General features: G+C 37.7%; 1 protein-coding gene and 2 long non-coding RNA genes across 3 annotated transcripts in view; 2 read left to right on the top strand and 1 right to left on the bottom strand.

The window, feature by feature from the left end:
- The first annotated feature begins 29,738 nt into the window (after positions 1-29,738).
- Positions 29,739-37,345, top strand: LOC127145945 (uncharacterized). Its single transcript, XR_007817639.1, has 3 exons — positions 29,739-29,858; positions 29,957-30,033; positions 37,245-37,345. It is a non-coding gene; the product is annotated as an uncharacterized LOC127145945 (long non-coding RNA).
- Positions 37,346-44,277: 6,932 nt separating this feature from the next.
- LOC127145953 (uncharacterized) lies at positions 44,278-45,178 on the top strand. The gene is made up of 3 exons (XR_007817641.1): positions 44,278-44,353; positions 44,427-44,490; positions 45,096-45,178. It is a non-coding gene; the product is annotated as an uncharacterized LOC127145953 (long non-coding RNA).
- Positions 45,179-71,103: 25,925 nt separating this feature from the next.
- Positions 71,104-72,089, bottom strand: part of LOC103492061 (E3 ubiquitin-protein ligase PUB24-like) — a 1,227-nt gene continuing 241 nt past the window's right edge. Inside the window, exon 1 of the mRNA XM_008452246.3 lies at positions 71,104-72,089. This exon is cut by the window's right edge and continues 241 nt beyond it. Coding sequence (XP_008450468.2) covers positions 71,104-72,089 — 986 coding nt within the window.

Here is a 72,089-nt window from a genome sequence, read left to right as displayed (position 1 = left end):
CCACATTCATAATAATCAAACTTGTATTCTCCCCATCATTTTTATCTTTAATAGGTGACATTAGGGTGAGTTTTTCATCCTCCCAATCATCTTCAATAGGTTTTTTGGCCACTGTTGTTCATTTGCTTCTTTTTTATCTCATTACTACTGAAGTTCATGTTCTTTTTTATCTTTATGCTTTGGCTTTTTGGCTTTCTTTTAACTCGAGGTTTTTATATTTGATTAATCTGTAACACTTTCTTTTAACAGTGCCTCAAGTATTTCTATTTGGGTTTCTTTAAAACTTGTCAGCATGAGACACTGTGTCGGATACTGCGGAATCATAATTGTCATTTAATTTTATGGTAAGTTAAATATTTTGATGGTTAACATTTTTTGTGTCTAATAATTTGATGCATTGTTTGAAATCTAAATTTTAATTGGGGTTGAAGTTAAATATGTATATGTTTTAATTGGAACGTTAGTTGGAATTAGATATTTTTGTTGGTGTTGAAATCTGAATTTTATGATGGTGTAAGTAAGTTTAATGGCTGTATGTTTTGTTAGTATTGGATGTTTAACTAGTGTATTGTATGTTTGTGTTGGAATTACATATGTATATGTTTAATTGGTGCATGTTGGTTCTTGAAGTTTAGATATATATATGTTTAATTGGTGTATATTGGTATTGGAAGTTAATGTGTATGTTGGTGTTATCAGTTTAAGTAGATGTTGATTTGATGTTGATTTCATTTATTTTATAGATGGATAGCAGTAGTGAGAATATGAGTGCTACCGATATTAACGAAATGCCTCCTCCGCCTCCTAATACAAGCCAAACTACAAAACATGTACTACCTCTACCTCCCAAGTTCAAAAGAAAGAGACCTAATAAACAAACTTCTTTCGTGTGGGATCATTTCACAAAAATGGAAGCAAGAGCTGACGACGGAGCTAGGTGTAAGTTTAACTATTGTAGCAAGAATTATGCATGTGATAGTAATAGTTGTGGAACTAGCATTTTGTGGAAGCATTTAAGAAATCAATGTAAAATGTACCCGTACAAAGAAGAAAATAAAGGACAAACCAACTTAACTCTTGTACCAACAAATGATGGGAAGGGAGCCAATGCTAGTAATTTTGTGACTACATATTTAGACAATCAACATGTAGATTAGCATGTGCTAAGATGATAATTATGAATGAGTTGTCATTCAGATTTGTTGAGACTGAGGGTTTTAGACACTTTTGTAGTATTGCGTGTCCTAGGTTTGATGTTTCATCGAGAGTAACAATAGCTAAAGATATATATCAACTATATGACCTTGAAGAGAAGAAAAAATTGAAATTATTTTTACTTAAAGCTCTCAAAAAAATTGTCTTACTACGGATATTTGGACTTCACTACAAAATGTGAACTACATGGTCATCACGGCACATTTCATTGATTATGAATGAGTTTTACATAAGAAAATTTTGAGTTTTAGTCAAGTCGCTAATCATAAAGGGGAGACTATTGGGAGGGCAATTGAAAGTTGTTTGTTGGAGTGGGGGATCGACAAAATTTTTACGATCACTGTTGATAATGCAAGTTCCAACGATGTGGCTATTTCATATGTTAAGAGAAGACTTAAAAGTTTGAAATCCATTGTTTTAGATGGAGATCAGTTATTGCATATGAGGTGTTGTGCTCATATAATTAATCTTATTATAAATGATGGGTTGAAAGATATGCATGATTCTTTTGCTAGTGTTCATAATGTTGTGAGATAGATATGTACGATCATTACCTAGGATATTGGCAAAATTTAAAGCACGTGTGAAACAAGAAAAAATTCAGTGTAAGGCTCTTGTTTGTTTAGATGTAGCCACTAGGTGGAATTCTACATATTTAATGCTTCAACATGCAATTAAGTTTGAAAAGCTTTCAAAATTTTAGACGAAGAGAGAGGGCTCAGATTTTGTTGAGTATTTTGAGGAAGATGATCATGAAAATAAGAGATTGAGGTCCCCAATTGTGTTTGATTGGTTGACGGTGAGTGTGTTTATAAAGTTTTTGAAAGAGTTTTATGAAACCACTACAAAAATAAGTGGATCTTCATATGTGATTTCTAATGTTGGCTATAAGAAGATTAACAAAATTCAATTTGTTCTGAACAAATGGAGCAGCAACAACAACTCTGTTCTTAGTTTGATGGTTATGAATATGAAAACAAAGTTTGATAGATATTGAGGTTCACTTGAGAAGATGAATAAGTTGATGTTTGTGGCTATGGTGATTGATCCTCTGTACAAGTTAAAATATTTGAACTATTGTCTTCCCAATGTTTGTGAGAGTGATGTTGTTAAAGATGTAGCTGAGAGCGTGAATATATATTTTTATCGTCTATATGACTTTTACAAACTACAACATAACCTTTCTACTCAAATTGGTCATAGCACCAATGATCTTAAGCAATCAAACAATGTTACTATGGAAGTTCATAATGATGAAGAAGTTGATCCATCGATAACATTTTGTTCTTTGAGAGAAGAAGAAAGCTCAATGGAAGTGGAGAATGACTTGACTTCTTATTTATCTGACAAGGATGTAGTAGATAAAGATGAATTTGATATTATGCATTGGTGGAAAATGAATGGGTACAAATATCTCATTCTAACAAAAATTGTTCGTGATGTTTTGGCGGTTCCAATATCTATAGTGGCTTCTGAATCTGCATTTAGTACAGGTGGGAGGATTCTTGATTCATTTCGTAGTTCTTTGTGTAACGCCCAGCTTTTCTTTTCGTTTTTCTTTTATTTTATTTATTTTTTTATTTCTTTTGTCTTGCTGGAATTAATAGGGGGAAACCCTTATTAAACTAAGGTTGGAATTTATTCTATTTTTTTTTTATTTATTAAAGGAGGATTTAATCAATTAATTAGTAGCAACTAATTTATAAGCTTGGAAAGGGTCAAGGGTGTTTCATTGAAGAGAGAGAGAAGAGAGATACTTTTGGAAATAAATAATAAAATAATAGAAAGGAAATTAGTTTCTCTCTTATTTAAAGAGCCTTGGAACCCGTGCTAATTTAATTCAAAAAAAAAAGAGAGAAGAAAAGAGAAGGAGAGGAAACCCTAACTCCCAACCACGCCGCCGCCGCCGCCTGTCGTCCGCCTCAGGCCGCCGCGCCAGTCTCCCAGCCGTCGAGGGTCGGTTCACGCCAAGCCGCCGCACGCCGAGCAAACCGAAGCCACGCAGCCGTAAGCCGACGCCCTCGCCGAATCGAAGCCCCGAGCCGCGACGTCTCAGTCGGGAGTCGAAGCCGCAGCCGTGCCGCTCGTCTGCCGGGAAGCGGAAAAGCCGAAGCCGTCTCCCTCAGCCAGCCGTAGTACCGCGCCGCTTCTGAAAGCCGAAGCCGGAACTCGCCGCGCCGCTTCGATCGGAGGAGGATAGCTCAGCCACGCCGCACCGCTGAGATCCGACGCAGCGCAGCCGGATCGTTCGTCAGCCAGCCGCCGCGCCGACGGGAATCCAGCAGCTAAGCCTCGCGCGCCGCCAGCCGTCGAACCCGAACCCGGAGCCGCTCCGCATCCGCGCGCCCTAACCCGAAGCCGATTCCGCGTGCGAGCCGCGTCCGCGTGCGAGCCGCGTTCGCGTGTGAAGCCGCGCCGCGCGCTTCTGCGTAGCCGAGCCGCGTCTCCCCCTGTTGCAAGCCGAGCCGCACGCGTGAACCCCTGTGTCAAAGCCGAGCCGCGCCTGCGCCAAGCCGAGCCGGTCCCTGTCCTCTTCCAGCCGAGCCGCCAAGACCAATTTGGCTCCATCCACCTACATTTTGGTAACTTAATTAATTATTGTGGCATTTTCCCAGTAAAACTCCCTGGTCCGGACGTAAATTAAATTATTTTAGGACTAAGTTAAGTTATTTTTCCTAAGGGCGTCTTGGACCGAGTGACCGGTGCGGCGAGAGACTCTCTTCAGTAGGGACTCATCCACTGCAACCTTCTCTGGGGTAAGTTATTTCAACGTAGCCTTAACCGTTAATCGTTGGTGACCTAATTACGGACTTTGGCGTTATTAAATATTTAGGATCCCGTTGCTTGGAAAGCACACGTGTCTTGCGGTTAGGACTCGTCGGGTGAATCTCCAGGTAAGAGATTCTACTACTAGTTTCATGTTTGAAGTATGAGACTGTGTATGCCCTATGTTGCATATTGAGAATTTGACAGTATGATGCCTGAAATAAATGTTAGTATGATGCAAATGACGATATAATTGAGCTATAGCCTGTTATGCGTGGCAAGATCTATTATGGTTACGACGAATGTCGGGACGGAGAGTGTAGAAATGATTTATGTGACATGTTATATGCTGATGCCATGTGTATGTTTACTGCAATTAGGGTACCTGTTAGCTTGATTTTGTTAGAGTCGTACCTGCATGGGTGTCCTTCGGGATCACCACCTATTGAGGACTGTGTGGTCCGACGGGACGCCAGTCTAGCATGATATAGACATGACTCGAGTGACTCGACGGGGTCCTCGCATCCCGACTGTCCTAGGTGTCCCCGGGCACCGAAGACCAGAGTTACGTTCCTACGGGAGCGCATGATTGCACGTGTTCGGGAACGTGCCAGAGATTGGGTACCAGTTATCAGGACTCTAACAGGAAGTTAACAGGCACCTAGTGGGACTAGTAGTGGGTCCCTTACTGAGTATTTTTATACTCATTCTCTCCATTTCATGTTTTCAGGTAGAGGACGGGGCAAGGGCAAGGGCAAGCTGGCGAGCGACCCGAAGTGAGACCGAGGAGGGCCATAGGGACTACCGCTTCCGCTTATTTCTTATTTCAGATTTTAGCATTTGAGTTTGAGTACTTTTTATTTTTCACTATCTTTTATGTAGATAGGGCCCGAGTAGGATTTCAGAACGTTTACACATTTTTGCATGACTACCTTGTTTATGTTTTTATAAATGAATTTCTTGAACCGTATGCTTTTAATAAAATTTTTAGACTTAAACCACTTGTTCTATATTTAGTAATGACTTCGATTCAGCATAAGGAGTTGGGTCGTTACAGTTGGTATCAGAGCACAGTGTTTTAGGTTCTGTAGACTGACCTACGATGTAAGTCATTTTTGTTTGGTTTTACTTCACCCTATGGCTATACGGTCCTTCGGCACTCGCCAGGTATGTCTAAAGCCTTGCTAATGTTAAGATTACAATTTTGCCTGAATAGTCTAAGACCTAGATATAGGGTGTTAAGTTCTTGTGGTGAGAAGTTTGTTGGTGAATTTTAGGGAGAATGCCGCCACGTAGAGGTACACGCCGAGGAGGTGGTAGGGGAGGCAGAGGAGCCGGTCGTGGCCAGCCGGAGGCGCCACCTGTTGCACCGGCAGTCGACCCAAACGCACCGGTCACCCAGGCGGATCTCGCCGCAATGGAGCAGCGTTATCAGGACATGCTGCAAGCTGCTTTGGCGCCTTTCCTTGCCGCCCAGCAGAACCAGGCCGCCCCTGTTCAGGCTCAGGCCGTCGCTCCTCCAGCCCCTGAGGAAGCTCAACCAGTACCAGTTCCACTGTCGGCCGAGGCGAAACACTTACGGGATTTCAGGAAGTATAATCCCAAGACCTTTGACGGATCCATGGACAACCCCACAAAGGCCCAAATGTGGTTGACGTCCATAGAGACTATTTTCCGGTACATGAAGTGCCCAGAAGACCAGAAGGTGCAGTGTGCAGTCTTCTTCTTGGAGGACAGGGGCACCGCCTGGTGGGAGACCGCGGAGAGAATGCTAGGGGGCGATGTAAGCAAAATAACATGGGAGCAGTTCAAGGAGAACTTCTATGCTAAGTTTTTCTCCGCCAATGTGAAGCACGCCAAGCTGCAAGAGTTCCTAAACTTGGAGCAAGGCGACATGACGGTGGAGCAGTACGACGCCGAGTTCGATATGCTGTCCCGCTTTGCTCCCGATATGGTAAGAGATGAGGCTGCCAGGACGGAGAAATTTGTTAGAGGACTCAGGCTAGACCTTCAGGGCATTGTCAGAGCCCTCCGCCCAGCCACGCATGCTGATGCACTACGTATAGCACTGGATTTGAGCCTGCCTGAGAGAGCCGATGCGTCTAAGGCTGCCGGCAGAGGGTCAGCCTTGGGACAGAAGAGAAAGGTTGAGACGCAGCCTGACGTAGCACCGCAGCGAACACTGAGGTCAGGAGGTGTCTTCCAGAGACACCGACGGGAGCTTGCAGCAGCCGGGAGGACTCTGAGAGAGCTACCCGCTTGTACTACCTGCGGGAGAGTCCACGGAGGTCGTTGCTTGGCTGGGAGTGGAGTCTGCTTTAGGTGCAGACAGCCGGGGCACACTGCTGATATGTGTCCTCGGAAACCCTTTGAGACGACACCGCCCCAGCCTTCTGCGGCCCAGCAGGGGAGAGTTTTCGCCACTACCCGGCAGGAGGCCGAGCGAGCTGGCACTGTGGTGACAGGTACGCTCCCAATTTTGGGGCACTATGCTTTTGTGCTATTTGACTCTGGGTCATCCCACTCGTTTATATCCTCCGTTTTCGTTCAGCATGTGGGTTTAGAGGTAGAGCCTTTGGGTAGTGTTTTGTCGGTTTCTACTCCATCTGGGGAGGTCCTGTTATCCAAAGAACAAATAAAGGCATGTCGGGTAGAGATAGCGAATCGTATGTTAGACGTGACCTTGCTAGTGTTAGACATGCAGGATTTTGATGTGATACTAGGCATGGATTGGCTATCAGCCAACCATGCAAATATAGACTGTTATGGCAAGGAAGTTGTCTTCAACCCTCCCTCCGAGGCTAGTTTCAAATTCAGGGGGGCAGGCATGGTATGTATACCCAAGGTCATCTCAGCCATGAAGGCTAGTAAACTACTCAGCCAGGGTACTTGGGGTATTTTGGCAAGCGTAGTGGATGTGAGAGAGCCGGAAGTTTCCCTATCTTCCGAACCAGTGGTAAGAGAGTACCCCGACGTTTTTCCAGACGAACTTCCAGGACTTCCGCCTCCCAGAGAAGTAGACTTCGCTATCGAGTTAGAGCCGGGCACTGCCCCAATCTCGAGGGCCCCTTACAGAATGGCTCCAGCCGAACTAAAGGAGTTGAAGGTCCAGTTACAGGAGTTGCTGGACAAAGGCTTCATCCGGCCCAGTGTGTCGCCTTGGGGAGCCCCAGTATTGTTCGTGAAGAAGAAGGATGGGTCAATGCGCCTTTGTATTGACTACCGAGAGCTGAACAAGGTGACAGTCAAAAACCGCTACCCCTTGCCCAGGATTGATGACCTGTTCGATCAGTTGCAGGGAGCCACCGTCTTCTCCAAGATCGACCTGCGATCAGGCTATCACCAGTTGAGGATTAGGGACGGTGACATCCCCAAGACGGCCTTTCGATCGAGGTACGGACATTACGAATTCGTTGTGATGTCTTTCGGCTTGACTAACGCTCCTGCAGTATTCATGGATCTGATGAACAGGGTGTTTAAGGAGTTTCTAGACTCGTTCGTCATAGTCTTCATTGACGACATCCTCATTTACTCAAAAACTGAGGCTGAGCACGAGGAGCACTTACACCAAGTTTTGGAGACCCTTCGAGCCAACAAGTTGTATGCCAAGTTCTCCAAGTGTGAATTCTGGTTAAGGAAGGTGACGTTTCTTGGCCACGTGGTTTCCAGTGAGGGAGTTTCAGTAGATCCCGCAAAGATTGAAGCGGTGACCAACTGGACCCGACCGTCCACGGTTAGTGAAATTCGAAGTTTTCTGGGCTTGGCAGGTTACTACAGGAGGTTCGTGGAAGACTTCTCACGTATAGCCAGCCCGTTGACCCAGTTGACCAAGAAGGGAACCCCTTTTGTCTGGAGCCCAGCTTGCGAGAGGAGCTTTCAGGAGCTCAAACAGAAGCTAGTGACTGCACCGGTCCTGACAGTGCCCGATGGTTCGGGAAACTTTGTAATCTATAGTGACGCCTCCAAGAAGGGACTAGGTTGTGTCCTGATGCAGCAGGGTAAGGTAGTTGCTTATGCCTCCCGCCAGTTGAAGATCCATGAGCAGAACTACCCTACCCATGACTTGGAGTTGGCAGCTGTAGTCTTTGCACTGAAGATATGGAGGCACTATCTGTACGGTGAGAAGATTCAGATTTACACCGATCATAAGAGCCTGAAGTACTTCTTCACCCAGAAGGAGTTGAACATGAGGCAGAGGAGGTGGCTTGAGTTGGTGAAAGACTACGACTGCGAGATCCTATACCACCCAGGTAAAGCGAATGTAGTGGCTGATGCGCTAAGTAGGAAAGTTGCACATTCAGCAGCGCTAATCACCAAGCAGACCCCCTTACTCAGGGACTTTGAGAGGGCAGAGATTGCAGTCTCAGTAGGTGAGGTTACCGCACAGTTGGCTCAGTTGACAGTCCAGCCAACCTTGAGGCAAAAGATCATTGCTGCTCAGCTGAATGATCCTTATCTGGCAGAGAAGCGTCGCGTGGTAGAGACAGAGCAAGGTGAAGGCTTCTCCATATCCTCTGACGATGGCCTTATGTTTGAAGGACGCCTCTGTGTGCCGGAAGACAGCGCAGTTAAGACGGAGCTTTTGACTGAGGCTCACAGTTCCCCGTTTACCATGCACCCTGGGAGTACGAAGATGTACCAGGACTTAAGGAGTGTCTATTGGTGGAGGGGCATGAAGAGGGATGTGGCAGACCTTGTCAGTAGATGCTTGGTGTGCCAGCAGGTGAAGGCACCTAGGCAGCATCCAGCAGGGTTGTTGCAACCCTTGAGTGTGCCAGGGTGGAAGTGGGAGAGTGTGTCGATGGATTTTATTACGGGACTGCCCAAGACCCTAAGGGGCTACACGGTGATCTGGGTCGTGGTCGACAGACTCACGAAGTCGGCCCATTTCGTGCCAGGGAAATCCACTTACACTGCCAGTAAGTGGGGGCAGCTATATATGACAGAGATTGTGAGACTACATGGAGTACCCGTATCCATCATTTCAGACAGAGACGCCCGTTTCACATCGAAGTTCTGGAAAGGACTTCAAATTGCATTAGGTACAAGGTTGGACTTCAGCACGGCATTCCACCCTCAGACTGATGGTCAGACAGAGAGATTGAACCAGATTTTAGAAGACATGCTGCGAGCCTGCGTACTAGAGTTTTCAGGAAGTTGGGACTCCCATCTGCATCTGATGGAGTTTGCCTATAACAACAGCTACCAGGCTACTATCGGTATGGCACCGTTCGAGGCTCTGTATGGCAAGTGCTGTAGATCCCCTGTCTGCTGGAGCGAGGTTGGAGAGCAGAGGATGCTAGGCCCCGAATTAGTGCAGACGACCAACGCAGCCATACGGAAGATCCGAGCTCGTATGCGGACAGCCCAGAGCAGACAGAAGAGTTACGCTGATGTACGACGTAAGGACCTCGAGTTTGAAGTGGGAGATATGGTCTTTCTGAAGGTTGCACCCATGAAGGGTGTTCTGAGGTTCGCGAAGAAGGGGAAGCTGAGTCCACGCTTCGTAGGGCCGTTCGAGATACTGGAGCGGATTGGCCCCGTGGCTTATCGCTTGGCGCTACCCCCATCCCTTGCTGCAGTGCACGACGTATTTCATATCTCCATGCTGAGGAAATATGTCGCAGACCCAACACACGTGGTGGACTTCGAGCCACTACAGTTTAGCGAGAACTTGAGCTACGAGGAGCAGCCTGTCGAGGTCTTGGCAAGGGAGGTTAAGAAGCTTCGCAGTCGAGAAATTCCACTGGTCAAGATCCTTTGGCAGAACCATGGAGTGGAAGAGGCCACATGGGAGAAAGAAGAGGACATGAGGGCCCAGTACCCCGAGCTGTTCGAGGATTAGAACTTTCGAGGACGAAAGTTTTTTAGGAGGGAAGATTGTAACGCCCAGCTTTTCTTTTCGTTTTTCTTTTATTTTATTTATTTTTTTATTTCTTTTGTCTTGCTGGAATTAATAGGGGGAAACCCTTATTAAACTAAGGTTGGAATTTATTCTATTTTTTTTTTATTTATTAAAGGAGGATTTAATCAATTAATTAGTAGCAACTAATTTATAAGCTTGGAAAGGGTCAAGGGTGTTTCATTGAAGAGAGAGAGAAGAGAGATACTTTTGGAAATAAATAATAAAATAATAGAAAGGAAATTAGTTTCTCTCTTATTTAAAGAGCCTTGGAACCCGTGCTAATTTAATTCAAAAAAAAAAGAGAGAAGAAAAGAGAAGGAGAGGAAACCCTAACTCCCAACCACGCCGCCGCCGCCGCCTGTCGTCCGCCTCAGGCCGCCGCGCCAGTCTCCCAGCCGTCGAGGGTCGGTTCACGCCAAGCCGCCGCACGCCGAGCAAACCGAAGCCACGCAGCCGTAAGCCGACGCCCTCGCCGAATCGAAGCCCCGAGCCGCGACGTCTCAGTCGGGAGTCGAAGCCGCAGCCGTGCCGCTCGTCTGCCGGGAAGCGGAAAAGCCGAAGCCGTCTCCCTCAGCCAGCCGTAGTACCGCGCCGCTTCTGAAAGCCGAAGCCGGAACTCGCCGCGCCGCTTCGATCGGAGGAGGATAGCTCAGCCACGCCGCACCGCTGAGATCCGACGCAGCGCAGCCGGATCGTTCGTCAGCCAGCCGCCGCGCCGACGGGAATCCAGCAGCTAAGCCTCGCGCGCCGCCAGCCGTCGAACCCGAACCCGGAGCCGCTCCGCATCCGCGCGCCCTAACCCGAAGCCGATTCCGCGTGCGAGCCGCGTCCGCGTGCGAGCCGCGTTCGCGTGTGAAGCCGCGCCGCGCGCTTCTGCGTAGCCGAGCCGCGTCTCCCCCTGTTGCAAGCCGAGCCGCACGCGTGAACCCCTGTGTCAAAGCCGAGCCGCGCCTGCGCCAAGCCGAGCCGGTCCCTGTCCTCTTCCAGCCGAGCCGCCAAGACCAATTTGGCTCCATCCACCTACATTTTGGTAACTTAATTAATTATTGTGGCATTTTCCCAGTAAAACTCCCTGGTCCGGACGTAAATTAAATTATTTTAGGACTAAGTTAAGTTATTTTTCCTAAGGGCGTCTTGGACCGAGTGACCGGTGCGGCGAGAGACTCTCTTCAGTAGGGACTCATCCACTGCAACCTTCTCTGGGGTAAGTTATTTCAACGTAGCCTTAACCGTTAATCGTTGGTGACCTAATTACGGACTTTGGCGTTATTAAATATTTAGGATCCCGTTGCTTGGAAAGCACACGTGTCTTGCGGTTAGGACTCGTCGGGTGAATCTCCAGGTAAGAGATTCTACTACTAGTTTCATGTTTGAAGTATGAGACTGTGTATGCCCTATGTTGCATATTGAGAATTTGACAGTATGATGCCTGAAATAAATGTTAGTATGATGCAAATGACGATATAATTGAGCTATAGCCTGTTATGCGTGGCAAGATCTATTATGGTTACGACGAATGTCGGGACGGAGAGTGTAGAAATGATTTATGTGACATGTTATATGCTGATGCCATGTGTATGTTTACTGCAATTAGGGTACCTGTTAGCTTGATTTTGTTAGAGTCGTACCTGCATGGGTGTCCTTCGGGATCACCACCTATTGAGGACTGTGTGGTCCGACGGGACGCCAGTCTAGCATGATATAGACATGACTCGAGTGACTCGACGGGGTCCTCGCATCCCGACTGTCCTAGGTGTCCCCGGGCACCGAAGACCAGAGTTACGTTCCTACGGGAGCGCATGATTGCACGTGTTCGGGAACGTGCCAGAGATTGGGTACCAGTTATCAGGACTCTAACAGGAAGTTAACAGGCACCTAGTGGGACTAGTAGTGGGTCCCTTACTGAGTATTTTTATACTCATTCTCTCCATTTCATGTTTTCAGGTAGAGGACGGGGCAAGGGCAAGGGCAAGCTGGCGAGCGACCCGAAGTGAGACCGAGGAGGGCCATAGGGACTACCGCTTCCGCTTATTTCTTATTTCAGATTTTAGCATTTGAGTTTGAGTACTTTTTATTTTTCACTATCTTTTATGTAGATAGGGCCCGAGTAGGATTTCAGAACGTTTACACATTTTTGCATGACTACCTTGTTTATGTTTTTATAAATGAATTTCTTGAACCGTATGCTTTTAATAAAATTTTTAGACTTAAACCACTTGTTCTATATTTAGTAATGACTTCGATTCAGCATAAGGAGTTGGGTCGTTACACTTTGACTCCTAGAACAGTCAAAACCTTGATATATATGCAAAATTGGATTCGAGACGGTTCAGTGTTATTAGATCTTAATCATCCACAACTTGAAGAGTTAGAGACTTATGAGAATATTGAGACAGGTAATTGATTACTTTCTTTGTTGTTGACTAACATGAATTATGCTATTTTTATTTACTTTTTGTATGATTTGTTTTGTAGGGAACCCGTCATCTTCTATTATTTTGGACTAATGAATTGAATTTGGAAGAGGAACATATTGACAATTAGTGTGAGTTTTTATAGCATTTTATGTTATTACTTACAGTATATTCAATTCTTATGTGTTTGCATTTTTCTTCATGAGAACAATCACCCAAAATCGTCATCGTCGTGGCACACTTTTGGACGCTAAGTTGGAATGTTTTTTTGTTATTGAACTTTGCACATTTTAATGTATTTTTAATGGACAATATTTAATTTTGAATTTTTGAATCTATTTTTCAATTTGAATGGACATTATACGACATTATTGGCATTTCTATTTTGTGTGATTATTAATATTTGTATGAATTTGATTTTTTTTAATGTATTTTTAAATTTTAATGGACATTGCTATTTTGTGGGATTATTATTTTTTTTTTATGATTTTGAACTTTTGAATGAATATTATTGTAGACTTAAAATTTGAAAAGAATATGAAAAATTGGATTGAAAGACTATGAAAATGGTGAAAATAGAATTCTTACCAACATGAAAATTTGAAATACAATATAATTAAAAAGAACAAAGACCTGAATATTGAACCAATAGAGTTCAAATTTTGTCAACCTGGTCACTTTGGTTGGTCCATATTTTTCCTCCAACCCGTCTCAACCCCACTTATGTACACCCCTATATATGTCCACGTAAAAAAGATGGGTGTAATTTTTTTAAAAAAAATTCATACATATTTTAACATATTTACACCCATAAATAATTATTAATAAAACATTTTTATATCAAGAAACATTTATGACCGTACACAGTCGCTAAACACTAATTATAATTATCCTCACGAATTCCTCCACTCTTTCGTTACAGCCGCACTACCCCTCTCCCCTCACCACCACACACTGGATGATTTATGCCCTATATATGTTCTAACCTTCATGATTCCATCTTCAATCTAATCCTATTTTGAATTTATGATTATTTGGTTGTTCTAAGGCAAACTTTTGAATAAATGCATATTATTACAGAGATGAGGCTATTTTCACTCTCAAATTCTAAAAGTGCTTCACTTTCTAACTTAAACATCGAAATATATAGTAGGTATTAATCATAACAATGCAGGTTAGATATTATACTAAATTTATCTTTATATATCATCTTAAACTTTTGAATATCGGTGCTTTAAGATGATATCCGAGTAGGTGGATCCAGAGAGGTTTTGTGTGTGCAAACCCGTGCAATATTATCTCCTCCCCACTTTAATATTGATTTCCACTTGTTTGGGCATTTCTTCACAATTCAAGTCCACAAGTAAAGGAGAGTGTTAAATATTATATCAAATTTATTTTTTATAACGTCCCCAATATTAAGATAATTTTGGAGTTATTATCTTAGTTTGTTTAATTAGATTTAATTTATTGGGCATTATTTTTTGAATTTGTTAATGAGAATTATTTGATTTTATGTGAATAGAAATTAAATAAATAATTGTTGGATGAATATTGAATTAATTTAGAGGTTTTGGCATGTGGTGATGTTGTCATTGTTGAGATTGAATTAAATTAAATAATTATGGATGTTATTTAATTAATTTGTAGAGTGGAAATTTTGTTGGAGATTTGATAATTATATGTATATGTGGAAATATATATATAATTATTATCGGAAATGAAAAGATAATTATATTTGTTGAAATATAATTATTTAAGAAAAAGATAATTTTTTATTTTAGAGAATAGATATTTATTTAGGGAGAAAAGGAAAATAATTATATTTTGGGGCAATATAATTATTTATAAAAGGATAATTATTTTGAAAAAGAATAAAGATTAATTATTGCAGAAAATAAATAATAATTAATTATTGGGAAACTTTCGTAAATGTAACAAAATACCAAAATATTTACGGCCCGTGTAACAAAACCCATAAAATTACTCATTTTTTAAATATTTCAGGTTTTTCCTTCCATCTTTTTTCTCTTCCTCGCAATGAAATCGTCTTCCTCCTACGATTTCTTTCATCTTTCTCTTACGATTTCTTTCACCGTCTGTCTTCTTTCCTCTTCTTTTATTTTTCTGTGATTTCTTTCTATCATCTTTATTATTTTACAATTCTTTATTTACATCATTTAATATGTATTCCTTATTTTCCTCTTCTTTTTTCGATTTCTTTCCATTGTTTTTCTACTTTTCCTTTTCTTTTTTTCGCTGCAATTTCTGTCCATCCTATTTCTTCTTTTCCTTTTTCTTTTACATCATTTACATTTGGTTAATCAAATCTAAATGACTATGACAAAAAAATAGAAAAATCTAAAAGATCGTGTATAAAGAATCTTGAAAAAAAATTATTTAGATTGGAGTAGGCAAATATAAACTATCGTGTAAAAAAGTAAACAATCGTGTAAAAGAAATAAAAGATCGTGTATAAAGAATCTTAAAAAAAAATAATTTAGATGGGAGTAGCCAAATATAAACGATTGTGTAAAAAAAAAATAAAAGATTGTGTACAAAGAATGTTGAAAAAAAGTCATTTAGATTGGAATAGGCAAATGTAAACGACCGTTTAAAAAAAGTAAATTACCGTGTAATAAAAGTAAAAGATCATGTATAAAGAATCTTGAAATAAAATCATTTGGATTGGAGTAGCCAAATGTAAACGATTGTGTAAAAAAAGTAAACGATCGTGTAAAAAACAGAAATCATCGTTTAGAGAAATCTAAACGATCGTGTACCAAAAGAATTAAAAAATCGTGTACCAAATTTTGAAAAAAAAATAATTTAGATTTGGGTCCCAAATCTAAACGATCGTGTAACCAAATTTAAACGTAACCAAATTAAATGATCGTGTAAAAAAAATAAAAGATTGTGTGTAAAGAATCTTGAAAAAAATCATTTGAATTGAAGTAGCTAAATGTAAACGATTGTGTAAAAAGAATAAATAATCATTTAATCGTATACCAAAATAATTAAAAAAATCTTGTACCAAATTTTTTTTTTTAAAATATCATTTAGATTTGGGTCCCCAAATCTAAACGACCAAATCTAAACGATACCAAATAAAATGATCGTGTAACAAAATTAAACGATGGAATTAAAAAGATAAATTGTAGTCATATCTAAACGATCGCGTACCAAATAATAACCAAATCTAAACGATCGTAAATATATTACGCGTGCGTTGTTGGCAGCATGGTTGACGGAATATTTTTTGGTATTTTACACGGTGGGCCTCTAGGCTTTTTCCGTTTTCGAAATTGTTCTATAGATCGTAAATATTTTGCCGTTTTTTTATATTTTTGAAGAGACCCTTTAATTATTGTGGAAGATAATTAATTATTTTGGAGAAAAATAAATATTGATCATGGAGAGAAGTGGTTATGATTGGGTAAATAAGGAAAGAGAAGAAATTGGATTTATTTAAAAGGAAAATTTATAATTATATATTGGAATATAATTATTGGGAAAAGAAAAGGAACTTAATATCCCAAATCTTTAAGGAGTTTTTATTAATTAAGTTAAATTAATTGGGTGTTATATTAAAGATTGAAGCTAAAATTTAATTGTTGGAATTTATGATTGATTTATCGGAGAAGATTTGGTTGATTAAAAGAATTGAGAATTAGATTTGAGATCTTGGAGGGAAAAGTTGGCTTTGGTGAAATTGGATTTAATTGAGTATATATATATATATATATATATATTTAATTAATTATTTGAATATTTTGTAAAATATAATATCAATTATTTGGTTTTGCATAAATAACTAATATGAAAAAGTAGAGTTAATTATACGACGGAACATAATTATAATTGTTTGTAAAAGAAGATAATCCATGAGAAGAGAGATAGTTGATTTGATTTGACTAGAAAAGATGATATATTTATTTACAAGAGAGAATAATGGTTTAAATAAATATATATACTTATTGTAGATTTTGGTGAGAGAATAATAATAATAATAATAATAATAATAATAATAATAATAATAATAATAATAAATAAATAAATAAATAAATAAATAAGAATTAGTATTATTATTAATGGTTGTAAATGCCTAAGATTTTGCATATTTAAAGAATTTATTGAAGAAAGATAATATGAATAAAAATATATGTATATTTTGGTATGATATATATATATCATAAAAGGAAAAAGAAATAATAATAATAAATATTATTGTTATTATTTTGGTTTATAAATATTATTGGAATGTATAAGTTGAAAAGAAAAGAAAAAAGAGAGGTTTTCTTCATCTTTTTCACTAAGATAACCTTTTGTCGTCGCCGCTTCACCAGTTTTAGTTATGATTGGTCCCTTTGGTAAAGCTTGAAGATTTAAGTGATGAATTTTTTCATCAAGGTCGTTTAGATGATTTTTCAACTTCCATTTGGTTAAGTTTGGTAAATTAAGGTAGTTAGATTAGTAATTTGTTGGCAAAATTGTTAATTTAACTTTGGATCTAATTGGTGTTTTTCTAAAGGTTCGATTGACTAATTTATTTTTTTTAGATTTAATCTTAGATTTTTCCTAATTAAGTTTGAAGTGGTTTCAACCTTAAATTTTGGATAGTTAAATTGTAAAATTTTAGATACTAACCATTGGTAAATTTTATTAATTAAGTTATTCATTTTCTCTTACTATTTAGGATCTTCTTTAATTAGGAAATTACTGTCAACAAAGAAATATATTTTTAGTTAATCTCTAGCTAGGTAAGAGATTCTATTACTAAACCTTCAAACTAAATCTAAGAGACTGCATGTATTTACGATTATGCATTGATGGTAGCTAAGATGCATAATGTGATATTATAGATGATGATTAATATTATGTTGATGATGATGAATATGCATCTACATCTGAGGGGCAGTTAGCCCTGGATAAAGGATTGTATTAATAACAAATACAATGAAAATTGAATACATAGTTATGACTGGGGGAACAACACTATGATCTTTTGTTCCTATATTGTTCTAGGAATGTTCAAGACAGAACTTAATTATGAACTGACATAATGATCACAACTATATAGTGAATGACATAGAGCTCCCCCCTCAATGGTGGCACTAGTTGAGGGTGCTTTCAACGTCGACTTGTCAAACTTATCTATCCAGATTTCTTTGTTCTGAGTTTTTCATAAGCCACAGCCAAAAGCTTACCAAACTCCGTTATTTATACTTGATGAAACTTCCTCAGAAAGTAACTAATTAGTAAATAATCTTAACCACTTGGGTCCACTTTATTAGTTCAACTTAATCCTATTTTTAAAGAGAGAATCTTAAGTCGGTTGTTAAAAGAAATAATCATGTTGGACCATTTTGCTTAACAAAAGTTATTTAGAAAATCCATCACTTATTAGGCTCGTTTAGCTCATACTCTCTAAATATTTTTCCACTTTCCAAGTAGAGACCGTGTACTTGAAGTCTAGATCACTGCTATCTGTCTGCTGAAGGATTTTGGTTTAAATATCATGTGTCTTGTTTTATACTTATGTTCGATTGGTCTTTTATGGTATTAGACTTACACTTAGGAAGGTTAGTTTTGGATTATGTATCTATGTAAATAATATTAAGTTACGTCTTGAAAAGCTTATATAAAGTTTATTTTAATGAGAAGGGTTTTACTCAGTTGTGTTTAAAAATTTTATGTTTAGCTTCTACTTGTTTATTGTTTAAAGGTTAAAGTTTAAGGGTCAGCTGGTATCGTTTTTAAGGGAGCCATATCGATTGGCTTCATCTCCTGAGTAAAGAGGTGCTTGGGGTGGGGTGTGAGAATGATAATCTCACGTCTAAGGATCAAAACAATAAACTATTTGAGATTATTTATGACACATGTCCATGTAATAGTCTCAAAAGAGATCAGTCCAATTATTATTCTTTAATAAGAAACTATGATTATAATTTATGTCTCTAAATATATAATCATTCCATGATTTTCAATTATAACTCATACTAATCTTAATTTATTATCGTTCCCACGATAATAATCGATTAGGGACATTTAGAATATCATAACATATTCATGGATATTATTGTATTATAACATGCAATTGAATAATAATGAGAATAATAAATTTTATATTAAATAATTAAACAATAAACAGTTTTATACATAAAATTATTATAGAGCATAATAAAAAAACCAACAATTTTTCCACTTTCTTTATAAATAATCCGCTATGTATCTAATACCCATGCCTCTAATATGATAATCATGTTTTGACTGAGGAAAAGCCTTAGTCAAAGGATCTTCTATATTATCATTCATAGGTACTTTGTATATTTTCACATCTAGCTCATTTTCAAATCCTTCATATGCCAAGAATGCATCATTAGTTCTTCTCAAGTACTTAAGGATATTTTTCACTACTGTCCAGTGTGCTTAACCTGGATCTAACTGGTGTCTTCCTTGTGGATTTTGTTCCGGACTTAGCTGGGGGAAAACTCTATAATGTATCATTGATTCAAGATCCTTATGAATCTCTTCATTACATACTTCTAAGTCTTTGTCGTGTACAAGTTTTTCTATTCTTTGGCCAAGTGTAAGCAAAACAATAGGTTTATCTGGGTGACCTAGAGTCGAACACAATAGATGTGATTACTGATTACATGTCAGTCATCGCAAAATGTATCAATTTAAATCCATAGACATAGAAAGGGAAGTTTTAAGAGAGATAGACGTAATTATCCTTTCAGATCAAAATGTGGTGTTTGTGATCACTTTCATAATGACATATTGTTTAATTTTTGGTAAAGTATTTGAAATGCAGAGTTGTTCTAAATTTTATTTTTAAATCCAACAGCGAAATAAAGCTGCAGCCACCATTGTCTTTCCTTACGCATCGTCTTAATTAGAAACATAAGTATATATTTAATGGTAATTAAATTCTCTTTTATATTCTTTTGTTTGAGATTAAAAAAACGGTGCGAGTATTATAAAGGTTTTGAGATACTACTCTCGCATTTGGAGTTCGGAAAGAAAATAATTTTATATGATTGTAATATTTTTCTACAAGGGAGTTTTTTACGGTTCATGTGGTTTTTCTCTGGTTTGAATTTTTTAATAGATCATTTATTTATTTTTTACCTTTTCTTACCGTAGTAGTGTGAGTTTTTCTTTCCAACAAGTAATATCAAAGCTTTCGGTTATAAGTTATATATATATATATTCTAAGTGTGCTAATGATAGTAACTTGTGTTGGCTTCATAAAATAATTCTAGAAACATGTTGCAATATTACTAATAGTATGATAAGTTGTTCATTATACGTTGGGTTTACTAGGAATGGAACACATGTGTCAAACTTTATGAGTTTAATGAAGTTTGATTTCGGGTTATAGTGTGACATTGATCTCATCTATTTATTCTAAATGACATTATTTTTACACCGGAGGTGATTGAAGTGAAGGTTGATCATGAAGTGATAGGATACTCACACCTATTATCATGTCACACTTCCCCTTCTTCTGAACACATGAAGCTCTTTTTGATATGCGGAGAAGAAACTTTAAATTTTCTTGCAACTAATAGTAGTAAACTTTTGTTAGAGGAAAAAAGTTTAAAGAGTGAATGGTGCACATCACGGAAGGATTTAGTACATGTACCAAACAATTGGAAAAAGAATATAAAGAGTTCACTCATAAAAACTATGGCCAATAATAAGGGGTAGTTGGCCGTATGTAAAGAGCTTGTCATAACGGAGTAGATTCTTCAAAGGGCTCTACTTAAGTAAGATGCTAATGTCATTTCCATCATCACGAAAATGACAATACTTTCATACAGAAGAAGGAAAATATTCTTCTTTATGGGATGCCCACTTTACTGTTATAGAGGATATGATGTTAGTAATTTCACAAGTTTGCACACGGACATTGGCTTGACAATTATGCAAGGTGTGTGGTGGAACTTATGTCGATGGTAGAACAACTTCTAAGGCCGCCAAGTAGGGAGAAGTTGCACAACTTCAATATGATTAATCAAAATATGACATGAAAGGAAAATCAAAGGATATTGGCATGTACTAGAAGTTGTGGGTTCTCCAAATATCTCGCAAGTGTGAAATTTATTGAGTTTTTGTCATTGGGTTTCTAATTTGAGAGAGAGCTCTTGTAATTAGGTAAGGAGATATTTATTTTGTATGATTAAAAAAATCTTTTACATAGTGTGGGTTTTTTTATCCATGGTTTTTCTTTTGCTTGGAGCTTTTCCACGACATTTTTTTTAAGTCCTTTATTATTTTTCCGGTATTTTTTTTTCAAGATTCTTTATACACGGTCATTAAGATTTGGCTGCACGATCAGATTTACACGATTGCTTAGATTTAGCTACCCAAATCTAAACAATTTTTTTCTAGATTCTTTGGTACACGATCGTTTAGATTTGACTACCTTAGATTTGGGTAGTCAAATCTAAACGATCGTGTACTGATATCTAACGATTTGTTTTCAAAATCTTTTATATTTGGTATACGATCTTGAACCAAATAACACCCTAAAAAAATATAATATTTATGATTGATTGAAAACAAATTAAAGATCATGATTTAAAAAAAATATATAAAAAAAATTGTAGAAGAAAAGAAGAAAGATAATAAAAAGGAAGAAGAAAATTGTAGCAGAAGAAAAGAAGAAAGAATATGAAAACGAAGCATAAACCTGAAATATTTTTTTACAAAATAGATTCAACCTAATTTATTTGGTTCTATTAATTGATTTTCTAGTTCATTATATTTTATTAATCTTTTAAAACATCAATTTTAGATCTTAAGATATTACCGATTTTGTTTACAAGTTTTCAAAAAAAAAAAAAAAAAAAAACAAAGAAATTAGAAAATTTATTTTAAATAACAATATATTTTCCATATTTACAAATAACAAAATATCTCAATCTATCATCGATAGACCATAATAAATAAAAATAGATGTTAGTCTACAGTGAACTATCACATTGAGGCTATAATATTTTTTTCTTATATTTGTAAATATCTTTATTGATTTTGCTATATTTATAAATAATGAACCACCCCAATTCCTAAAATAATTATTTTGGAACGAAAAACATAGCAATTCAATAATTTGTCTCAAAATTATAAAATGCCAATTAGAATAAATATATTTATAATATGAAAAGGTAGAAAAAGATATTGTTTTATTGAAAGAGACTTTATGAAAGCTCATGGTGGTAGATGAATAAACTTGAAATTTATCGATTAAAATTGAGTTTTTAAAAGTTGATCTCCTAAAAGTTGAACATTTATTTTGTTTTGTCAACTAAATAATCACATACACCTTTTCCTTTGCCACAAAAATACGGGTAAGAAAAACAAAATTACATATTCAAATTAAATTTTAGATACTTTCAGTTCAATTATGAATGCAAATTGAACCTCCATTGAAGAAAATGTTAATACAACTAAACTAAACTCACTTTGTTTTTTAGTATTCAATGTTTAATATATCTTAAAATATTAGAGGGTTTGGTATTGATATAAAAAATATATAAATATATTTCATTAATTAGTTGTTAATATAAATATAAATAGTAACAATTAGATCTATATAACTTATTTATAGCAAATAAAAAGAACTTAATTATCAATTGAAATAATTTTTTTTCATGAACCAACATTATCTCAATATCAATATTTTTGTTGATAAATTTATTGAAATGATATCTTCATATATATATATATATATATATATATATATATATATATATATATATTGATATATTCTAATGGTTATAGTTGGTGTGATGTTCATTATCCAAAATTTGGTAGAATTGGGAATTGATTAAGGAAAGGTGTGGTCTTTACAAAAATGGAAACTGAACCCAACGTATTGATAGCAGACACGTAATATTTTACAAAATTCCTTTTTTCCTTTCTTTTTCTAAAACAATAATTTTCAAATCAAGTCCTCTACCAATCGTTGCTTTTTTCATAACCCACTAATAAAAAAATGTCATGAAAAGGGAGACCAACGAATTGTAAAAGAGAATCAATTTGGTTCTTTCTTCTTTTGTTCCCACTTCCTCTTCTCATTCTCTCTCTTTCTCTAATCTCAACACTGTTTTTGGACTCTTAACTCGCAAGCAAGCTTGACTTTCATTCACAGAGTTGAACGTTTTCATTTAGATGAACATCTTCCAAAAATAGCCATTCACGAATAGAAACATGATGACTTGTACGTTAATTAATTAGTCTAAAGAAAAATGGTTTTAGAGTTTAGAGTTTTTAAAACAAAACTTACAAAGCAATTACTGAACTTATCAGCCAAACTTGAGAAAACTTGTGTACTGAGAGCAAATTTTGTCGAATCTCTTCCCTATAAGAAAGTGAGAATACTAATATTGTTAGCTCTTGAAAGGAGCTGCCTCTAATCTCACTTGCTTGTTATATATATGTAATGTACTATTAACCTGTGAAAACATGCATCCTAGAGTGTTGTAAGCCAGTTTGAAGTTTACAGCTATTGAGTCATACTGAACATCTAAGGTGACATGATTTCCCTACAAGAAATATTAGTTATGATAGCCTTAGACAAATGCTATCGTTGTTTTTTGATAGCGTTTTCGAAATGTTGTCTTAGCATGTTATTGAAGTCCATAAATTTCCATTGCGTTCTTGCTATGCAAAACTCTATAAAATGTCTCCCGTGAAAGCGCACATATTGATGCTATAAATGATTTTTATAACGTGAAAAAAAAAAAGAAACGCTATTGAAAATTTGATAGCATTTGTTATTGCATTGGAAAAGTGTTATCAAAATGTTTTAATAGTTTGTTTAGTAACATTTGAAAAAAAGATATAAAAGACTTTTTCTAGCGTTTTTTATTGCATTTGGAAAGAGTTAACAAAACGCTTTAATAGCTTTTTTTAATAACATTTAGAAAATGCTATAAAAGATTTTAAATGCTGTCATAGCACAAAGTCCTTGACCTTTTATAGCGGTTTTTGTAGAGCTATTACTAACAATATAAAAAGTTGATATATGATAGCTTTAATTCGATGTTTTATGGAAACGTTTCATGGTATTGAAAAAGTACCATGAAAAAGTTTTTATAACAATAAAAAACGTTATAAAAGACTATATAGTGATTTTAGATATGTAACAACTCAACTCTTTATACTAAGCTGAGGTTATTACCTTAAAGATAAATAACAAAATTTTGACAATTTCTTTAAAAGAGAAATATTAATTTTTTATTAAAAGCACCATGAAAACATGCTGCAGCTACTTTTACAAATATTAAAGGTAATGAAAATAAATAAATAAACATATATATAATACCAATATATACATATATTTATATTCTCATTATTTTTCTTCAATAAATTTCTTAAATGTACAAAATTTTAGACATTCATAACCATTAATAATAATAATAATAATACTTCATTATTATTATTATTTTTTCACCAAAATATAGAATATTATTATTCTATCACCAAAATATATAATAAACATAGGGGTCTTTTAAAAAATATAACAAAATGGCAAAATGTTTACACTATATACAACAATTCCAAAAACGAAAAAAGCTCACAGGCCCACAATGAAAACTACCAAAAATGCATCGTCAACCACACCGTTAGCAATGCACGTAATATATTTGGTACTAAATCGTTTAGATTTGGCTATTGTTTGGTAGACAATCGTTTAGATTTAAGTGTTTAGATTTTGATAGCCAAATCGCAACGATTTATTTATTTTAATTATATCGTTTAATTTGGTTACACAATTATTTAGATTTGACTACACGATCGTTTAGATTTTCCTACCCCAAATCTAAAATAATTTTTTGCAAAATATGGTATACAATCGTTTAAATTTAGTTAAACAAATTTTTTCAAGATTTTTTTGGTACACGATCGTTTAGATTTATTTATATGATTGTTTATTTCTTTAGATTTTTAGTACACAAACGTTTAGACTTGGCTAAACGATTTTTTTAAAATTCTTTTGGTACATGATCGTTTATTTTTTTACACGATCTTTTAGATTTGGCTACTCAAATCTAAACTTTTTTTTTTAGATTTTTTATATATGGTCTTTTAGATTTTGTTACCCTAATCTAAACGACTTAATAAAAGAAGAGAAAAAGAAGAAAGACGATAGAAAGAAATCAGATTTAGTTAACCAGATCTAAACGATGTAAAAAAAAAAGAGAAAAAGAAGAAATATGATGGAAAGAAATCTCAGCGATAAAAGAATAAGAGGAAAGGAAGAAAGAGAATAGAAAGAAATCGTAGCGAATAGGAGAAGAAATATGGAAGAACAAACCTGGAATATTTAAAAAATGACTAACATTATGGGCTTTGTTACACGGACCATAAATATACTTTAGTAGTTTGTTATATTTATGAAAATTTCCCATAAACATATATATTTATTAAACCACCATCATTCATCTCTCTTTCTGGATTATCTTATTTTTCAAACAATTATAATTATATTCCGTTGTATAATTAACTTTACTTTTCCATAATAATTATTGATAAAAAAATCAAATAATTATAACATATTCCACCAAAAATTTAAATTATATATATATATATATATATATATATATATATATATATATATATATAATTCAACTCAATTCCATCAAAACCAACTTCTCCCTTCATAAGATCCCAAATTAACTTAAATCTTCATTTCTTTTAATCAACCAAAATATTTTCTAATAAGTTAGTTATTTTAAAATATTATAAATCCCAACATGAATTATCTTAATCCAACAATTAAATTTTTGCTTCAATCTTTAATATAACACCCAAATAATTTAACATAATTAATAGAAATTCCTTAAAAAGTTGGGATGTTATATTTTTTTTCCCAATAATTATATTCAATGTATAATTATCAATTTTTCTCTTAGCTAAATCTTTTTTTTTCTTTTCTTATTTACCTAATTATATCAACTTGTCTCCACAATCAATATTTATCTTTCTCCAAATAATTAATTATCTTCCAAAATTAATTAATCTTTATCCTTTTTCAAAAATAATTATCCTTTTACAAATAATTATATTTTCCCACAATATAATTATGAGTTTTTTTTCAAAAATCTAACGAAGTGGCAAAATATTTACACTATATAAAACAATTTAGAAAACAAAAAAAGTCCACAAGCCCACAATAAAAAATACCAAAAATACCTCGTCACCCATGTCATCAACAACGCGCATAATATATTTGGTACACGATCGTTTAGATTTAGCTATTGTTTGGTATACGATCATTTAGATTTGGTATCCAAATCTAAACGACTAAATCTAAACGATCGTATAACAAACAATAGCCAAATCTAAATGATTTATTTTTTTAATTCTATCGTTTAATTTGGTTACACGATCGTTTGATTTAGTTACACGACCGTTTATATTTGGTTATACGATCGTTCAGATTTGGTCGTATAGATTTAGATACACGATCGTTTAGATTTGGCTACCCTAAATCTAAACGATTTTTCTTTCAAAATTTGGTACACAATCATTTAAATTTATCTAAATGAATTTTTTTCAAGATTCTCTTGGTACACGATCATTTAGATTTGTTTACACGATCATTTATTTTTTCAAGGTTCTTTGGTGCACGATTGTTTAGATTTGGTTAAACGATTTTTTTAAAATTCTTTTGGTATACGATTATTTTTTTCAAGTGATCGTTTATATTTGGCTCTTTATGCACGATCTTTTAAATTTGGTTACCCTAATCTAAACGACGTAAAAAAAAATTAGAAAAAGAAAAACGATAGAAAGAAATCAGATTTGGTTATCAAAATCTAAACGATGTAACAAAAAAGAAGAAGAAAAGAAGAAAGACAACGGAAAGAAATCGTGGCGAAGAAAAAAGAAGAGGAAAGGAAGAAAGACAGTAGAAAAAAATTGCAGCGAAGAGAAGAAACACAGAAGGTCAAACCTAGAATATTTTAAAAAAATAACTAACTTTATGGGTTTTGTTACACGGGTCGTAAATATTTTAGTAGTTTATTATATTTATAAAATTTCTCATATAATTATTTTCCTTTTTCTCCCTTAATAAATATATTTTCCTTTTCCAAAATAATTATACACACATGTATATATATACACAAATTTATCAAATCTCCAACAAAACCTCATAACATATAATTTAATCAAATTCTCAACAAATACCACAAGTCAAAACCTGAATTCATTTATTATTCATCCAACAAATATTTAGTTAATTTCAATTCTCATAAAATCAAATAATTCTCATTAAATGAATTTAAAATAATGTCGAATAAATTTAATCTAATTAAACAAAACTATTATGATTAACTCTAAAATTATATATCTTAATTTTGGGGGTAATACAAGATATATTATTGAAAGTCTCTTATTTTTATTAGCATTATTCATCGTAATGAAAAAAAGTTGTAACTACTCCATTTTTACGCATGAATTTTAATGTTGATGAACCATCTTATAGCATTTTTTTTTGTAATAATATACAAACATAATCTATATAAATTGATCTAATCGTACCTGTCCAATAACAATTAGTTTTTATTTTACTATTTTTTTGTCAAATATTATTATTGTAAAGTCAAATTATAATCATATAGATATTTATATATCAAGTCGTTTGCCATATTAGAAAGGTGTAATTTACATTCATCCAAATTTACAATCATAATTATAATAAAAATATTCAAATTTATAACATATAAAAAAAAACATTATATTCATTCCAAAGGTTTGAAATAATCACTAACACTATGTTCCAACAAAGTCCTTAACTATTAGAACAAGTTGTAAATTCTTAATTCAAATAAAATGACTGCATACATGTAATCCAAAAATTTTGATAGGATAAAAAAAGATGCTTAAATTGTAGCTCTACCAAAATTTTCCACACATATATGTGTTGCTTCAATGTTTTTTGCACACATCAATCAATTAATAAAAAATAAAAAGAAATATCATTATATAACTCTAACAATAAATTAGTTAATGAGCTTAATAAATACGTAATTCACAAAATAAATAAAGTTTCTTACATAGTTTGACCATTGGCCATGTTATAGTAGTACCCACAACATCGTCAATAACAATAATGTCAGTGCTAGGTCTCCATAAGAAGAAATTTTGTATTTTTATATATTTAATCAGGCCGGAGACTTATGTAAGTTGTATTCTTTTACCTTTATAAATTTAGTCAAGCGTCTTGGTACTTTATCCTGTGTTCTAACTTCATTGTTTTACCTATAAGGCTATAATAACTTGTATTCCTACAAGTTATCTTTCACCTTTTCCTATTTAAGCCAAGCATTTGCTTAACTTTGCCGCTCTTTTCTTTCTTTGGATTTTTTCCCAGCTACCAAGTTTATGTTTGCTTTGTTTTTTTTCGATTGGGCTATTCCATATTCTGAGATTCATTTAGTAGACTCAATGGGAAGATTGACCTTTCGAGGAGACAACAAATGAATTTAAATACTTGTACTATTTCCTAAAGAACCATAGGTTCATCATGATTTAGCAAAAGAATTAAAAAATACATGAGATAAGAAGAGAACAAAAAACGAAAAGAAAAAAGGGCTCAAATCATGATTGTACTTGTTCCTATTTGAAATCAAGCATGATAAGGTAAGATAAGTGTATCATCATCTATCATAGAAAAGCACCAATGTGTTGGAAGACTGGAATTAAGCGTTGGAAATAAGATGCCTAGAAAGAACAGATTAATGTGTTGGAACTGATTAGCAACAACGTGTTGGAACGGAATAGAAACAATGCATTGAAATTAGAGAGTTGGGTGTCTAAATTGGGAACCTAGAACGGCTGAGTTGGAACTTGAATGCTTTGTGATTCGGCCATCTTGTAATATGAATGCCTAGTAAAGTGGTGACCTAGACTTAACGCATAGACTACGTCGTCTTGATTATGTCACCTGGTTCGTCGCCTAAGGTGTGCATCCAAAACCTCAAAAGCAGAAACTAGTAAAAAGAAAGGTTTAATCATGGATCACACTCTCTTTAAGACATTTTACAAATCTGCTCAGAATGCAAACAGTTTGTATGATGGCGGAACGATCCCCAAGATAAAACAATCAAAATACTTAATTGAAGCTCCACTAGAACCAATTGGAATACCACCACTTGTGAATGAGTTTGCTCGAAAATGAAAGTGACAAAATAAGTTTTGAGAGAATTTTTGTTTTAGAAACACTACAAGAAATATCAATTACGATAGCATAAAAAAACGCTATTGTTGATTTTCGATAGCGTTTTCGAGAATGTTGTCGTAGTCGATGTTATTGAAAGTCCATGACTTTTCATAATGTCTTTTCACCACTATGTAAAATGTTATAATATGTCCCCATAATAGCACAAATATGATGGTATAAATGCTTTTTATAACGTGAGTGTAACGCCCCAACAAACTCGTTTTTGTTCATTTTGCTATTGATATTTATGTATGGCCTTCGAAAATTCAAATTATTGGGAGAACCTTATCATTTTGAATTTTCCGGTTTACTAAAGTTTGGGATTTTCCATTTTGTTTAAATATTAAGTATTTTTTTATTTATTTTATCTATTTTAGTATTTCGAAATTATTTGGTGAATTAATGTTAATTGAAAGGAGGGTTGGTTGAATTTGGTGAGATTTGGAGAGAGAGAAGATGGTTGGTTTGGGTTATTTAAGGGAAAAGAAAAGAGATATTGTTTTATAAAAGCCTTGGTTCTCGTGCATAAAGAAGAAGAAAAAAAATCAAAGAAAGAAAGAGGGGAAAAGAAAAGAGAAAAAGAGAGAAAAAAATAAAACCCTAGCCGCCGCACGCCGCAGCCGCCGCCGTCGCCGCCGCTGCGAACCCGAGCCGCCAAGCCTTCCCCTCTCTGTTTAGCAGCTCAGCCGAGTCTGCAGTCCACCCGAGCCGTCGCCGAGCTTCCAGCTCGTCGGAAGATCCGTCCAAGCCGATCCGCGTACGCCGAGCGTCCGCCGGTGCAGCCCGTCTCTCGCAGCCGTCGCCCGAAGCCGAGCACGCGTCACCCTTCGCGATCCGCAGCCGATCCGTCAGCCAGCCGCATCCGCATCACCGACGTTTACACGCCCAGCCGCGTCGCGCGGCTTCGATCCGACGCAGCGCAGCCGAAATGTCCGTCTGCAGCCGTCGCCGAGCGAAGCCGTGGTGTAGCCAGACCACCCGCAGCCGTCGCGCAACCCGAATCTGGAAGCCAGCGCCTCATCGCGCGAGGACCCGACCCGGCCAAAGCCCCCGCTCCGTGACCCGAAGCCTGGCCCGCGCTGCGTGCCTTCGACCCGGAACCCGAGCCGCGTGCACCCGCGAGCCGAGCAGCGCCCGCGTTCGAGCCGCACGTGCGTAGCCTCTGTACCGAGCCGAGCCGTGCCTGTCTGCACCACGAGCCGCGCCTGTCTGCACCGCGAGCCGAGCCGATCTTCAACCTCCAAGCCGAGCCGGTCCCTGTCCTTTTTCCAGCCGAGCCGCCAAGCCTAATTTGGCTCCTTCCATCCAATTTTTGGTAATTAAATTAATTATTTTGGCATTACCCAGTAAGACTCAATGTTTTTGGACACTAAATAATTTAATTTGGAATGAAATTAAATTATTTTCCTTGAGGGACGTCTTGGACCAAGTAACTGCTGCAGCGTGGGATTTCTTCAGTAGGGGCTCAAGCATTGCAACCTCTTTCTAGGGTAAGTCATTTCAACTGAGTTTTGAACCGTTAGTCGTTGGTCACTTAATTACGAATTTTGGCGTATTAAACAGTTAGGACCTCGTTGCTTGGAAAAGACACTTGCCTCGCGGTTAGAACTCGCCAAGTAAATCTCCATGTAAGAGATTTCTACTACTAGCTCCATGTTTAGAATTATGAGGTCACGTATACCTTCAATTGTGCATGTTGAGGACTAGAATGTACGATGCATGAAATTAATGATAGTATGATGCGATTGATGATATGGTTATATTATAGCATGATGTTGTGATGACGAGAACTGTTATGGCTGTACGACGGGTGTTGAGATGGAGAGTGAGATGATGATTAATCTGTTATGATTATATGATGATGCCATGTGTATGTATGTTGTGGTTATGGTACCTGTTAGCTTAGCCTATTAGAGTCGTACCTGCACGGGTGTCCTTCGGGATCACCACCTATTTAGGACTGTGTGGTCTGACGGGACACTAGTCAAGCATGGATATAGATATGACTCGAGTGACTCGACGGGGTCCTCGCATCCCGATTGTCCTAGGAGTCCCCCGGGACACCGAAGACCAGAGTTACGTTCCTACGGGAGTGCATGTTGCACGTGTTCGGGAACGTGCCAGAGATTGGGTACCAGTTACAGGACTCTGATAGGAAGCTAACAGGCACCTAGTGAGACTATTAGTGGGTCCCTTACTGAGTATTTTATACTCACTCTCTTCATGTCATGTTTTTTTCAGGTAGAGGACGAGGTAAGGGCAAGGGCAAGCTGGCGAGCGACCAAAAGCCATAGGGATTTCTGCTTCCGCTTATTCTTGTTTTTGACGTTAGTACCTTAGTTTGAGTATTCTTCACTATTTACCATTTTTTTAAAGTAGATAGGGCCCGAGTAGGACTTTAGAACGAAATTTCATTTTTACATATTACTTTGTTTGGATTTTCATAAATAAATTTCTCAAACCTTATGCGTTTTTACTAAATTGTATGACTTAAACCACTTGTTCTACATTTAGTAATGACTTCGACTCAGTATAAGGAGTTGGGTTGTTACAGTTGGTATCAGAGCACAGTGTTTTAGGTTCTGTAGACTGACCTACGATGTAAGTCATTGTTTTGTTTTGGTTTTACTTCACCCTATGGCTATACGGTCCTTCGTCACTCGCCAGGTATGTCTAAAGCTTTGCTAACGTTAAGATTATAATGTTGCCTGAATAGACTAGATCTAGGATTAGGAGTGTTAAGTTCTTGTTGTGAAAAGTTTTGTTGGTGAATTTTAGGGAGAATGCCGCCACGCAGAGGTGCACGACGAGGAGGTGGTAGGGGAGGTAGAGGATCCGGTCGTGGCCAGCCGGAGGCACAACCTGCTGCGCCGGCGGTCGACCCTAACGCACCGGTCACCCAGGCGGATCTGGCCGCGATGGAGCAACGTTATCAGGACATGCTGCAAGCTGCTTTGGCGCCTTTCCTCGCCGCCCAGCAGAACCAGGCCGCCCCTGTTCAGGCCCAGACCGTCGTTCCTCCAGGCCCAGCGGAAGCTCAACCCGTGCCATTTCAACTGTCGGCCGAGGCTAAACACTTACGGGACTTTAGGAAGTATAATCCTAAGACCTTCGATGGATCCATGGACAACCCCACAAAGGCCCAAATGTGGTTGACGTCAATAAAGACTATCTTCCGGTACATGAAGTGCCCAGAAGACCAGAAGGTGCAGTGTGCAGTCTTCTTCTTGGAGGATAGGGGCATCGCCTGGTGGGAGACTACTGAGAGAATGCTGGGAGGGGACGTTAGCAAGATAACTTGGGAGCAGTTTAAGGAGAACTTCTACGCTAAGTTCTTCTCCGCCAATGTGAAACACGCCAAGCTGCAAGAGTTCCTAAACTTGGAGCAAGGCGACATGACTGTGGAGCAGTACGACACCGAGTTCGACATGCTGTCCCGTTTTGCTCCCGATGTGGTAAGGGATGAGGCCGCCAGGACTGAGAAATTCGTTAGAGGTCTCAGACCAGACCTTTAGGGCATCGTTCGAGCTCTCCGGCCAGCCACTCATGCGGATGCATTACGCATAGCACTGGATTTGAGCCTGCATGAGAGAGTTGATTCGTCTAAGGCTGCCAGCAGAGGGACAGCCTTAGGACAGAAGAGAAAGGTGGAGACGCAGCCTGACGTGATACTGCAGCGGACTCTGAGGTTAGGAGGTGTCTTTCAGAGACACCGACGAGAGCTTGCAGCAGCCGGGAGGACCCTGAGAGAGCTACCCGCCTGTACCACCTGTGGGAGAGTCCATGGAGGTTGTTGCTTGGCTGGAAGTGGAGTCTGCTTCAGGTGCAGACAGCCGGGGCACCCTGCTGATGCGTGTCCTCGGAAACCCTTTGAGACGACACCGCACCAGCCTTCTGCTTCCCAGCAGGGGAGAGTTTCTGCCACTACCCGGCAGGAGGCCGAGCGAGCTGGTACAGTGGTGACAGGTACGCACCCAATTTTGGGGCATTACGCTTTTGTACTATTTGACTCTGGGTCATCCCACTCGTTTATATCCTCTGTTTTCGTTCAGCATGTGGGTTTGGAGGTAGAACCTTTGGGTAGTGTTTTGTCTGTTTCTACTCCATCTGGGGAGGTCCTGTTGTCCAAAGAAAAAATAAAGGCATGTCGGGTAGAGATAGCGAATCATATGTTAGACGTGACCTTACTAGTGTTAGACATGCAGGATTTTGACGTGATTTTAGGCATGGATTGGCTGTCAGCTAACCATGCAAATATAGACTGTTTTGGTAAGGAAGTTGTCTTTAACCCTCCCTCCGGGGCTAGTTTCAAATTTAGGGGGGCAGGCATGGTATGTATACCCAAGGTCATCTCAGCCATGAAGGCTAGTAAACTACTCAGCCAGGGTACTTGGGGCATCTTGGCAAGCGTAGTAGATATTAGAGAGCCAGAAGTTTCCCTATCTTCCAAACCAGTGGTAAGGGAGTACCCTGATGTTTTTCCCGACGAACTCCCAGGACTTCCGCTTCCCAGAGAGGTAGACTTCGCCATCGAGTTAGAGCCGGGCACTGCCCCTATCTCGAGGGCCCCTTACAGAATGGCTCTAGCCGAGCTAAAAGAGTTGAAGGTCCAGTTACAGGAGTTGCTGGACAAGGGTTTCATCCAGCCCAGTGTGTCACCTTGGGGAGCCCCAGTGTTGTTCGTGAAGAAGAAGGATGGGTCGATGCGCCTTTATATTGACTACCGAGAGCTGAACAAGGTGACAGTTAAAAACCGCTACCCCTTGCCCAGGATTGATGACTTGTTCGATCAGTTGCAGGGAGCCACTGTCTTTTCCAAGATCGACTTGCGGTCAGGCTATCACCAGTTGAGGATTAGGGACAGTGACATTCCCAAGACGGCCTTTCGTTCGAGGTACGGACATTACAAGTTCGTTGTGATGTCTTTCGGCTTGACTAACGCTCCTGTAGTGTTCATGGATTTGATGAACAGAGTGTTTAAGGACTTTCTAGACTCGTTCATCATAGTCTTCATTGATGACATCTTGATTTACTCTAAAACTGAGGCTGAGCACGAGGAGCACTTGCACTAGGTTTTGGAGACTCTTCGAGCCAACAAGTTGTATGCCAAGTTCTCCAAGTGTGAATTCTGGTTAAGGAAGGTGACGTTCCTTGGCCACGTGGTTTCCAGTGAGGGAGTTTTTGTGGATCCAGCAAAGATTGAAGCGGTGACCAACTGGCCTCGACCGTCCACAGTTAGTGAAATTCGAAGTTTTCTGGGCTTGGCAGGTTACTACAGGAGGTTCGTGGAAGACTTCTCATGTATAGCCAGCCCGTTGACCCAGTTGACCAGGAAGGGAACCCCTTTTTTCTGAAGCCCAGCATGCGAGAGTAGCTTTCAGAAGATCAAGCAGAAGCTGGTGACTGCACCAGTCCTGACAGTGCCCGATGGGTCGGGAAGCTTTGTGATCTATAGTGATGCCTCCAAGAAGGGATTGGGCTGTGTCCTGATGCAGCAAGGTAAGGTAGTTGCTTATGCCTTCCGCCAGTTGAAGAGTCATGAGCAGAACTACCCTACCCACGACTTGAAGTTGGCAACTGTAGTCTTTGCACTGAAGATATGGAGGCACTACCTGTACGGTGAGAAGATACAAATTTACACTGACCATAAGAGCCTGAAGTACTTCTTCACTCAAAAAGAGTTGAACATGAGGCAGAGGAGGTGGCTCGAGTTGGTGAAAGACTATGACTGCGAGATCCTGTACCACCCAGGTAAAGCAAATGTAGTGGCTGACGCACTGAGTAGGAAGGTTGCACATTCAGCAGCGCTGGTCACCAAGCAAACCCCCTTACTCAGAGATTTTGAGAGAGCCGAGATTGCAGTCTCAGTAGGGGAGGTTACCGCACAGTTGGCTCAGTTGTCAATTCAGCCAACCTTGAGGCAAAAGATCATCGTTGCCCAGTTGGATGATCCTTACTTGGTCGAGAAGCGTCGTATGGTAGAGACAGGGCAAGGTGAGAACTTTTCCATATCCTCTGACGATGGCCTTATGTTTGAGGGACGCTTGTGTGTGCCGGAAGACAGCGTAGTCAAGACAGAGCTTTTGTCTGAGGCTCACAGTTCCCCGTTTACCATGCACCCTGAGAGCACGAAGATGTACCAGGACTTAAGGAGTGTCTATTGGTGGAGAAACATGAAGAGGGAAGTGGCAGACTTTGTCAGTAGGTGTTGGGTGTGCCAGCAGGTGAAGGCACCTAGACAGCGTTCAGTCGGGTTGTTGCAACCCTTGAGTGTGCCAGGGTGGAAGTGGGAGAGTGTGTCGATGGATTTTATTACGGGACTGCCCAAGACCCTAAAGGGCTATACAGTGATCTGGGTTGTTGTCGACAGACTCACGAAGTCGGCCCATTTCGTGCCAGGGAAATCCACTTACACTGCTAGTAAGTGGGGGCAGTTATATATGACAGAGATTGTGAGACTACATGGAGTACCCGTATCCATCATTTCGGACAGAGACACTCGTTTCACATCGAAGTTCTGGAAAGGACTTCAACTTGCATTAGGTACGAGGTTAGACTTTAGCACAGCATTCCACCCTCAGACTGATGGTCAGACAGAGAGATTGAACCAGATTTTGGAAGACATGCTGCGGGCCTGCTTGCTAGAGTTTTCAGGAAGTTGGGACTCTCATCTGCATCTGATGGAGTTTGCCTATAATAACAGCTACCAGGCTACTATCGGTATGGCACCGTTTGAGGCTCTGTATGGCAAGTGTTGTAGATCTCCTGTCTGCTGGGGCGAGGATGGAGAGCAGAGAATGCTAGGCCCCGAGTTAGTGCAGACTACCAATGCAGCCATACAGAAGATCCGAGCTCGTATGCTGACAGCACAGAGCAGACAGAAGAGTTATGCTGATGTACGACGTAAGGATCGCGAGTTTGAGGTGGGAAACATGGTCTTTCTGAAGGTAGCACCAATTAAAGGTGTTCTGAGGTTTGAGAAGAAGGGGAAGTTGAGCCCACATTTTGTAGGACCGTTTGAGATACTGGAGCGGATTGGCCCATGTGGCTTATCGCTTGGTGCTACCCCCATCTTTTTCTAGAGTGCATGACGTATTCCATGTCTCCATGCTGAGGAGGTATGTCGCAGACCCGACGCATGTGGTGGACTTCGAGCCACTGCAGATCAGCGAGAACTTGAGCTATGAGGAGCAGCCTGTCGAGGTCTTGGCAAGGGAGGTCAAGAAGCTTCGTAGTCGAGAAATTTCACTGGTCAAAGTTCTTTGGCGGAAACATGGAGTTGAAGAGGCCACGTGGGAGAGAGAAGAGGACATGCGAGGCCTGTACCCCGAGCTGTTCGAGGATTAGAGCTTTCGAGGACGAAAGCTTTCTAAGGAGAGGAGTATGTAACGCCCCAACAAACTCGTTTTTGTTCATTTTGCTATTAATATTTATGTATGGCCTTCGAAAATTCAAATTATTGGGAGAACCTTATCATTTTGAATTTTCCGGTTTACTAAAGTTTGGGATTTTCCATTTTGTTTAAATATTAAGTATTTTTTTATTTATTTTATCTATTTTAGTATTTAGAAATTATTTGGTGAATTAATGTTAATTGAAAGGAGGGTTGGTTGAATTTGGTGAGACTTGGAGAGAGAGAATATGGTTGGTTTGGGTTATTTAAGGGAAAAGAAAAGAGATATTGTTTTATAAAAGCCTTGGGTCTCGTGCATAAAGAAGAAGAAAAAAAAATCAAAGAAAGAAAGAGGGGAAAAGAAAAGAGAAAAAGGGAGAAAAAAAAATAAAACCCTAGCCGCCGCACGCCGCCGCCGCCGCCGCGAACCCGAGCCACCAAGCCTTCCCCTCTCTGTTCAGCAGCTCAGCCGAGTCTGCAGTCCATCCGAGCCGTCGCCGAGCTTCCAGCCGCGTCGGAAGATCCGTCCAAGCCGATCCGCGCACACCGAGCGTCCGTCGGTGCAGCCCGTCTCTGGCAACCGTCGCCCGAAGCCGAGCCCGCGTCACCCTTCGCGATCTGCAGCCGATCCGTCAGCCAGCCGCATCCGCATCGCCGACGTTCACACGCCCAGCCGCGTCACTCCGCTTCGATCTGACGCAGCGCAGCTGAAACGTCTGTCTGCAGCCATCGCCGAGCGAAGCCGTGGTGTAGCTGAACCACCCGCAGCCGTCGCGCCACCCGAATCCGGAAGCCAGCGCCTCATCGCGCGAGGACCCGACCCGGCCGAAGCCCCCGCTTTGTGACCCGAAGCCCGGCCCGCGTCGTGTGCCTCCGACCCGAAACCCGAGCCGCGTGCACCCGCGAGCCGAGCAGCGCCCGCATGCGAGCCGCACATGCGTAGCCTCTGTACCGAGCCGAGCCGCGCCTGTCTGCACCGCGAGTCGAGCCGATCTTCAACCTCCAAGCCAAGCCGGTCCCTGTCCTTTTTCCAGCCGAGCCGCCGAGCCTAATTTGGCTCCTTCCATCCAATTTTTGGTAATTAAATTAATTATTTTGGCATTACCCAGTAAGACTCAATGTTTTTGGACACTAAATAATTTAATTTGGAATTAAATTAAATTATTTTCCTTGAGGGACGTCTTGGACCAAGTAACTGCTGCAGCGTGGGATTTCTTTAGTAGGGGCTCAAGCATTGCAACCTCTTTCTAAGGTAAGTCATTTCAACTGAGTTTTGAACCGTTAGTCGTTGGTGACTTAATTACACAGTTAGGACCTCGTTGCTTGGAAAGCACACTTGCCTCGCGGTTAGAACTCGCCAAGTAAATCTCCAGGTAAGAGATTTCTACTACTAGCTCCATGTTTAGAATTATGAGGTCACGTATACCTTCAATTGTGCATGTTGAGGACTAGACTGTACGATGCATGAAATTAATGATAGTATGATGCGATTGATGATATGGTTATATTATAGCATGATGTTGTGATGACGAGAACTTTTATGGCTGTACGACGGGTGTTGAGATGGAGAGTGAGATGATGATTAATCTGTTATGATTATATGATGATGCCATGTGTATGTATGTTGTGGTTATGGTACCTGTTAGCTTAGCCTATTAGAGTCGTACCTGCATGGGTGTCCTTCGGGATCACCACCTATTTAGGACTGTGTGGTCCGATGGGACACCAGTTTAGCATGGATATAGATATGACTCGAGTGACTCGACGGGGTCCTCGCATCCCGATTGTCCTAGGAGTCCTCCGGGACACCGAAGACCAGAGTTACGTTCCTATGGGAGCGCATGTTGCACGTGTTCGGGAACGTGCCAGAGATTGGGTACCAGTTACAGGACTATGATAGGAAGCTAACAGGCACCTAGTGGGACTAGTAGTGGGTCCCTTACTGAGTATTTTATACTCACTCTCTTCATGTCATGTTTTTTTCAAGTAGAGGACGAGGTAAGGGCAAGGGCAAGCTTGCGAGCGACCAGAAGTGACCGTGGCGAGCCATAGGGATTTCTGCTTCCGCTTATTCTTGTTTTTGACGTTAGTACCTGAGTTTGAGTATTCTTCACTATTTACCATTTTTTTAAAGTAGATAGGGCCCGAGTAGGACTTTAGAACGAAATTTCATTTTTACATATTACTTTGTTTGGATTTTCATAAATAAATTTCTCAAACCTTATGCGTTTTTACTAAATTGTATGACTTAAACCACTTGTTCTACATTTAGTAATGACTTCGACTCAGTATAAGGAGTTGGGTCGTTACAGTGAGAAACAACGCTATCGAAACATTTTGATAGCGTTTTTTATTACGTTGGAAAATCATTATAAAATATTTCAATAGCATTTGCAATATCGTTGGAAAAACGCTATAAAAGACATTTTATAGCATTTTATTGCTTTCAAAAAGCGTTATCAAAATGTTACAAGTGCTATTTTAATAACATTGAAAAATGTTATAAACAATTTTTTGTGGCGTTTTATAAATGTTGTCGTAACAAAAAGTCATTGACTTTTAATAGCGGTGTTTGTAGAGCTATTAATAAGAATATAAAAAGTTGAATTTGTGATTAGAGCATTTTTGTAGTTATAAAAACATCATGAAACCACAAGTCGTTTGTCCCCATACCAATCGCCTAATAAAAGTTTGAAAATAAACATCATGATCTAGACAAAATTAGAAAAGCAACTTCACATGTAACTAATGACCTAGACAATATAAGCATACCTAAAGAACTAAAAAACAAAGTAGAATTAATGAGCTTACTTAGCAATCCCTATGTATGTTCCAACACATTATCATAAGTGACTGATAGAATAACACCAAAATTTTGTATACCTAACGAAATAAAAAGTGAAAAGAAAATTTCTTTGTGATACTAGTGCATCTTTCTTTGAATTAGTAGTTGTAAATTTCAAAACTTTTGGTACGATTCTTTTCCTTCATCATGATGGATTAAAGTCGAAGCTCCATTCTCTAGCTTTGGATTTTTCTTTGGAGAAATTTCAACTACATCCACGAGTTAAGGATTCCATTAGTGTTCACCATCAAGCCCTTCAATGACAAAGCATATAAATGATAAACAAAAACAAAATCATAACGTTAGATCAGGATTCAGAACAAGCAACAAACAATCTGATCCATGGATAACTTGACTAGCATCCTAAACAACAAGAAACTCTAAGGTTTCAATATTAATTGCCAGTATGTTGATAATCAATTGCACTAAAATAAATTGAATTTGTTGTGTGTTAGTGTTCTATGCAACACGTATAGTGTTTTTGGATTACACACTTTCTATTTGAATTCAACCAATCAATATTGGATCAAAAGTAAACTATCTAAAGAACAAAATAAACTACATCGATCCCGATTCTTTAACTCAATCGAATACCAAACTAGAATCACATAACCAGAGTAAAAACAAAGACAAATTAAAATGCTAAAGATTAAGATAATTATGGAAAAATCTATCATTGATTGCATCAATCTCATTGTCTCTATTAGAAGGCGCACAGCTAAAAGACCATAGAAAATCAGAACTAAAATTAAAAAAAGAATAAAATATGAACCTGAAACATCCTTTATGTCACGGAGTCTCTGGGGAACCTTTTAGGCCTGAAGCCTCTTATTTCTGATGTGGCAGTCTCTGAAATATAAACAGGAACAAGAGTGACAACAAGACCTATCCCAAATCCATCTAACAACCTAGCTATTTAAAGTACCAACACATTAGGCAACCACAACATGATCAAACCACTTAGAATATAAAGTAGTGATACCACTTAGAATATAAAGCAGTGATGACAGTATCAATATAAAGCTCTTAAAACCAACGTAAAAAGTTTCTAAAAAGTTTCAAAGCAACACTTAAACACTTGAAACAACAAAAAAAATGTTTAAATGTCACTTCGAGTCTCGTAACAATCCCAGGAAGATCCTATACTCACTTTGATTCTCAACCAACCAAAAGTTTTCAAAAAGTGTGTGAGTAACACTTCAACTCTTGAAATGAATGAAAAGTGCGTAAGAGAAGTATTGAATCTCAAAACAACTTATATTGCTCCACACACTTTCAATCAAGCCCCTTATGAGGAAACACTTCAAAGGATTAGTATCACATATTGATAACAAGATTGGCTAGCTGCACTAGGAAATAGAAAGAAAAACAAGTGGCATACCTTTCTAATAACATACTAGCGGACGACAACTTTCTATTTGAATTACATGTATAGTGTTCAATGCAACACGTATAGTGTTTTTGAATTACACTTTCTATTTGAATTCAACCAACCAATATTAGATCAAAACTAAACTATCTAAAGAATAAAAATTAACTAGATCAATCACAATTCTTCAACTTAATCGAATACCAAAACAGAATCGCATGACCAGATGCAAAAGAAATGCATAGGTAGTGAATATATTCATGCTTCTTTAGATTTTCATGTAAACATAAAAGAAGCACAAAGAAGTAAAGCATTGTAGCCACTCCCATATTGGACCCTCCTACACCAAGCTTAACTTAGGAAAGAATAAAGATTACCGCAAAATATACTAACGATAAATGGCAGAGGCAAAAGAAATAGAAGTTAAAGTAGTATAATCACTTAAAATGCTATTAGACATATTCATTTAATCTGCATCAGAAACTCCAAATTTATAAAATAACACTAAATAAACAAAGCAACAGTCATTAACAAAACAAAAGATCCAAGAAAATTGGGAATTTGAATTAAAATTACACTTAGCAGAACAGATCGATCACTTAAAAACTAGAAAAAGAAAAAAACCCATCCTCGTAGAAAAACATACTTAGATTTAGTAGACATAGCGACAATGTAAAATGATGTAACGGAAGTGGTGAGTAACAGAGAAGTAGAACAGAAAAACAAAACCCAGTAAGCTCATGTGATATAAAGCTCAAAATACATGAGTATTATACTAAGAGTAAAAGAAAATAAGAGAAAATACAGACTAAAACTAAAACAAAGACCATACTCAAGCAACATAAATATATAAAGACAACCTAAAAATGAACCTAGACAAAAATAACGATTTAAACAAAGCCACTCAAAGACAATACAGCTGGATTTTCATGATATGATTATGTTACCAAAATTCTCCTAAAAAGTGGCCTTAATTCAATTTTAAAAGACTGTACCTAGGTACACAAATGTAGGAGATAATACTGAGAACTTTCAGTAACCTTCTCAATCTTCATCCTAAAATGAAATAAGAGAACATTGTCAGTGACCCTAAGTGGAAGCATGGGTGGATTGTACTTTGTAGCATCACTGTACAATTGGAAAATGGCTCTAACTAGTGGATGTTCTTTACACGTTCTAATGGACTTCAGTGATAAAGCACTCTTATTGGAGTTCTTTGCAAAATTTTGTGCACAAGAAAAAATATTTCACAAGCATGGTTCTAAAATGTAACGCATCAATAATAAGCTATGAAATCAAAGCATCAAGCTTGTTGAACTTCTCACCAAGTTCTGGAGTGATGATATTGATAAAAAATCATCATCCTCGAGTGGGCGAGATGTCCACACAAGTGAAGCATATTGCTTCTACATGATTTAAAGAGTCACGGATGCAGAATTAAATAGAACCTTGTATTTGTAATTGACAAAAAGATTCCTCATAGAGAAAACCTACTTCTCTGCTTCTCCTTCTTGAACCAGGGCCCAACCCTCTCTACTTACAACTTTCAGATTTCTTACGCCAACCTGAAATAATAATGTGATTCATATGAAGTTTGCAGTAATTTTAATCTATGGAAGAAGCAGTACAATATGAACAACTTACCAATTTACTCTCTGAGCTATTTATTTTTGACTGTATTTCATTTATTATCACCTCAGATGGGAGAAGACATGCGTTCTGTATCTCAACCAAGAAAGGTCTACCTGAACCCAACATTCGAACTTAGCAAGAAAATTTAATATTACAAACAGTAGAGAGCTTCCTAATTGTAAATAAGGAAAGAATATTACATCAACATCCTCTCTACGAGCAGCATGGAACTTGTAACTATCACCTCAACAAAAGAGAAGAATATTGTTGCCTAGAATCTCTTGCAGATACCCCATGAAACTGTTAATTTTTCTTGCAAAATGAACAGTTGTATAATAGAACAACCAGTCACCAAAGCAAAAGGCCACTACCTCAACAAATGCTTCTCCCATTCTCTTTTCACTACCTAGAAAACTCTAGGTTTCACAAACATCAAACAATCAAAGACAAAATCAACATCGACCGAAAGGATTTTTACAAACATCAAACAACTAAAGACAAAATAAACTACTAATATGTTCATTATAAACATCAAACAACCACAAACAGAAAAAAATAGACGAGTCAAACTTATACTGAGGTAAGCTTTGTTTGGACCTAACTCCTACACATTAAAATTCACAAACTTAAACAACACTACACGGGAAAAAAGGTCTACGATAGCTCACTAATAAAGATGTCTTACAAGGGATATAGCTAGGTGTTTAAATCCAAAGACAAATAAAGTTTACATATCTAGACATGTTATATTTGATGAAAACTACCTTACTTTTGATAACAAATCCACTAACCATCCCTTGAGTTGTGAATCTCTAGATATAACAAGTTTTTTAAATGCAGCAAATTGATATAATCGTACAAATGGATTAGAGATAAAACCACAAGGAACTGAAAGTGTTGCAACTCACAGGAAAAATAATCATTGCTATGACAAGGAATGTAAAATGTCAATTGTGGCAGAGATAAATGAAGAAATAATTCAAACTAAAGGCATCCAATTTGATCCAACACCCATTAACTAAGAAGATGTATCAACTACTCAAGAAATAAAAAGAAAACAAAGTCCCACACTACAAACAAGGTAATCAAAGCAAAAATCAAGATCTATTAAATACAAATTTACAAGTAAATCCATCTCAAAGACATCATGAAAGAGATCAACCAAAGCTCATCTTGGAGAAACAATCTCAAATACAACCTCCACTAGGAAAGGAACTTCAAAGTAACAAACTCAAAAGTTTAGAACATCTCACCCGACGAGTATCTCTAAAGTTTTACTTGAAAGTTTACTTAATATCAATGAACAATTGTTCATTGATCTTCCTTGCCCTACAACAAATATATAGATGCATAATAATCAATCCCAACAACAAGCAAAGCCAATAGAAAACAATCACTCTATGGTTATGTAACGCCCAACAAATTCGATATTTCTTTTTTGTTTTGGCCATTGTCATCAATATTAAGTGTGGTTATGGGAATTTTTTTAATTTATTACAAGAACCTTATCATTTTGATTTTTGTGATTAATTAAGGCTTGAGATTTTCCATTTTTTAGATATTAAGTATTTTTTTTTATTGGGAAATTATTTGGTGAATTATTGTTAATTGAAAGGTGGGTTGGTTGAAATTTTGGTGAGATTTGGGAGAGAGAGAAGATGGTTGGCTTTGATTTAATTAAAGGAAAAGAAAAGAGATTTTTATTATAAAGGAGCCTTGGGTCCCGTGCATAAGGAAGAAAAATCAAAAAAAAAAGAAAGAGGGGAAAAGAAAAGAAAAAAGGGAGAAAACAAAACCCTAGCCGCCGCTCGCCGCCGCCGCGTACCCGAGCCGCCAAGCCCTCCTCCTTCTGTTCGTCAGCTCAGCCGATCGTTTGCAGCCGCCAGCCGTCGCGTGAAGCCTCGTTCTGCTGCGTCGTCGAGCAGCTCAGCCGAGTCGTTCGCAGCCGCCAGCCGTCGCATGAAGCCGCGTCCTGCCGCGTCGTCGAGCAGCTCAGCCGGATCGTGCGCAGCCGCCAGCCATCGCGTGAAGCCGCGTCCTGCCGAGTCGCCGAGCAGCAGCAGTTGACGATCGTCAGCCGCGCGCCTCCAGCCGTCGAAGCCGAACCCACGTTTCGGCCGACGCCCGAACCCGAAACCGACCCGCGCCCGCTCGCCCGAAACCGACCCGCGCCCGCTCGCCCGAAACCGAACCCGCTCCACGCTCGCGCACGCCCGCTCCGAGTCGTAAGTCGAGCCCGCGCGCGCCCATCCCACGCCACGAGCCGCGCCGGTCTGCACCACGAGCCGCGCCTGTCTGCCCCGCAAGCCGAGCCGATCCCCAACCTTCAAACCGAGCCAGTCCCTGCTCCCCCAGCCGAGCCGCCAAGCCTATTTGGCTCTTTCCATCCAATTTTTGGTAAATTAATTAATTATTTTGGCTTACCCAGCAAGACTCAAATTTTTGGGCACTAAATGATTTAATTTGGAATTAAATTAGATTATTTCTCCTTAAGAGACGTCCTGGACCAAGTAACTGCTGCAGCGGGGGATTTCTTCAGTAGGGGCTTGAGCACTGCAACCTCTCTCTAGGGTAAGTCATTTCAAATGAGTCTTGAACCGTTAGTCGTTGGTGACCTAATTACGAATCTTGGCATATTACACAGTTAGGACCTCGTCGCTTGGAAAGCGTACTGCCTCGCGGTTAGGACTCGTCAAGTAAATCTCCAGGTAAGAGATTCTACTACTAGCTCCATGCTTAGAAATATGAGATGATGTATACTCCAATTTTGCATGTTGAGGATTGGACGAGACGATGCCTGAAATCAATGTTAGTATGATGTAAATGACGGTATGGTTATACTATAGCCTGTTATGTGTGGCGAGAGCTGTTATAGCTATACGACGAATGTCGAGACGGAGAGGGCAAAGATGATTTATATGATATGTTATATGCTGATGCCATGTGTATGTATACTGCAATTAGGGTACCTGTTAGCTTGATCTGTTAGAGTCGTACCTGCATGGGTGTCCTTCGGGATCACCACCTATTGAGGACTGTGTGGTCCGACGGGACGCCAGTCTAGCATGGATATAGATATGACTCGAGTGACTCGACGGGGTCCTCGCATCCCGACTGTCCTAGGTGTCCCCCGGGGCTCCGAAGACCAGAGATACGTTCCTACGGGAGCGCATGTTGCACGTGTTCGGGAACGTGCCAGAGATTGGGTACCAGTTACAGGACTCTGACAGGAAGTTAACAGGCACCTAGTGGGACTAGTAGTGGGTCCCTTACTGAGTATTTTATACTCACTCTCTTCATTTTATGTTTTCAGGTAGAGGACGAGGCAAGGGCAAGGGCAAGCTGGCGAGCGACCCGAAGTGACCGTGGAGGGTCATAGGGACTACTGCTTCCGCTTACCCTTATTTTAGACTTTTGTGTTTGAGTTTGAGTACTTTTCATTACTTAGCATCTTTTTATGTAGACAGGGCCCGAGTAGGACTTTAGAATGCATTACATTTTTTTTGCATAACTACCTTGTTTAAATTTTCATAAATAAAATTTCTTAAACCTTATGCGTCTTTAATAATTTCATGACTTAAACCACTTGTTCTATATTTAGTAATGACTTCGATTCAGTATAAGGAGTTGGGTCGTTACAGTTGGTATCAGAGCACAGTGTTTTAGGTTCTGTAGACTGACCTACGATGTAAGTCATTTTTGTTTTGGTTTTACTTCACCCTATGGCTATACGGTCCTTCGGCACTCGCCAGGTATGTCTAAAGCCTTGCTAATGTTAAGATTACGATTTTGCCTGAATAGTCTAAGACCTAGAGATAGGGTGTTCAGTTCTTGTGGTGAAAAGTTTTGTTGGTGAATTTTAGGGAGAATGCCGCCACGTAGAGGTGCACGCCGAGGAGGTGGTAGGGGAGGCAGAGGAGCCGGGCGTGGCCAGCCGGAGGTGCCCCCTGCTGTACCGGCAGTCGACCCAAACGCACCGGTCACCCAAGCGGATCTCGCCGCGATGGAGCAGCGTTATCAGGACATGCTGCAAGCTGCTTTGGCGCCTTTCCTCGCCGCCCAGCAGAACCAGGCCGCCCCTGTTCAGGCCCAGGCCGTCGCTCCTCCAGCCCCTGAGGAAGCTCCACCAGTACCAGTTCAACTGTCGGCCGAGGCGAAACACTTACGGGACTTTAGGAAGTATAATCCTAAGACCTTTGACGGATCCATGGACAACCCCACAAAGGCCCAAATGTGGTTAACGTCCATAGAGACTATTTTCCGGTACATGAAGTGCCCAGAAGACAAGAAGGTGCAGTGTGCAGTCTTCTTCTTGGAGGACAAGGGCACCGCCTGGTGGGAGACCGCTGAGAGAATGCTGGGGGGCGATGTCAGCAAGATAACTTGGGAGCAGTTCAAGGAGAACTTCTATGCTAAGTTCTTCTCTGCCAATGTGAAGCACGCCAAGCTGCAAGAGTTCCTAAACTTGGAGCAAGGCGACATGACGGTGGAGCAGTACGACGCCGAGTTCGATATGCTGTCCCGCTTTGCTCCCGATATGGTAAGGGATGAGGCTGCCAGGACGGAGAAATTCGTTAGAGGACTCAGGCTAGACCTTCAGGGCATTGTCAGAGCTCTCCGGCCAGCCACGCATGCTGATGCACTACGTATAGCACTGGATTTGAGCCTACCTGAGAGAGCCGATTCGTCTAAGGCTGCCGGCAGAGGGTCAGCCTTGGGGCAGGAGAGAAAGGTGGAGACGCAGCCTGACGTAGTACCGCAGCGAACACTGAGGTCAGGAGGTGTCTTTCAGAGACACCGACGGGAGCTTGCAGCAGCCGGGTGGACTCTGAGAGAGCTACCCACTTGTACTACCTGTGGGAGAGTCCACGGAGGTCGTTGCTTGGCTGGAAGTGGAGTCTGCTTCAGATGTAGACAGCCGGGGCACACTGCTGATGTGTGTCCTCGGAAACCCTTTGAGACGACACCGCCCCAGCCTTCGGCGTCCCAGCAGGGGAGAGTTTACGCCACTACCCGGCAGGAGGCCGAGCGAGCTGGCACAGTGGTGACAGGTACGCTCCCAATTTTGGGGCATTATGCTTTTGTGCTATTTGACTCTGGGTCATCCCACTCGTTTATATCCTCCGTTTTCGTTCAGCATGTGGAATTGGAGGTAGAGCCTTTGGGTAGTGTTTTGTCGGTTTCTACTCCATCTGGGGAGGTCCTGATGTCCAAAGAACAAATAAAGGCATGTCGGGTAGAGATAGCGAATCGTATGTTAGACGTGACCTTGCTAGTGTTAGACATGCAGGATTTTGACGTGATACTAGGCATGGATTGGCTGTCAGCCAACCATGCAAATATAGACTGTTTTGGCAAGGAAGTTGTCTTTAACCCTCCCTCCGAGGCTTGCTTCAAATTCAGGGGGGCAGGCATGGTATGTATGCCCAAGGTCATCTCAGCCATGAAGGCTAGTAAACTACTCAGCCAGGGAACTTGGGGCATCTTGGCAAGCGTAGTGGATATTAGAGAGCCAGAAGTTTCCCTATCGTCTGAACCAGTGGTGAGGGAGTACCCCGACGTTTTCCCAGACGAACTCCCAGGACTTCCGCCTCCCAGAGAAGTAGACTTCGCCATCGAGTTAGAGCCGGGCACTGCCCCTATCTTGAGGGCCCCTTACAGAATGGCTCCAGCCGAGCTAAAGGAGTTGAAGGTCCAGTTACAGGAGTTGCTGGACAAAGGCTTCATCCGGCCCAGTGTGTCGCCTTGGGGAGCCCCAGTATTGTTCGTGAAGAAGAAGGATGGGTCGATGCGCCTTTGTATTGACTACCGAGAGCTGAACAAGGTGACGGTCAAAAACCGCTACCCCTTGCCCAGGATTGATGACCTGTTCGATCAGTTGCAGGGAGCCACTGTCTTTTCAAAGATCGACCTGCGATCAGGCTATCACCAGTTGAGGATTAGGGACGGTGACATTCCCAAGACGGCCTTTCGTTCGAGGTACGGACATTACGAGTTCGTGGTGATGTCGTTCGGCTTGACTAACGCTCCTGCAGTGTTCATGGATTTGATGAACAGGGTGTTTAAGGACTTTCTAGACTCGTTCGTCATAGTCTTCATTGACGACATCCTGATTTACTCAAAAACTGAGGCTGAGCACGAGGAGCACTTGCACCAGGTTTTGGAGACTCTTCGAGCCAACAAGCTGTATGCCAAGTTCTCCAAGTGTGAATTCTGGTTAAGGAAGGTGACGTTTCTTGGCCACGTGGTTTCCAGTGAGGGAGTTTCAGTGGATCCCGCAAAGATTGAAGCAGTGACCAATTGGCCTCGACCGTCCACGGTTAGTGAAATTCGAAGTTTTCTAGGCTTGGCAGGTTACTACAGGAGGTTCGTGGAAGACTTCTCACGTATAGCCAGCCCGTTGACCCAGTTGACCAGGAAGGGAACCCCTTTTGTATGGAGCCCAGCATGCGAGCGTAGCTTTCAGGAGCTTAAACAGAAGCTAGTGACTGCACCAGTCCTGACAGTGCCCGATGGTTCGGGAAACTTTGTGATCTATAGTGATGCCTCCAAGAAGGGACTGGGCTGTGTCCTGATGCAGCAAGGTAAGGTAGTTGCTTATGCCTCCCGCCAGTTGAAGATTCATGAGCAGAACTACCCTACCCACGACTTGGAGTTGGCAGCTGTAGTCTTTGCACTGAAGATATGGAGGCACTATCTGTACGGTGAGAAGATTCAGATTTACACCGACCATAAGAGCCTGAAGTACTTCTTCACTCAGAAGGAGTTGAACATGAGGCAGAGGAGGTGGCTCGAGTTGGTGAAAGACTAAGACTGCGAGATCCTGTACCACCCAGGTAAAGCAAATGTAGTGGCTGACGCGCTGAGTAGGAAGGTTGCACATTCAGCAGCGCTAATCACCAAGCAGACCCCCTTACTCAGGGATTTTGAGAGAGCCGAGATTGCAGTCTCAGTAGGTGAGGTTACCGCACAGTTGGCTCAGTTGTCGGTTCAGCCAACCTTGAGGCAAATGATCATCGCTGCTCAGCTGAATGATCCTTACTTGGCAGAGAAACGTCGTATGGTGGAGACAGGGCAAGGCGAAGACTTCTCCATATCCGCTGACGATGGCCTTATGTTTGAGGGACGCCTGTGTGTGCCGGAAGACACCGCAGTTAAGACGGAGCTTTTGACTGAGGCTCACAGTTCTCCGTTTACCATGCACCCTGGGAGTACGAAGATGTACCAGGACTTAAGGAGTGTCTATTGGTGGAGGGGCATGAAGAGGGAAGTGGCAGACTTTGTCAGTAGGTGTTTGGTGTGCCAGCAGGTGAAGGCACCTAGGCAGCATCCAGCAGGGTTGTTGCAACCCTTGAGTGTGCCAGGGTGGAAGTGGGAGAGTGTGTCGATGGATTTTATTACGGGACTGCCCAAGACCCTAAAGGGCTACACGGTGATCTGGGTTGTGGTCGACAGACTCACGAAGTCGGCCCATTTCGTGCCAGGGAAATCCACTTACACTGCCAGTAAGTGGGGGGTAGTTATATATGACAGAGATTGTGAGACTACATGGAGTACCCGTATCCATCATTTCAGACAGAGACGCTCGCTTCACATCGAAGTTCTGGAAAGGACTTCAACTTGCTTTAGGTACGAGGTTGGACTTCAGCACAGCATTCCACCCTCAGACCGATGGTCAGACAGAGAGATTGAACCAGATTTTGGAAGACATGCTGCGAGCCTGCGTACTAGAGTTTTCAGGAAGTTGGGACTCCTATCTGCATCTGATGGAGTTTGCCTATAACAACAGCTACCAGGCTACTATCAGTATGGCACCGTTCGAGGCTCTGTATGGCAAGTGCTGTAGATCCCCTGTCTGCTGGAGCGAGGTTGGAGAGCAGAGGATGCTAGGCCCCGAGTTAGTGCAGACTACCAACGCAGCCATACAGAAGATCCGAGCTCGTATGCTGACAGCACAGAGCAGACAGAAGAGTTATGCTGATGTACGACGTAAGGACCTCGAGTTTGAAGTGGGAGATATGGTCTTTCTGAAGGTAGCACCCATGAAGGGTGTTCTGAGGTTCGCGAAGAAGGGGAAGCTGAGTCCACGCTTCGTAGGGCCGTTCGAGATACTGGAGCGAATTGGCCCCGTGGCTTATCGCTTGGCGCTACCCCCATCCCTTGCGGCAGTGCATGACGTATTCCATATCTCCATGCTGAGGAAATATGTCGCAGACCCAACACATGTGGTGGACTTCGAGCCACTACAGATTAGCGAGAACTTGAGCTACGAGGAGCAGCCTGTCGAGGTCCTGGCGAGGGAGGTCAAGAAGCTTCGCAGTCGAGAAATTCCACTGGTCAAAATCCTTTGGCAGAACCATGGAGTGGAGGAGGCCACGTGGGAGAAAGAAGAGGACATGAGAGCCCAGTACCCCGAGCTGTTCGAGGATTAGAACTTTCAAGGACGAAAGTTTTGTTAGGAGGGAAGATTGTAACGCCCAACAAATTCGATATTTCTTTTTTGTTTTGGCCATTGTCATCAATATTAAGTGTGGTTATGGGAATTTTTTTAATTTATTACAAGAACCTTATCATTTTGATTTTTGTGATTAATTAAGGCTTGAGATTTTCCATTTTTTAGATATTAAGTATTTTTTTTATTGGGAAATTATTTGGTGAATTATTGTTAATTGAAAGGTGGGTTGGTTGAAATTTTGGTGAGATTTGGGAGAGAGAGAAGATGGTTGGCTTTGATTTAATTAAAGGAAAAGAAAAGAGATTTTTATTATAAAGGAGCCTTGGGTCCCGTGCATAAGGAAGAAAAATCAAAAAAAAAAAGAAAGAGGGGAAAAGAAAAGAAAAAAGGGAGAAAACAAAACCCTAGCCGCCGCTCGCCGCCACCGCGTACCCGAGCCGCCAAGCCCTCCTCCTTCTGTTCGTCAGCTCAGCCGGATCGTTTGCAGCCGCCAGCCGTCGCGTGAAGCCTCGTTCTGCTGCGTCGTCGAGCAGCTCAGCCGAGTCGTTCGCAGCCGCCAGCCGTCGCATGAAGTCGCGTCCTGCCGCGTCGTCGAGCAGCTCAGCCGGATCGTGCGCAGCCGCCATCCATCGCGTGAAGCCGCGTCCTGCCGAGTCGCCGAGCAGCAGCAGTTGACGATCGTCAGCCGCGCGCCTCCAGCCGTCGAAGCCGAACCCACGTTTCGGCCGGCGCCCGAACCCAAAACCGACCCGCGCCCGCTCGCCCGAAACCGACCCGCGCCCGCTCGCCCGAAACCGAACCCGCTCCACGCTCGCGCACGCCCGCTCCGAGTCGTAAGCCGAGCCCGCGCGCGCCCATCCCACGCCACGAGCCGCGCCGGTCTGCACCACGAGCCGCGCCTGTCTGCCCCGCAAGCCGAGCCGATCCCCAACCTTCAAACCGAGCCAGTCCCTGCTCCCCCAGCCGAGCCGCCAAGCCTATTTGGCTCTTTCCATCCAATTTTTGGTAAATTAATTAATTATTTTGGCTTACCCAGCAAGACTCAAATTTTTGGGCACTAAATGATTTAATTTGGAATTAAATTAGATTATTTCTCCTTAAGGGACGTCCTGGACCAAGTAACTGCTGCAGCGGGGGATTTCTTCAGTAGGGGCTTGAGCACTGCAACCTCTCTCTAGGGTAAGTCATTTCAAATGAGTCTTGAACCGTTAGTCGTTGGTGACCTAATTACGAATCTTGGCATATTACACAGTTAGGACCTCGTCGCTTGGAAAGCGTACTGCCTCGCGGTTAGGACTCGTCAAGTAAATCTCCAGGTAAGAGATTCTACTACTAGCTCCATGCTTAGAAATATGAGATGATGTATACTCCAATTTTGCATGTTGAGGATTGGACGGTACGATGCCTGAAATCAATGTTAGTATGTTGTAAATGACGGTATGGTTATACTATAGCCTGTTATGTGTGGCGAGAGCTGTTATAGCTATACGACGAATGTCGAGACGGAGAGGGCAGAGATGATTTATATGATATGTTATATGCTGATGCCATGTGTATGTATACTGCAATTAGGGTACCGTTAGCTTGATCTGTTAGAGTCGTACTTGCATGGGTGTCCTTCGGGATCACCACCTATTGAGGACTGTGTGGTCCGACGGGACGCCAGTCTAGCATGGATATAGATATGACTCGAGTGACTCGACGGGGTCCTCGCATCCCGACTGTCCTAGGTGTCCCCCGGGGCTCCGAAGACCAGAGATACGTTCCTACGGGAGCGCATGTTGCACGTGTTCGGGAACGTGCCAGAGATTGGGTACCAGTTACAGGACTCTGACAGGAAGTTAACAGGCACCTAGTGGGACTAGTAGTGGGTCCCTTACTGAGTATTTTATACTCACTCTCTTCATTTTATGTTTTCAGGTAGAGGACGAGGCAAGGGCAAGGGCAAGCTGGCGAGCGACCCGAAGTGACCGTGGAGGGCCATAGGGACTACTGCTTCCGCTTACCCTTATTTTAGACTTTCGTGTTTGAGTTTGAGTACTTTTCATTACTTAGAATCTTTTTATGTAGACAGGGCCCGAGTAGGACTTTAGAATGCATTACATTTTTTTTGCATAACTACCTTGTTTAAATTTTCATAAATAAAATTTCTTAAACCTTATGCGTCTTTAATAATTTCATGACTTAAACCACTTGTTCTATATTTAGTAATGACTTCGATTCAGTATAAGGAGTTGGGTCGTTACAGGTTACTAGACCAAAGTCAAGACAACAACAAAATCATAACACCTTTCTCAACATTCTTTTCCTATAGAGCCTAAAAACTACAATGTGAAGCATTTCATGTACTTGAAACGTAACACCATCATTTTCCAGTGAACAAGGATCGATATACTTGCAAGCATCTATAAGTAACCAACAAAATGTAAACAAAGCCAAGAAATAGAGAAAGTTACATATCGAAAGTGACGACGATAGAGTCAGCAGCAGAGAGACGATCAGAGAGACATCGTCGTCATTAGTTGAATGGCGATGTCGATCGTGAAGGTTACTAAGAAGATGGGGTCGATCAAAGATGTGGCATGAACGAAGAGAATAGAGAAGATGGATGAGGTCGGAGATGTGGTTGAAATGAAGACGGAGAAGAAGAGAACGGATCAGAGAGGATAAGGTGGATCAGAGAAATTGGAGAAGAAGAGAATAGAGAAGATCGATGAGGCAGTCTGTCATTGGAATGATCCTTTCAATCAATACGTAATACCTCAACAATTATTAACCGACCTCAACGCCTCACTTAAGTAACACATCAATGGTCTCACCGCAATACCTCACGTTAGTGATGCATTAACCAACACCTAATGTGATCTCAATGCCACTTACACATACATTTACTTTCAAGAAAAACTCTTTTTAGAAATTTTTCACGGTGTAATACAAAGGTGTTACTCGACAATAGATGAGTGCCAAAATAATATATACCGGATATATATGGTATGTATAACAAACTATATGGTGTATTTACAATCTATTTAAATATTTATAACAAAACAGATTGTTTTGGAGTTTATGTAGATGACTTGTGAGTTTAGTTCCAAGAAATCGTAATTTAATATCCCTTTTATTAAAAATTGTTTTTAGTTTAAGGCACGTATGGGGTAGTCTGTTATTCTAACCTTCTTCTGAAACTAAACATACTGTATTTTCTATTTCCAAACTTTAAATTTGTTAAGCATTATGATCATGTTTAAAAAAAGATCAAAAGTTTTTTTTTTTCCTTTATTTGAAAAATCTTGAGATTATATATATCCAATTTTAAATACAAACGTGTTGATGTGACTTTGACCTTTAATTATTTAATTACTTCATTGTTTATGTTGTAGTACTCAATTTCACGTTACAGTTGAAGAACAATATCCTAAACTGTACATTGTAATTAATTTATTCCCCCAACCAGTTTTAATTAGTTATAGATGGTTTCTTTTAATTTTGAGGTTTAAAGAATAAGTAGAAACGTTTATTTTAGAGCAAATTAAAATATATTTTTGGGTCTTGAAGTTTGGAGTTGGCTCCTATTTAATCCCTAAAGTTTCGAAAGGAACACTTTAGTCTCTGAAGTTTGTAAAATTCTTCTAAATGGAGTCCATCCATTTTACTGTAATTATTGACTAATGAAAAATTGACATGTGTGAAAAAAAAAATTAATTCAAGCTGCAATTATACATAATTAATTTTATTAGGTGTCTTTTTATATTTCTTTTCATATTTCTTTTCTTTTCCTTTTATTTATTTTATTTTTATGTTTCCCGTTATTCTCCCTTTTTCCCACCTTTCTCCTCGTCTCAACACCCTATCTCTTTTCTTGCTCCCTTCACCCCTTCTCTTGGACCTTTCTCCTCTCTTTGTTTCTTAATTTGGTTGTATGTTGCCATTGGGTAACTTTCCAAACACCAACTATATCTCAACTCAAATATCCTTGTCTGAAGTTTTTCCTTTTCCTTTTTTTAAAATTTCAACAACCTTCAAACTTAGTCTACAATTTTTAATTAATTTGCCCTCGTGACAAAAAAGATTTGGATTTTTTTTAAAAAAAATGTCATAGTATAAGTGTATCACAAGATGAGATGATATAAACTTGAAATTATCTTATATTCTTGTACTATATAGTCACAATCCACTGTTGCAACAACCAGATTAACCTTTGTTTGGAAGTACCAAGAGTTATTTGCATACCATCATTAAGTAACTGACGAGGAGAGGGTTCAATGAAATGAAGTTGAAGTGGAATGAATAAAATGGAGAAACTAAGGGGAAACTGTGAGTGAAATGGAAAAGTAAGAAGAAAAAGAAGAAAGAAGAAAAAAGAGAAACAGTGTTGCAGAGGAGGAGAGAAGTGAAAAAAGGGAGAGTGAAAAGAAACATAAAAAAGTAAATAAGAAGAAAAAAGAAAAGAAAAGAAACATATAAAATCACCTAACAAAATTAATAATATATAATTGCAACTTGAATTAAAATTTGTTCATAGTCAATTTTCCCTTAGTCAACTAATGGTAAACTCAATGGATGAACCATTTAGAAGTATTTTAAAATTTTGAGGGACTAAAAGCATTTCTTTTGAAATTTCAGGGACTAAATAGACATCAATCCCAAAATTTTAGGGAGTAAAAATGTATTTTGCTCTTTATTTTAAATATTTATGGCATTTTAATTTGGGAAGTTGCATCAGAAGACCAAAACTTTTAGAAAAAACAGCTCATTGCACTTCTTTTTCACATATTGCTAATATGACAAATATGACAACTAATTAGATATATTAAAAGGTTATCAGAGAGTCACTATCCGTTTTTAAATTTGTTATTTTTATAATTTAGAAAATGTAGTAACATGAACTTTATTGTCATAAATTTTTTTACTATTTTCCGAACGCCCCTAAATTAATTATAAATATACTATTCAGATATTTTTTTTATAATGTAATAATTAGTAATTAATTAAATCCAGATACTCCTAACTTAAATACTTTTTTTTTTTTCCTATGTGGTTAGATGCAAAAGTGTAGGGCCATAGGCTTGACTTGGGAAATTGGATTGGTCTTACCAATGCCCAAACAAATAATAGATCTTTAGGCTTGTTTGGGCTTGCATGGAGTTTCAATTTAAAGAATAAACCTTATTGTGGAAGGGTAGAATGTTAAAATTTTCAAGTATATAGTGGTATTTAATTCCATTTTATAATAACTAATATCCCTACCTAATTTTAATACCATTAAACTACACCCCATTAAACAACTTCTTATTTGGAGTGCTCTAATTATTTCCATCTCAATACACAACTCTTAGTCATGCAATCCTTCCTTAATTCTCACACAATAATTCGTTTTTTTAACCAAAACAAAATTTTAATTATTTGATAAAAATCTATTTAAATGTTTATACTGTGGACTCCACATAATTCTTAAAAGTTCTTTGTGGCAAATAATAAATTGAGGCCTTTATTAACTTTTTATACTATCCTAATAATAGAAATTTCTTTTGAAACATGTAATCTTTTATAGAAAAATACAAAACCATTGAGAACAAAGCATGAACGATAAATCACCAATATTTCAATCATCATATTTAATAACTAAAACAAATAATTCAACAATAATTACAATTGTCTGGATATAATGTAAAAGCTCTCACAATCACTAAATTAAAATATACAATTGAGAAAACCTCCATGACAACTACTACAAAATTAAGAAAAAGAAAAAATTATTTGTCAATGTTCCTCATTTTCAATATGATGTCTACAATTTTAGTTAGGCTTTGAAATCTTTTCCTTAGCTCCCAAAGTTCATTAAAGGTGAAGTTCTTTTTTCCTTTCTTCCAAAAGATTAATTTGAAAACGATTAAGAAAGATGATGATTATTTATAGAGAAAATTATGATAGCAGCCAATAAATATATACACATATCACAAAATGAAATAATTAGATACTCTTTTGCCATGGAGGTAAAAAAAAAAAAAGTAATTATTAGAATATACTTATCTCGTGTGCTATTCATCTTTCCACCACATAAAAATAAAATTAAAAATTACTTTTTAATTTTATTTTTTATTGTAAAATAATGGAGAAGCACACTAGATGAGTATAAAGTATAAAGGGGATGCATCTAAGCTTTCTTCTATTAAAAGATATGATGTATTTTCGATAATTGGAAAGGGAGTCACAGTGGTGAGGTAACCATCTTATTCATAGTGTCAAGATGGTTGTCTTGTGAATGTGATGGCTTTAGAGGTAGTAAAGGTTCGTGACTTGTTTTGGATAGAGTCACAACACTATTGTTAATTGATCCCCTCAAGCTTTTGGCTGTGAATTTCACTTCTCTCCATGCCTGATTACTTTTCATAACACATATTTAATTCTTCTTTCTCATTGTAAAGGTTCTCGAACGCTTTATTTAGATCTTAATCCTCGATGTATACATAAATTTATACAAATTAAACTATGAAAGTTATTGTTTTAAGTTAACTTCAAATTAGTGAGAATTTAGTCTAGAAAACGGCTCCCAATATTTGGATAGCCGGCAAAGAAGTCGACATATATTTCTAAAAATGATTACTTTTAAATAAAGTAAAACCAATTAAAGTATTTATAAATATTTAACATTTTGCTATGTTAAAAAGGGATATTTTCAATGATTTTGTCATTTAACATAGCAAAGAAGAAAAGATTATCAAGCCAAAAAAACGATAATAAATGGATAAGAAACTGAACCAAGAATATGAAATGAGTTTAAGGAAAATGGTTAATTAGACTTTGAGCAAAAAACGTTCAGTCGGACTCAACTTCGACCAAAGATGAGGTCGAGACCGACTCTCTACGCTCAATAAATGGAACATATAACTACGACCTACTTGGAGCTTTGAGAGAAGAGGATGATTTGAGTAAATTTAAAGGTCAAACTAACCTGCTCAATCGAGCCTGAAAATTTTAAGAATGAGTCATACCAATTGCATGCCCCATGCCCATTAAGCTTGAAAGATAGGCCTGATATGACAAGAAAACTCAAGACAATTAAGGACGCTACGTATCAAGATTCCACTATAAATACACCATTATGACTTCTAAAGAAAGTTCATTTAGATAATGTTCAAGTTCTCTACTTGTTGTACATATATTTCTCTGACTTATTAAGCATTGAAGTTAATGTGACAAGCACTACACCAATATCAAATAAATAACTTTACCATTGTTGCCATGTAAATGCCTAGTACATTTTCTCTAGTCCAAATTTGACATGAACGTTAGTAAAAATAATTGATTTGATGTAGATGGTAAATTTAATTAGAATTGCTAAAATAACAGTGTGATTACAATAATAACCAATAATGGAAAGCATGAATTTCAATCCAATAATCTACAAAATTATATTACCAAGTCTAAGTAAAAAACTAAAGTATATTTAGCTTTCAAGATATTTAATACCGAGTACTTCAAGCAATTGACTAGAAAATATAATTAAAAAAAAAAAAGAAAAAACTCCCAATGATTCAATCCGTTGTATAAAATTATTTTATTATAACTTTGTAGGATGATTGTGACAATCCATTTTGGTCGGAAACAAGTTGGATATTTAATTATAATAAAAGGGTTTGTGGATCATGATATATAAGATTATATCAAAGATTTTGCATTAGAAGTTGGTTTGACGACTCTATAATCATTGATTAATCAATAAGAAAGATCCATAAATACATTAGGCTTTAATTAATCATATATGTTGCCCAAGTCCAAGTTCAACCGTTTTCTTTCTCTATCAACCCTTACCATTATTCATTTATTTATTTAATGATAACCTACCCCAAACATCTCTCCTATCATCTTTTTATTCAAAGGTATTTAGAATGCGAGAAATTTTAAAGAATAATAATCTTAAAAAACATTATAAATATTTTAAAGTCTACTTTTATATTTTATTAATGATAGACTAATATTTACAATATCGTCTATCGTCTATCATTGATAGACTTTGACATATTTTACTATATTTGTAATTTTTTAAAGGTTCTTATATACTTAATTATTTTGAATTTAATTGCTATATTTGCAACTATCTCTTTTATTTATTTATTTATTTATTTATTTATTATTACTACTTCAAAAAAATTAACTCTATCTCTTTTCAATTTCTTATAATAATTTTTTTTAAGTAAAAAGCTCTTTAACAAATTTTAAAAACAAAAAAATATATTTAAAAACTATTTTCTCTTTTTAGTTTTTAGAAATTGGCCTAGCTTTTGAAATATTAGTGAAAAGTAGATAACAAAGCATGACAATTGAAGATAGAAGGAAAATTTAAATATTTGATATTAGAAAACGAAAAATGTAAAACTAAAAGGTAATTGTCAAAAAAAAAAAAACAAATTGTTTACTCTTATAGAAAAATCAAGTATAATGAATTTTGTCTTTTAGTGATTTTTTTCTATGAAAGGTAAATAGTTTGTCTTTTATTTTCTATTTATTAAAACTCCAAAACTAAATTGTATTTACAAAATGTGACGTAAGTATTAAAACCCCATTTAGTCACCTAATCTTCTATTTTTGAAATTTATACTTATTTAAAACTCAAATACCATAGATGTCAATAATCTAGATGAACCAAAATATAGCAAAATTTCATATTCCCTCTCCCAATTGCGTGAGCCCTAATTTTAGATAAACTTCTATCTAGTGGAGCCAAGCCTCCTCCTCTTCTTTTCTTATGCCATTTGAGCTCAGTTTAGCCAAATTGAGCCATTTTAGTACTTTGGTGAGTATTTGATTAAGTTTTAATTACGCATGTCTAGCAAATATTAATTTTGGTCCTAAATAGTTTAATATTTGGATTAAAGTGGATTATTTTGTTTGAAAGTTGTTGACGAATTTTTAGGCAATTGGTGGAATTTTCTCATCAAGGATTGAATTAGTTTCAACCCCAAGTTTTGGGTAAGTAATTTGGAACAATTCTTGGACGCCCCAAGGTTGGACCAAAAACCAAGTTATTCATTAGAGGAGCATTGTTATTTAAGGACTAGAAGTAACCTAGGGGTAAAATGGTAATTTGAATTAGCTGGTTTTATGAACACTTATGAAGGAGTAACTTATTGTTATTGATCTATATCCATGGACACAGAAATATATCTATAGTGAGAAGAATTCAATTGAGTCTTTAGTCAATTGTACACACAATTAACAAATATTGATTAATGTGGTTAGTGAGTTTAACGAATTAATTTTATATCGTTGTAGCTTCTAATTTGTAGGCTTATAAGGTCCCCTTCCTAGCTCGTAAATGGTAATGAGATTTATAAATATTTGTTGTAGTTTGAAATGTCTAAATTTACTTTGGAAATTAATATAATGTATGATGATCCAATATAATATAAAGTTTATATTATTTTAATTAAACTTTATTATATAAATTTTATTTTGGATATGATTCAAAATTAATTTATGTGAGAATTTTATATTTGAATATGATTCAAATTTGCATTAAATTAAATATAATATATTTAATTTAGCAATTAGTTAATTGTAGAATTAATGAATAATTTAGTTTTATTTAATTAAATTAATTAAACTAAAACCGTATCTTATGTGAGAGATATTCATTTAATATGATTTAAATAAAATATTAATTAAAAGGACATTTACAAAAATATAACAAAGCGGCAAACTATTTAAATTGTATAGAACAATTTCGAAAACGGAAAAAGTCCACATGCCCATGATGGAAATTACCATAGATACCTTATCAATAATGTTGTTGTCAACAACGCGTAATATATTTGGTATACGATCATTTAAATTTTGCTATTTTTGGTACACAATCATTTAGATTTGATCGTTTAGATTTGACTACCCAAATCTAAATGACATTTTTCTTAAAATCTTTTATATTTAGTACACGATCTTGAACAATGAAATAACAATTATAAAAAAAAAACAGATTTTTTATATTTGGTATGCGATCTTGAACCAAATAACAGTTTGAAAAAAAAAAAGAAAAAGACGAAGAGAAGAAAGACGATGAAAAGGAAGGACAAACTAGGAATGTTTAAAAAATGGTCACTTTCATGGACTTTTTCATTTTATTAACATGTTGTAAATATTTTGCCGGATATGAAAATTTTTCTTAATTAATTATTAATTCAATTAGTTATTTAAAATATAAATTAAATAATTGTTTTTATAATAATTTAATTTAATTTAATTTAATTAATAACTCTCCTAAATAAGGGACTTATACAGGGAATGTTGGTGGTTCTCCCATATATCCTAGATTCTCTTTAACTCTCTCTTATTCGGTCTGAAGATAAGAGAGGAAAAGATATGACAATGGGGAGGAAGCATTTTTCCTTTGAAAAATAAAAAAGATTATGATACTCTGCATTTTTTTCTCAAGAAAATTCTCTCAAAATTCCATTTACCAATTTTAGTTCCCACAAACCAAAATGTTCATGCTTAGAGATTAGGGAGACCTTCAAGTGGTGGTGCCCCAATATTGGAGGTTTAGTAGATATAGACGCTTCAACGAGTGTAAGTAAATTTTCTCTTCTCTGTATCTAATTTCAAAGCACGTTTAGTGTAGAAAATTGATTTCTGTACTTTCGCCAACATAATGGTATTTTTAGGCTTCCAATTAATTTGAGTTATCGGTTCTGTTAAATCTTCCGCTGCGTAAGACTCTTATTCCTTCACTTGCTACATTGTTGAGTGACTGAAATATGTACTAGCATGCTCATTTTGACTGGTTATGTTTGGAGCTGGATTTCACGCTCCGCTCTAATTGCCACTTCCTGCAGCCAAATGAGGGTGTGCAGTTTAGACCCCCATTGTGTACCTCACCGCAAGATGACGCTCTAAACGCCTAGTAAGTGGAACAACTTCTTTCATCTGTCTAATATCAAAGCTCTTACTTTGAAACTTTAGAGACCTCACAAAACTTATTGTAACGAAAAGTACTTAACGTTTAGATTTTACTCTGTTGTTTAGTCCTTAAAACTTAGCTCAAATATAACTATTAAGCGACAAATACAAGTAATGATGCAGCGGAATAAGCATAACTTCTTATTAACTTAACACTTTACAGAGTTCACACTTTACAATTACATTCCTTTTCTTGCAAGGCACAAAAGTAAAACCTAAGTTCTATCGTGCCTTCCTTCATCCACTGGGATGCTGCTCTTTACATCAAGGTGTGCAGGAGTTGTAAGGCCCTGATTGTGTACTACCGATGCGATAACAATTTAGTTGTAAGAGCCTGATCGCGTACCACCAACGCAATAAAAACCTTGTGACAAGGATACTAAATAAAGAGATTCCTGGCCATAGAATATATTCCGCGAAAGGAGTATGTATAAGGCCCTGACACTACTATAAATTTGACCTTTTTTTTATGTGCAAAGCACGTCAAAAATTGTCTACCTTGATGGTCATTGCCCATCAAGTAGCATACATCAAGAAAGCCCGTCCATCAAGAAAACTAATTTTCTTGATGATCATAACATGTCATAAAATACCATTTTTTGATGGTATGGGCCATCAAGATAGGGAATTTGATGTTTTTTGCCCATCAAGTATAATAAAAAGCTCATCAAGAAAACCAGGCTTCTTGATGGCAAAACCAAGTCATCAAAACTCTTTCTTGATGGTCAAAAACCATGAAGAAAGGAGACTTTGTCGTCTTTTGCCTATCAAGAATATAGAAAAGTCCATCAAGATAACGATTTTCATTGACTTGTTTTGCCCATTAAGTATTATCCTTATAGTAAACAGTTTTGCACCGTCAACTAAACTCTTGTATTGATGTTTATATATATATATATATATATATATATATATGGTCATTACTACCCTCCCATATATGCGACCTCATGCAATCAAACGATAAATTACAGAAACGTCAAAATATAAAAAATCCAAATGCATACAACTATACAACAACTTCTACAAAATACCAACAATCACAAATATTATAACATTTAACAAAATCAAAATGTATCAACAACGTGATACAAAATTTGTTCAACATCATTATTAAACTTGTAATCAAAATTACTTAAACATCAAGAAGTCTTCAAGTTTGAAACAGGTTCAAGTAACTCATTCGAACTTGCCGTCGTATATCTTGATGATTGTTTCTTTGTCCCAATTAACAAATGAATAAAACAAAATGTTATTATTACAATATAAATATAAAAAAACTAACAATATCACTTCAATTAAATTTGATAACCAATTTAATTGAGGAAAGAAAGGTTATACATGACTGTGATAGTAGGAAGTCTCAATTTGACACACAAAAAGAAAAAAGAAAGATATTGCACTATTATGTGTAATAACAATATATTATATTTATATAACATTATCAAGAAAAAAGGAAAAATGAAGATAAAAGGATTGTAGCATAAATACTATAATTTAATTACATGCTCTACTCTCGATTCCTTTATGAGAATGTTTTGAAGAAGTGGTAGAAATTTCTAATAAACTAAAAAATTAAAAACAAATTCGAGAATCACTATTCAAATAATACAAAATTCCATTAAAAATATATGGTATGAAACCAAAGGAGTTGCCTAAATAAAAACAATTGTAGGAACACGATCAGTTGGCAGAGATCAAAGAAAAAAGCAAATACCAGTTGTAGATCATCACAACCTAAATACATATTGTATCGACAATAAAAAAAAAAAAAAGAGATTAAAAACTCTAAATAAAAAACACTAAGAATCAAGCTCACTATCATTAAGAAACATAAATTGAATTAAGAAAATAAAATTAGCAATAGAAAGTTATAAACTATAATTTCGTAAACCAATACGAAAGTATCAAAAACTTGGAGATGAAAATATTTTGGTGTTGAGGGAAATCAAATGCATGGAAAGAGGTAGGAAGGGAGAAAATTAAACCCAAAATGAGGATAGTGGGAGACAAAATGTTAGGTATAAAAAGAGGGTGGTGTTGTATAGGTTTGAAAATAAGGAAGTGAGGAGAACATTTACCATTTACTTATTTTGTTAAAATATATATATGGAAAATTCAAATTTACCTATTTTGTTAAAGTATATATATCAAAAATTCAAAATTTGAAGATAATCGTTCTTTTCTAACTAAGATAATAAATAATTTTGATGTAGAAAAGAAATGGTAGTTAAGATTTTACTATAATCAATATAATATATCAATTTTTTACTAGAAAAATAAAGTTACAGAGTATAAATTAAAATATACTTAACACATAAAAGAAATTGTTGCAACTAGCGAGTGGTATATACGACATAATATTTTTTAAAACATTATGTTACTAAATAGAGGTATTTTAATTTTATTTATTTATTGTGACACTTTTAAACATTATAAGTAATTGTTGCAATTGACTCTATTACAACCATTGTTAAAATTGTTGCAAATTAAAATGTCAAACTTCTAAGAGATATCGAGATATCAACAACAAATTTGAATTTTTTTGAACAACCAAAATTGAAAAAACACAAGGGTAAACGTGAGGGATGACCGCTTACCTCACGGTCATCCCCCACAACAATAACATCAAACGAAGACCTCATATGTGTAACGACCGAACTCTTTATACTAAGCTGAGATCATTACTACTCAAAGAAAAATAAAATTTCTTAAATTAAATTGAAAGGTAAAACAAATGTTCATGATCAAAATTTCAAATACTTATTTAAAATCATAAATATATAAATAAATAGAAATAAATCTCAAAATAACAAAATTCTAGTTCGGGCCTTATCTAGTTTTAAAGAGTAATAATAAAAGTACGAGAAATACTAAAATCGAACTAAAATCATATTGGCAGAAGCGAAATATTCCCTATAGCATGCCACGTTCACTTCTTGTCATTCACTAACTTTCCTCTACCTTTCCCTTTACCTTTGCCTGAAAAAAATTTAAACATAAAAGAGCGAGTATAAAAATATACTCCGTAAGAGGGACCTACTACTAGTCCCACTAGGTGACTGTTAACTTCCTATTAGGGTTCTGTAAAGCGGTACCCTTAACTAGCACGTTCCTAAACATGTGCAATCTGTGATCCCGTAGGATCATCTCCGGTCCTCGGTAAACTTAAAGGAACACCTAAGATAAAATTGGTCTTCAGTGAAAACAAGGAACACCTAGAACAAACTGGTCATTAGTGAATCTTGAAAGAAACAATAAGACAATCGGGCTGTGAGTGACCCCATCGAGTCACTCATAACATATCATCTCATACTGGATTGGTGATCCCGTCAGACTATACAATTATAAAAAGTGGTGATTCAGAGGGACATCCATGTGGGTACAACTCTAATAGATAAAGTTAACAGTACGACCTAACCATAACATGGAGCATAATATATCATCATAATCATGGCATGAATAATTAACCATAGCATTCTTAATCATGAGATTAATAATTCATGCATAACATCAACATCAACAGTCATCATTAACATAACTTAGTTAGAACTAACTCTCATCATAAGCATAGATTAGTCATGACTACCAATCAACATGAGTCATAAACACATTACGCATATTAGCTACTTTAATGCATAATGCAAAAAGTTACATGCAAGCTCATACTTCAATTCGAAGGTCTAGTAGGAGAATCTTTTACCAGGAGATTAGCTTAATTCACAGAAATACAATCTCGACAGCACAGTCAAGCTTCCCAAGAAAATCCAAAACAGTAAGGACAAATACTAAGATGATAACTCAATTTGCAGTTAATTTAGGATAAAAAATTCTAGTTACTTCAACTTACCCAAAGTTTAGGTCGAGTCCAAATTATCCTTGGTTGGGAAAAATTCCACAGCTTAGCTTCCAATCAAAATCTAACCAATTGAATCTAAAATAAAAAATTAAATTAATTAGAGTCCAAAAAACAATCTTTTTGGGCATTAATCAAAACCCAATCCACTTATCCAAAACTTACCAAAAGTAGGTGAAAAGGCGAAAAAAATAAGCTTGGTGGCTCAAAATGGCTTGGCTAGAGGGAAAATTGGCTAGGTGGCTCAGCTGAAGGAAGGAAATCGGCTAGGCAGGTAGCTCACATGTGCAGGGGCGTCTTGAAGAAGGTTGCGGTTGGCGGTGGCTCGACGCGAGGAAGTGGGTTATGGCTGGAGTTGCGTGCGGCTCAGGTTGGCTCATGAAGGGACGACTCGAGCGACAATTTGGCTGGGAGCAACTCACTGGTTGACTTTGACAATGACGGTCGCTGATGGCTCGTCGACGATTATTGCTGGATAGGACTATGGGGTGGAAGGCGACTGGCTGTCTAATAGAGGTAGAGATGAACGACTGATGCGGTGGCTGCGATAAAAAGGTGTGGTGGCCGACGTATGATTTTAATGGTTGTCGAATGGAAAAAAATGGCAGCGGCGGCGGATTCAGTGATGGTTAGGGTTTTCACTTTAGGGTTTGTGAAGAAGAAGATGAATAGTATCGCGTTTTCCAAGGAGCTTATTTAAAGAAAATAATAATAATTTAATTATTATTACTTTTCTTTTATCTTTTCCTTATTTTATTCTAAATAAAACAACTCATTCTCTCTTCATTTAAACTCATCAAATCTACTTTTTAAACTCAAATCTTCCTCTCTCTTCAATCAAATCACCTTTATCTTTTCCAAAATAAATATCTTTACATAATTATATTATCTATTATTTCAACTTCAAATTTAATTAATTACATAATCATATATAATTGATCAAATTCTCCCAAACAAAAATCTCTTAAAACAAACAACTTTAATTATAAATTTCAAATTTAAACAATTAGATATTGTCCAAAATATCTAATAAATTACAATCTCCAAAAATCAAATATTTCAACAATTTAATGAAAATAACACCCCAATAAAATTTTCAAAAATTAAACTTAAGAAAATTGCAAATAAATTACCTAAATTTTGGGACGTTACAATCTTCCCTCCTTTGAGAAACTTTCATCCTTGAAATTTATAATCCTCGAATAGCTCGGGGTACTGGGCCCTCATGTCAACCTCTCTCTCCCATGTAGCCTCTTCAACTCGTGGTTTCGACAAAGAACTTTGACCAGCACAATTCTTCTATTGCGAAGCATCTTGACCTCTCTTGCCAAAATCTCAACGGGTTGCTCCTCAAAACTCATGTTCTCATTAATCTGCAATGGTTCAAAGTCAACTACATGTGTCAGATTTGCCACATACTTCCTCAGCATAGAGATGTGGAACACATCATAAACTGTAGAAAACGATGGAGGCAACGCCAAACGACATGCTACAGAGCCAATTCGCTCAAGTATCTTAAATGACCCTACAAAACATGGACTTAACTTCCCCTTCTTCTCGAACCTCAAAACACCCTTCATAGGTGTTACCTTTAGAAAAACCATGTCTCCCACAACAAACTTTAGATCCTTACGTCGTTCATCAGCATAACTCTTCTGTTTGCTCTGCGCTGTCAACATACGAGCTCTAATCTTTTGTATGGCTGCAATTGTGATATGACCTAACTTAGGGCCTAACATTATTTGCTCACCCAACCTCATCTCAACATATAAGAGATCTACAACACCTGCCATACAAAGCCTTAAACGGTGCTATGCCAATGGTAGCCTAGTAACTGTTATTATAGGCAAACTCCATCAAATGAAAATGTGAGTCCCAACTCCCTAAACAATCCAGCACACAAGCTCGCAGCATATCTTCCAAAATCTGGTTCAACCTCTCTGTTTGACCATCAGTCTGAGGATGAAAGGTTGTGCTGAAATCTAACCTCGTGCCCAAGGCAAGCTGAAGTCCTTTCCAGAACTTTGTTGTGAAACGAGCATCTCTGTCAAAAACAATAAATACAGACACCCCATATAGCCTTACTATCTTCGTCATATATAACTGTCCCCACTTACTAGAGTGTAAGTGGATTCCCCTAGAATAAAATGAGCTGACTTCGTAAGTCTGTCAATAACTACCCAAATCACCGTATAACCCGTCACGGTTCTAGGCAGTCCTGTAATGAAGTGCATAGACACTCTCCCACTTCCACCCTGGCACACTCAAGGATTCCAAATTTAAACAACTAGATATTTTTCAAAATATCATATAAATTTCAATCTCCATAAATCAAATATTTCAACAATTGAATGAAAATAACACCGTAATAAAAATTTTAAAAATTAAACTTAAGATAATTGCGAATAAATTACCTAAATTTTGGGGCGTTACAATATGTCCTTCTCAAGTCAAACTATATAGGGTAGAAATTTGTTGCATATTACAAATAGGTCGTGTCTCCTTACTATATAATAAAATAAAATTTAGAACACTACACGACCAAAATTATGTCTATGTAATTCTAATCCAAGTCTCCAAAAAGACAAGGCATTATTAGAATGAGAACATGGAATATCATCTAGATCCCAACAATGACAAACAATTGTGGATGAGGATGTTCACAAAAAATTATTTGGCCCCTTTATAGACTTCCAACTCATGTTGATTAATGGGATATCTCAACAAAAAAAAATTCTAAAAATTAAAAAAAGTGTAATATAAGTATGATAAATTTCATAAATATACAAACAACTTGTAAATCACTTACATTCATCGATCTAATATCCCTTAATGCCTTTTTTAGTGCATTTTCTGCATATGAGGTTAGTTTTGAACATTGAAAACTAAAATTACTATAATGTTCATAGAACCATATCGTTGAATCCAACTTTGAATAAATTCAAGAAGGCCAATAACATGCAGCTCACGCGCATCTTAAAGAATGTTGTTCAAACATTCAGATATATTCATGATCATCAAATTATATCCTTTTTTTGTACAAAAGGTCTACACTGTTTATGTTTGTCTAATTCTTCTAATTCAAGCCTTTTGAAAGGAGAAATATCATCCAACTGCCTCTCAATAGTTATATAGACCCTAGCAGAACTATAGCATAGTCCTTCAATTGGAGTTGTGACTTGTAAGTTTTTTTAGGATTCTTAAATATATAAAAACAACACAAACCATGTTCAGCTGAATTATAGACAACACTTATAGCCTTTGGAATACTCTTATGGTCATTAGACGCAATTACAATATCACCAAATGCAGCTTTTAAATTTTGGGAAAACCAATACCATGAATCATCATTCTCTAAATCCAACAATATCAAATGCCATGAGAAGAATTTTTTAGTTACCGTCCAACGTACACGCTGCTAGTATAGTACCACAAAATTTATTCTTCAAGTTTTCCCCATCAACTAAAATGATCGAAAAGGAATACTTCCATGCATGAATTAAAGTAGCAAGAGGCATAAAATAATATTTGAATGTCATTGTCGACATTACTTCTTGGGTTGTATATGTACCTATCAAAAGTTCAATAAAAAAGTAAACGTAGGTGAATAAATGGATGATAGATTGTATAATTATGATTTAATGACACTTTAGTCAAAATGTAAAACCTACCTAGACTATTTTCAATCAATGCATTAGAGAATGCAGGCAACAAACCATATGATGACTCTGGAGTGTTATGAACCAAGTTTAATGCAAACTTGCGAGCTCTCTAAGCTTTATCATAACTGACATCAACCCCTTGTATCTTTTTCATAAAACTTATTACATCATAGAGATGATATGTAGTTGGGGAATTCATATTGAATAATGTCTTCATGCACTTAGATACTATCCACGAAGTAGCTTAACTATGAGAATTTTTTACAATGTCAACAGTGCATTTATAAACATTGTTAAACTTTTGAACAATTCATAAAGAACTCTTCTTATAAAATAGACAATCTATGAAACCATTTACACAAGAAGTATCTTTGCAAGAAAGTTTAAGAGAAGTTTGCTTGGAGAGGATAGTCCTAAACTCAAAATTATGTTGAGTGGCAAACAAATAAATAGCTTTTTCAAGACATTTTTCAAAATAAATAAATTGAACCTTCTTTTATGTTAAAGTTTACAGCACACGAATCCAAATCTACCAACTCAATGATATTATATCAATTGGAACTTCTTGTTGAGAAACCCAAAAATGGAAAATTTGATGAATAAGACGGGATGTGGTCAACATCAACAAAAACATCATTAGAGGAGGAATCAAAAAGAAAGAACAACCATAACACAACTTTGTCTTCGACAATCCTAATAACATTAAGATTGCTTTAGCCATCACGATACAATGTAAGTCGAAAAAATAAATATTTGGAAGAGAGAAAACATTTAGATTGAATTAGATAAACAAACTATAGTTGAAAGATGTGTTCAAAGGAACAAACACTTCAATCAAATAAAAGTCATGATAATGGTTATTTTCATCTCATCTACCATTGAACAACACTCTTAAGAGTTTAATATTCATGACAAGAGATTGTTTAGTAGAAGGGATGTAGAAAGTTTAGCTATGAGTTAAAATTTTAAATTTTAAAAATAATTTAGATCTAATACTAAAACTAATTTTAATTTTTAAATTATTAAGGATCAAGATTAATGAAATTAAGTGAATTCATAATAAATATGATAATTAATATAATATGGTTACTTTGAAATTAAAAAAAAAAGTTTATTTTCATAAATATAACAAAACACCAAAATATTTATGACCCGTGTAACAAAATCGAAAAGCCTATGAAATCGGTCATTTTTTTTTAATATTTCAGGTTTGCCCTTGCCGCTTTTGAGTTTCACGCGGCTTCAATTTCTTCCTTCTTCCTTTCCATCTTCTTCCTTCTCTTCTTCTTCTCCAATTTTCTTTTATATTTTTTTTGAAATCACGATGACTTTTCTACAATTATTATCATTCTTTATTTTATATTTTTCTTTCTTCACTTATTCAAATTCCCACTTGGTAAACGATATTCGTCATCTCTCTAGATCTAAATGATCGTATATTAAAGCTAAACGATCTTGGTTCAACATCGTATACCAAATATAAAAGATCTTGATACACGATCTTGAACAAAAATCGTTTAGATCTTGGTACACGATTGTTTAGCTCTTGGTACATGATTATGTACAAAATCAAAATGATATTGATATAAGATCTTGTACCAAATATAAAAGAGGTCTTGGTACAAAATCGTGAACCAAGATCCTTTAGATTTTATACATGATCATTTAGCTCTTGGTATGTGATCGTGTACCAATATCTAACCGATCTTAGTTCACGATCGTTTAGAAGAAGAATTACATGTGTGGGTGTGACCGATTAATCATGTGTCGATTGGAGCATTTTTTTGTATTTTCCATTGTTGACATGTAGGTTTTTTCCGTTTCCAAAATTGTTCTATACAATGTAAATATTTTGCTGATTTGTTATATTTTCTAAAAAAATCCCATTAAAAAACCTAATAGACTTGATTAAATCTTGAACCAAACTGTTAAGTCTCGAGATATTAAAAAGAGGATATGTTAAAACTTAGATACGTTGTTAACACATCAAAATTAATTATAGTCTCATGAAGTACGTAAAACAAATTAATTAAACTAAAGAAACGTATTATTGGAGTGCAAATATTAAAATAATTACATTGTGATTATGAGGGAATTTTGGTACTTAAGAAAATATTATGCACGTGTGGCACACGTGGACTTTGCTAAAAATCAAAAGAAATTTCGGTTTTGCCATATCCAACAAAAATTCCATCCCAACAAATTCATAATCCCAATCAATATCACACACAAAGAAGTTTGCGACAAAATTTCATATAATTGGATTAAAACTTTGGAAACTTTTTATGCCCAACTGCAAAAATTTCACACAGTTGTTCATAAAAAATTGGAAAGCCTCCAAAAATATTACATTGATATTATACTTAAAATAAATGATCATACGTTTTGAAGCTATCTACTATCTAGGGTCTCTAGTCATCACATAAACCCCAATACATGGAGAATTACTCCACACATTCGAATGCATTCTCAAAATCTCTCTAGCTTTCTCCTTCAAGAATCCCTCGCAATTAGATTGCATTATCATGCAAAGCTTTGACACTGCCCCAACCCTCAACATCTCCAAAAGAACATCCTTCCTAGCGGAGTGTTTCGATATCAACGATAGAATTTGAATAGCTCGATCGGTTGTTGCAATCGAAACTCTAAGTATTCTCTTGGAAACCACCGCGATGCCCCCCGCATGGCTGATGAGCTCTGCTCTCCCATCTGCCGTGGAGCATAGGTGGGCCAAGAGGTTGAAAATGAGCTCAGTTATGTTCTTCTCTGGCTTCTCGAGCTCGAGTTCGATGAGGTCAAAAACTGCCCCGACTTCAACAAGCTTGACTCGGTTTCGTCCCCAGGGGCATATGTTTATTAGCATTGTGAGTGTTGTTTTGAGAGATGAATTTGAGATCTTTTCTCTGAAGAGATTTGTGATGTTTTTGAAGAACTCAAGGTTTATTTGGGTGAGAATGGTGGAGGGAGCCACATCGGTTGCTTTCTTCAACACTTCAATGGCGTAGCTTTTGATTATTGTGTGATTTTCCATCTCCAAACCCAAAACCCAAGTCAATGATTCAAAAAACTCAAGAAACCTAATTTCAGAAATTGAATAATGTGAAAGTAGACTAAGAATCTTCAAAGCTTCCTCAAGTCCACCAACTCTCCCTTCCCTAAAACGTCTTATAACAAACAAGACCATCCCCTTCGCCACGCCGACTTCCTCCATACGGCCTCGACTTGCCGTGTCACTTTCAATAGCCAAAGCATGAAGCTTCTTCACGGCGTCAATGCGAAGGCGCTCATCGGAAGCGACAGCAACCTCCCGCAAGAGCTTTCGAAGACGGGTCTTGTCTAAAAGTGGGCTAGGAGTTAGAAATTCATCATCTCCACCACCGGGGG

This window comes from Cucumis melo, chromosome 2, assembly GCF_025177605.1.
Source record: "Cucumis melo cultivar AY chromosome 2, USDA_Cmelo_AY_1.0, whole genome shotgun sequence".
NCBI classification, from domain to species: Eukaryota; Viridiplantae; Streptophyta; class Magnoliopsida; order Cucurbitales; family Cucurbitaceae; genus Cucumis; species Cucumis melo.
This window is presented reverse-complemented; position numbering and strand designations above follow the sequence as displayed.